Below are 72,089 nucleotides of genomic sequence, written 5' to 3' on the forward strand. Positions count from 1 at the left end.
AGGAGGTCGACTTATTCACTTGCAAGTGAATAATTCATTATAAATTTTTATTAGCTTAATTTGACAAAATTGAACCATTTGGACTGATAAAAGTGAATTATTATTTCTATTTCACTTTCATTAATGATTGAACAAAATAAATCATACTTAAGATTTTTTATATATCTCGTAGCAAGTGCCCCTTTAAATAACAAAATATTTAAACAACTACTATCCAGGACGGTGTAAAACAAATGTGTGTAGAATTTTAGGCCATTGAATTGAACTAAATACTGTTTGCTGCTTTACACTTTAAAATGCTTGATATGTTCCTGTTTTAATCAACAAGAACATGAAAGAACTTGTAACAGTAACTTGCATGACATCAATTAAATGTGTTAGAATTCTTGGTTTATATGTAATATGTCATCATATAACAGGACATGCACCTCAATATCGTATTTAATTGTCAAAATAGAATACTAACATTGTCAAAAATCTTCAAACAGAAAATAACAGCTAGAAACGTTAACTCCGTATGAATTAAAAAAAAACACTTATGACTACCTTTCATAAGCAAATGGCCTTATAATTCGATCTTTTGTTAAACTATGGCAATATGTTTTTTTAATAAAAACATGATGAATTGCAAACATTATGAACAGAAAGTATATGGTAATGCTAAACGATCTTTAATCTTATTAATATAATATACTAAAGCGTTTCCGCATTTATAATATATGTGGTATACACAATCCTATTAGTAAAATCATTCTGTCTAGCGACCAAATCTTCAAAGTTGTAGTTCATATTATCATATCATTATTTATTTCCCATTACATTATATTTAAGTATTATGAGGTCGGGACAGGGTTATTTTTTGTAAACCTATGTGTCATTTAGTCACGTCTGTTCGTATTGTTTAGCCAAAACATCCAACTAAATCGTGATATATGATAACTTTTAAGCAGTCATCTGTTTTACAATAGATAACATTTCTCAGTTTCGCGTGTCTTCATTACCCCAACTAGCATCCCATGATTTTTATTTGTAAGAGAAAAAATATATTGAAAGATATAAGAATCAGCTTCCCTTATATATTGTATAATAATAGCGAGATAATCAGTTAGAATGGTTACGAAAGTTCTACAACTGTTCATTGCTCTAATATGGATGACAAATAGTGTACACAGTTGCTTCTGTCCTATTTTGCAGCACCCTCAAGATCAATTCTGCGAGTCTGACTATGGTAAGTTTGATAATGAACGTTAACATCTATTGCCTTGATCGATAATTTTTTCTTTAACATGTTTATTGAACAGAATTTAGATACTGTTTGCAATCTTGGTTTAATAACCATTTAAGATTTTCAATTAACGAATCTTAAAATCAGTTATAGGTTTAAACACTATCACTTCGTGACAAACACACTGTACATTCCCAAAAATAAACAACCAAATTGATTTTAGGATATGAATTTCCCCATTATCTTGAGTACCTGAGAAAAAAATAAAAGTAATGGTGTTTTAATTTAAAAGCCAATAGTTTAATTTAAAGTTTTAATAGTTGCTGTTCATCAAACGTACCTAAATTGATAATATTTGTACAACAAGGTTGTTGGCATAAATATTAATTATACTCCCGCCATACGCGTTTTGCATCTTTTGTTACATTTTTGTTTGTTTTTAAAGTGATTAAGATTATAATACAATGTTGACTATTGTACCCCTATTTATGATATTTTTACATGTACCTTGTGATTCTGACAGTTTTGTTCATACATCGATGAAAAATAATTGAATGTTATACGACAATCATCCAGTGAGAGTTTTAACTAGCTATAAAACTTAGTGAAATTCAAAATTTTCTATACAGTAAATTGCTTGCATCATGCCATTTATATGAAAGTGATTATTCATTTGTTTGATGTATTTAAGCTTAAGATTTGCCATTTGATAATGGACCTCCCGTTTTAAATTTTCAAGAGAGCACCATTTTTTTATGATTTTACTTGTTTTCCCAGTTCAGCATGCGTACGTGAATAATAAGGACAAATGAACGTGCAGGTTATCTATAAAATGTATAAGGTTTTTTGAAAGGGTAAGAAACGCACCCAACATTAATTCAATTCAGTCAATAATTTCATTATTTAACCTGCCACAAACTTCCCAGGAAGATACAACTCGAAGCATCGTCATTGTTCGTTGTCGAGCCGGTGAATAACACCTTGTTGTTGCTAGACTTTTTGATGTATCAAATTATTGCAACGGTTCGATATATCCAGTTCATAATTGTTTTGGCCTATATTTATATTTTAGAATATGTGGTGTGAATGCTAATGAGACATCTTTCCATATAATTAATAATTTGTAAACCATTATGCGTTAATGTGCGATCTTTGACACGGTGTTTTTGATCACATTGTGTTCATAGCAAAAATGATTCGTCAAACAGGGAAACCAATGGTCTTATGTTGTAAAAAAAAAACCCGAAGAAACGAGAAACACTCATGAATCATATTAACAGACAACAACCACTGACATAGAACAGGTGCCAACAATTGGAAAGAGTGTGTTTTATAGTTCGTACTGTTATACCACTGTCCCAGGTAAGAGGAGGTTTGGGATCCCGCTACATAATTAACCCCGCCACATTATGTATGTTTGTGCCTGTAATTCAGTTGTTGTCGTTTGTTTATGTGTTACATATTTGTTTTTCGTTCATTTTTTTATATAAATAAGGCCGTTAATTTACGCGTTTGAATTGTTGTACATTGTCATTTCGGGGTCTTTTATAGCTTACTATGCGGTATGGGCTTTCCTCATTGTTGAAGGCAGTACGGTGACCTATAGTTGTCATTTTAGTCTCTTGTGGAGAGTTGTTTCATCGGCAATCATACCACATATTCTTTTTATATAAACGTTTAAACAGACTTACACTGGATGAATAAATTGGGTCTTTCACACAAGGTAAATACAATATATCTCAATCTAAAAAAAAAAACACTTTAACCTGCTGGATGAAGCAATTATATTCCAGCAAGCGTTTTTGTTTTCATATAAGGATCGTACGTGACTAAATGTAAACTAATTCAAATGACAAACCATTGGCTTGATGTATAACAAATCAACAAACGAATCACGCATATCTAATATTAGTATACACTATGATTAATATCGCATTTATTTATTTAATGAGAAATAAACCTTCGCGTTTTTAACATTTTCTCAAGATACAAGTATATACAAAAATGGAACAGGGAAGCAAATGATAAAAACTTCACATTTGATAAATAACAAAAAGGGCACTAGACGTTTTAAATATCTAGTTTTGGGCTGGAATTCAGCTTTCTTTGTGAAAAATCATACAGAGTCAAGGAAAAAATATACCGACGACGACATCACTGCCATGCTGGACTTTTAAATTGACAACATATTTGTTGAATTTGGAGGTTTGATCTTCCAACAGACTATTGGAATCCCAATGGGTACCAATTGCCCTCCTCCACTTGCAGATTTTTTTTTATATTCCTATGAAGCAAAATTTATCCAAGGGCTAGTTCAGAAAGGAGAAAAGAAATTAGCTCAGTCTTTTAATTTCACCTTCCGGTATATTGATGATGTACTGTCTCTAAGAAATAATAGATTCAGTGATCACTTACATTTAATATATCCAAGTGAACTTGAAATTAAAGATACTACTGACACAGTTAAATCTGCTTCATATTTAGACCTTTTTCACGAAATGACTACTGATGGTAGGTTGAATACCAAAATTTATGACAAACGCGATGATTTTAATTTTCCTATAGTCAACTTTCAATTTCTGTGTAGCAACATCCCAGTGGCACCAGCATATGGAGTATATGTGTCTTAATTGATATATATATATATAAAAAGATGTGGTATGATTGCCAATGAGACAACTATCCACAAAAGACCAAAATGAAACAGACATTAACAGGTCACCATACGGCCTTCAACAATGAGCAAAGCCCATACCGCATAGTCAGCTATAAAAGGCCCCGATAAGACAATGATGCGTTACTCTAGAGCTAGCTCAAAGGACGTTCATTGTGTTGAACGAGGAATACTACTTTTTCAAAAGTTGCTTAGACAAGGTTATGCAATCATATTAAGGTCATCACTCAAGAAATGTTACGGTCGTCATCCTGGGCTGATTGGTCATTATGACAAAAGTGTGTCAGAAATCATATCTGATATTCTTCCTCAGTCATACTTACCTTCCATCATTACTGAACTGAACAAAGAAATAACACGACGGGTGCCGTATACGGTGCAGGAAATGCTTACCCTTCCGGAACACCTGATTTCAATCCCGGTTTTTAGTGGAGTTTGTGTTGTTTGTTGATTATTATTTATAACTGTTGATGTAAATGTCTTTTGGTTTTGTGAGTCTTTGTTTACTCCTTGGTTTTGAATGAACAAAAAATGCTTTAATTACACCAGCAAGTTACCGGCAGATAATTTGGAATTGGAAATCAGATGGCCAGCAACCACCAAAATTACTGATATAGAGGTTTCTGACTACAAACAGACAGCAAAAGAATGTGATAGACATGATTGTTTTGTTACTCTTTTATACAAAATATTACATGTAATCCTACACTTTTTGCACATACCAAACGAGGTATTGTATAATATTGAAATTAGTAAGAATATGAAACTATAACCTGTTTTTTTTTTTATATATGAGAATATACATGTATTTTCATTGAAAGTCTCAGCGATTACTGGTGTCTATCTTGTATACTCATTTTAAATGACTTTTTCCTTTTTCTACGCCATATACATGATATACGACATATCATAATATCGATATTACCTCACAAGCTACATAAAAGTCTGAATGACTTTCATATTAAGTTTGTGGGTAAACGACATAGTTAAAACACTAATAACCTATGAATTGCTTTTTTGATTTACAAATTGTGTACATTTGAACTGTATACCCAAATTTGACATTTCGTAACTCAGGCCTTAGCCGTCATATTGACTTTTGGAATAAATCAATTAATGCTTTATAAATGCAAAAAGGATATAATTAGATATAAAGCATACAAAACGGAATTATCTTCGTCTTGAAAGTTTTCTTTCGTATGACGTCATGGTCTCCTCTGACGATCATGCTCATTAATGAGTGTTTGTGGAATTTTAGTTTATTTTCATTAGACCTGAAATAACAGATACGTATTTGTTTTTGTTTTTCCATCTCTTTTTGCTTGGACCCCTTGATATATGCACCTGTGCATTGCAGCAATAAAAGCATAATTCACAATAGAGGGTTTAAAATTACTTTCTGTGACGTGGTTTGTTGAAATCTATACCATGGAAAACATGATAACGGACAAAGCTATTTCAAGTATTTGTAGATAAACACATCATGTAAAATTTATTGTTTTACAATGTCGTACGTTATTTCAGTTTTCTATGGCAAAGTTATCAATGAGAAACTTGTAGAAGATATAGGAAATGATGTGCACAATAATAAGGCGATTTGGGAATATACTTTTAAAGTTATTTTCAAAATGAAGGTACGTATCAGTATCTTAATTTGTTCTTTGAAAAAACAAAGATGTGGTATTATTGCAAATAAGACATCTCTCTATCAGAGAAAAACTATGAATAGAAGCAAAACAAAATCTATAGGTTAAAGATCTAAAAGTACTTCTGCAATTTCGTTAAAAACCTTAGAATATAACTGGTCTTAAACACAAGGACCATCAAGTATATATATTGTCAACATCGGAGATTTTCTAGCAAACTACATGGAATACTTATGATACGAAATAAGCGTAATTTGTTTTGCTTGGGTGTGAATTCTGAAAATAATAATGAAAAAAACCAATCACCTCAATTGCCTCACCATAGTTGTTGAGTTCATGTCGATTCTTCTGGCAAATTATCCTTAACATTGATAATATTTGATGAAAGCATATACAATTTAAGATATACAAATACAAGAGGTTACCTTTGTCATCATTGAAAAGAGAAGTCTTTTTTTTTTTTTACATCAAATCTTAACAAAAAAACTACAGAAAAAATAAGGCGAAGGACCCCAAAGAATCATCGAAAACAAACAAGTTAAAAATAGATTGATAACGCCACAAGTTAATATAAAAAAGAAATAACAGTACACAAAACACAAAACACAAAATGGAGAACGAAAGACTCAGCAACATGAACTTAACAAAAACTGTAATTGATCTGAGATGTTAAGGAGGGATATCAAAATGTGCGTACAAAACTGATAGATTAAAATGATTAAGAACATGCATCAATTCAAACAATTAATCTATACAATTGGACTTTCATTGTTAATTACAATATTACATTTGAATGCAGAAAATTTAGAATATCAATTACAGTGGAAGATATGTAGTTTTTGTATTCTGGAAAAATTTTCTATACTTTCAAAATGATCATAGCTTAACTGATCAAAGTATGTTTATTAATAGGAATCTTTACATTACAGGGGATGATCGAAGGAGTTGGACAAGATGCCGTTGTAGAGACAAAAGGACATCAAGCCCAGTGTGGTGTTCGCTTTACTGTCGGAAAGTCTCATATATTAATGGGTACATATACTGTATAGTATAATATGAATTACTATAGACGTGTACATACTGTTCTACAACTGGAACTCATACACTATTTAATTGAAATACTGAAAACGTGGAACGATAGCAAGGAGACGGTCAACAATAAAATACAAAGAAAATCGAACAACTAAAAGGTTTGAAAGTAAACATATATAGATAAATATATATAATTGTGCAGTAACCATACTAATTTTAAAAGGTAGTGGTGGTATTGTTTAAACTAGGAGCCCTCACAAAATTATATTTTTTAATTTTCGAATTGTCAACCTTCCACTTTAAAGCAGTAACAAAACCTCTGCCTCAATATAACGTGTTTAAAATGTAATGTCTCATTTAAAACGTGCAATTGTGCATAATCACCGTTTTATGAAATTTGAAAAAAATACGATAAATGTGATATTCGTAAGAAAACTACAATACAAGTATTGTAAGAACTGATTGAGTTTAATACTACAAAATATCGTTACGAATTGGTCATGTTAGTTGATCGATATAATATGTCTTTGTCTCAACAATATAACGACAAGTTCTTATAGTTATCGAAGGTACCAGGATTATAATTTAGTACGCCAGACGCGCGTTTCGTCTACATAAGACTCATCAGTGACGCTCATATCAAAATATTTATAAAGCCAAACAAGTACAAAGTTGAAGAGCATTGAGGATCGAAAATTCCAAAAAGTTGTGCCAAATACCGTTAAGGTAATCTAAAAATGTATGCCTGGTATAAGACAATCCTTAGTATTTTTCGAAAATCCAAAGTTTGGTAAACAGTGTTGTATACATGTACCAGCAAAGATCGTAAATGCTTACTTATAACTGCAATGATCTTTTTCCGAATGTATTAGTTTTTTCCGAAGATAAACTAATAACAATGGCCTGCATCAGATCAGGAAATGAAAACCCTGCCTTTGTTGACTGAACATCGTTAACTGTGTTGGATAAATAGAGGAATGATCAATCATAAATTTCAAAATATACACCGAAAAACACATGTTAACAACCTAAATATAAGCAACATGAAGATGTAGCAAGAATTTGGATACACTCATGTCACAACAGATCTAATAACGTTGGTCGGTAAGTGAATGTATTGAACATCCTAAATATAAATTTAAGGCTCGAAATCAGTCGTAAGTCACATTGCTAGGTTTCAACGATAGGGATAATAATCATTAATAAAAACGGCTTATATAGACCAACTCAAATTAAACACATCTGGTATTGTGCATATTTGCAATTGGAATTGAATAATTTTCAGGAAAACAATGTTCTAATAGCCACACTATTGGTAATTATTAGAAATATGCTAGTTTTAACAAAAATATACATAATGTCGTCAAAAGTACAACATTTGAAAAACAAATTATAAAAAGTTCGCCAGATGATAGAACGCCAGTGAAACCTGAGATTAATGTGCAATCACACGAAGTGTTACTTTAACATGTACCTTTTATTTTAACAAAAAGACATATTCTGATGAAATAATTAATAATTTAATCTTTTAGGGGAAAAGAAACCCGATGGAACGAAAACGATATCATTGTGTGATTTCATGACACAGCTCAGCAATCTGTCACCGTATCAAACTTTTTACCTGTTTACAAAAGGGGCCTATTCGTACAAAAATAACTGTGGATTCGGATGTGTATGTATCATACTATTAAGCTATGTAGTTCATGTTTGTACTTGTGTGTTTTTGTCATTATGTAGAAACATCTTTTCTAGTACTAAGTATACTTGAATTTCTTGTATGCACCTTTTGAAAAACGAGAACATTTTAATTTTGAAATTATAAATCCCCCCCCCCCCACCTTAGAACCAATATATCAACTTCACCATATGGAATATACATTTCCCAACTTATTTGATATTCAAGAGCTTGCAGCTCCTACTCAGACTTTGTAAAACGTCATCAGTGTCTGAGCAGAAAGTTGATGAACCAGGGGTATGTGAAAGAACGTCTCGTCCTTTTTCTAAACAAAAAGTTCATCGGAAGGTTCCAATAACCTGTTGATAAATATTCCGTATAAACTTCACAAATAATATATGATGGTCTTGATGTATACATTCTGCGTACTGATGTTGTTTATCATCTTAACAACGTGTTATACTGTTCTTTCTTTTGTTTTTTCCCCCTATTATTTCTATTACTTTTACTGTTGTATTGTTTTATGCGATATCCATTTAACGTGGCTCGGTACCTATACATCCAGTTAATGTGTTTGTATTATCTTTCATTTTTGCTGGTGTAATTTGTATGTGCGACTGTTTGTGTTTCTATGGCTCTTATAACGTGACTCTGTACTTTAAAAGATCCTGCCAGTATGTTATTGTTTTATAATATGTCATTATGATATATTTCAATTATAAATTAGAAGATACGATGAACCACAAAAGTCAGAATTATTCAATCGCGTAGTGGAATGAACTATTTGTAGATTCTTGTAAATTATATAGAACTTTTGAACTATTTTAAATCTCGGTATATTTCTGTTATTAATTCTTACATTGTTTTGACTTTTTAACCCTGTATGATAATATTACCTTAGTGAAATTTTCAAATAGTTTGTATAAACATTAAACGACAAAAATATGTGACGTATACAATTTTCTGACGTCTGACACGCGAAGAAATGAATGTGTTTTTGGATAGATTTTTTTTGTATTCTGTTAAATTCTTCCTTTTGAAATTGTTACACGATGATGACTGCTGTACCCATGTTTGGACTATTGTATTTATTATGTCTGTTTAGTTCACGCATCATTGTAAATTTAGCGGAATTTGATGAGACTGTCAACAAAGTGAGAGGTTAAGCGCTATAAATGATAAAACCAGGTTTAATTCACCATTTTCTACATTTGAAAATGCCTGTACCAAGTCAGGAATATGACAGTTCTTGTCTATTCGTTTTTGATGTGTTTTGTTATTTGATTTTGCCATGTGATAAGGGATTTTCCAATTTGAATTTCCTCTGAGTTCAGTATTATTGTGATTTTACTTTTTGTTAAGGTCAGTCACAATTGATGAATAGTGCATACACAAATAAAAATTTCCCTTAAGGGAAAATCTGTCTGAAATGACTGTAAACAAAGGTTACAGAACTCAAATTCCAAAAAGATAAAGTCTCTAATTGCGATGACCTAAATAACCGACGACGTTTGAAATCGCACAAAAAAATAGACAAAATATTTATATACAGCGTACTATTGCTAAAAGCAATTATTATTACACCTACAAAATTAAAAAAGGTTAAACTCATTGCCTGTATGTTTTAGTGTATATAAGGAGGAAGTAAGTATCAAGGGAAACAAAATAATTATTCACAGACACATGAAATGAAAGACTCATAACAATTATTGTAAACACTTGGATTATACGTCAACTGCAGAATTTACGATTTTACTCAACTAACAATACTACTGTATCTATAATTAATAACGACATGCCAACGAGCTGAAGTATAATAACAGTAAGACTGTAAATTATAAACGCGTTCTATTTTCAGAAAACCAGTCCATCATCAGCAGGTTGCAAATATCAGTCAGAAAATGATCCGGTGAACACCTGCCTTGCCAAGAATGCCCTATGCAAAAGAGAAGGACTACAGTGTCATTGGATTAATAGTGACACATGTTAACGCATTTGTTTCATCAACATACGGATTTTAATGGCTTACTGAATGCATATGGAGAATATTTAGTTGACGTCCAGATCAACATGTTTATTAAAATGTTAATTAGACGTGTTTGCCTGTTTCAAATTTTGTAGTGTTATGCTCAGTGTCAAGTAGTTACTTATTTAAAAGAAGGTCGACAGATACAAAATGAACTTTTAAACTCTTTAATCGAAAATAAACTGAATACAACATGGCCAAAAAACAAAACAACACAAAAAAACAACACAAACAACACAGAAACTAGGGTTATTTCAGGTGCTCCAGAAGTGTCAGCAGATCCTACTTAAACTAACAAACTTATCAGTTGACTCCTTATTTAATATGTTACCTATATTCTGTGGTAGACAAGAAACATTTCATCTGTTTGATTCAAATTGTTTTGGTTTTTAGTTTATTCAAACAGGGTTCTGTCAAAAACATGTGTCTCAGTCAAGTTTGATGAGTATTATTTGCATATCCAAATTTGAACATCAAAATCTTAGTATTTCAATCTACAATTATATGTTTTGTATGCGGTAAAATCTAACAGCTTATTATAAAAACAAAAATACACCGAATCATTCATCGTCATGGAACAAAAAAAACACGAAAACAAAAAAATACCAACCAACAAAAACAAAGTATATTTATATAGCTTTTTACATATAGTTGATTGGTGCGTTTTTTGCAATATTTTACAAATCACGGAACTGTGTGCAGATCTACCATGCATTTCGGTTCATTCTGCGTTTAATATAGAAACTGTTTGACACATGAGAATCTTCAATGTATCAATTATGAGACTTGAAAATGTTAAAAAAAAACTTTAAAAAGTTCTTCAGTATTAAAATCCGCAATAGAAAAACATTTATGTAAAAAAAAAAATCTACGACATAAATGGATATATTCATCATTTAAAGATTGCCAGGTTGAAAAAAAAACACAATAATTTACAAAATGATGTCCTATGGAAACAGTTATACCAAATAAAACACAAACAGATTAAAAGCAACATACAATTCGTATCTTTTTAACCCTATATATAATATATGATCGATACATTTATTTAATTATTTGTAAAATATCCAAAAAAGAAATAAATCATTATCTACAGCATAACCTTTTCCATAACTGAATATTTTTTTCGCATGTTGTTTTACTTATGACATCCTTGACTTTGATTTCTTTGAATCCAAATCTTTTGAGGACCACTGTAAACCAACTACGCGACTTACGCGAGTAGACAAAAGACGCGAAAATAAATCATCGCAAATATGTAAATCTTTCCTTATGTAATATGAGAAAATCGCAAAATTAAATCGCCATGAAGTGGACTAGAAAAGGATAATCGCGAGATAAGGTATCCCCGAAAATAAGTTGGTTTACAGTATTCTTTAGACTTCAACAGAAAAGCAAGTCTCTGTCATTTAAAAAAACATATACTTTTAATTTGTCCGTGTTAAAAGCATTTGATGACTTTGAAAAAAAATCAATAAAATAGGAACGGAAATAGGGACTGTATTAAAGACACAACAATCTGACCAAAGAGCAGAGGGAAAAATATCAGGGATTTATTATAAAATGTGTAAAGACCTTAGTAGAACTCTTTTAGATTTAATCTATATATATCTGTATATTATAAAATTCTATTGTTTTTTCATTACCTTTGTTTCATCGTCAATTCAAGAACGGCTGATTACATTTGGTTCTCCTGTTTAAATGACATTTTCAAGGATCATATCTTTTTTACAGTAAGTTTCATCCTAAGAAGTACATTTTATTGGACTATTACATAAAACGACATATAAACGTTTTCTTATTACATTTATAATTAATTGGAACTAACAAATTCAATATAAGATTATAAGATGAATGATCATCGTAAACATCGTCATTCATATTCATTTGTTAATTTATAATTTGATACGACTGTCATAGAAGTGAGATATTAAATCCACCATTTCCTTTAGAAGGTCCGAGTACACAGTTATTTCGTAGACATTTCTTTTGGACAATAAATGGTAATTAAAAAAATCCCACCTGCGCTTTCTCAATAATATTTTAACAGTGTGTTGTACTACTTTTGGGACAAATTATATCAAAATCATAGAAAACGACATCAGCTCTAACTCAAAATATGGACAATTTTATGTAAAGGGGGTGTTGAATTCTTTTGACAGCTTCCGAAATGCTAATTTTTGACCATTTTCTACTGGACCAAATCACTACTATACATTATAATTTATGAATCAAATTTTTTTACAGTGTAATTTTATCCCCCTTCTTGCTACTTGAGGCATTAAGCATAAATAAATAAATTTGGAAAGGGTATACAAAAAATTGACAAGGAACACACTGTCCACACTAGGGACTATCTTCGTAAATGCCTGTTAGAAGTCAGGAATATTACGGTTGTTATTCATGCGTTTGAAGTGATTGAGTTTTGATTTTACCGTTGGATTAGGGACTTTCTGTTTTGATTTTTTCCGATATTCAGTATTTTTGTGATTTTTTTTTTCATTGAAAAAGTTGTTTTAAAATATGTGGCAAGGTAACTTTTAGTTTTCTTTTATAAAATTGACACAGAGTTACCAGAATGCAAATTCGAGTCTGATAGAAGTGACAACTAAAATTGGTTTATTAAGCATGGATTGTGAACAAAAAAATGGGAGGAAATGTGCTTCCTCAATCGTGATAGATGTTAGCTAACTGCAAGTTGTTCATTCTCTAAGACCTAAACATCTTGTTTTAAAATAGCTGAAAACTTTTAATTGCTTTTAAATAACATCACAAATCTGTTCGAAATGTGATATCCAAGTACTGTGTGTCTTTTGAATGTACGTTTGTTATGTTTGTGTATCGTGCCAATCTGGCGTTTTTACAGCTAACTGTCAATAGTTGTTATATATTGCGATAGTATTGTTATATATATAATCCCGTTACAATGTACATTGTTCTATACACATGCCTATTTAAGGTAAGTGACTTATGATTTTGTAGTTATCGTGCGTGCTGTCTGTCATATTTGTTTTCTTTGGTTTTCGTTGTAACAGAATAGAACCGTTTATGTTTTGATTAAATTACTTATCATTTGTCCTGTCGGAGATTTTTTCAGCTTGCTATGCTGCGTGGTGCTTGTTTATTATCGTAGACCGAACAGTGGCATATTTACGTGTTTGCTGCTTCACTTTATTTTACTGAATATATTTAGTCCTGCCGTTTATATAGAGGTTTAATAGGGAAAACATATTCTATATAAAATCTGGTAATATATATGAAAAAATAGATCTGACAACTGAATACACATTTTACATATCACGGTAGATTTAAGAAGAATTCATATGGAATCTATAAGATTAAAGCAGAAATCAATTCTTTAAAGTTTACGTATAGGTTGAAAGGTGTTAAAGCCAAAATGATAAACCAATATGATTCAGATCACATCGAATATACAACTTTACATGTACATTCTGCCAAATTACGTTCATAATATTTAATGCATAAAAGAATATGTGAAAAAACAGGCCTGGATATATCTACAAAGAGAAAGCAACTATAAAAAAATGGCACTCAAACTAATTAGTTGTAAATAAACACCATGGCAAAATACCAAAAAATAAACAGAACACAAACCCAACATAGAAAACTAACGACTAAAGAGGAAGAAAAATCTCTACAAAAATACGTTGGTGATTTTAGATGCTCCGGCAGGATATGGATATTACGCACCTCATGTGACAACTTTCGCACAAACCCAATGAAAGTTACAACTGGGTTGATAATGAATAATTACGTTTTCTTAATATAGCTTGTTACATTTCTAATTTAGACTAAATGTTTTGTTTGAATTGTTTTGATATGTTTTTGTTCCTCTTTAATCTTAATGTTTTGATATGAGCGTCACTGATGAGTCCTGTGTAGACGAAACGCGCGTCTGGCGTGCAAAATTATAATCCTGGTACCTTTGATAACTATTTCCATTGTCATATCTGGGCCTTTTATAGCTGACTATGCGGTATGAGCTTTGCCCATTGTTGAAGGCCGTGCGGTGACTATAGTTGTTAATGTCTGTGTCATTTTGGTCTCTTGTGGACAGTTGTCTCATTGGCAATCGTACCACATCTTCTTTTTTATAAGACATACCATATAAAGTTTTTAATATTTATACTAGTTATATAAAAGGATTGTTTTCGTTCTATTTGAATCCACTTATTATTTATCAATATATACACGATTCATTTTGTTTATCGAAAAAATCGAAATTCCATTCGTTAAGGTTGGTAAAGAAATATTTTTTCATATTCGATTAGCTCTAACTTCTGCAACTATTTCTAAAATTTTATCGTCATAGAAGTAAAAATCTTCAATTAACGAATAATCAAGGCCGATTAAACACATCTGCATAGCATTTGTAGCTTTTGGTTTCGATTCATTATTTTTTTCTATATCTTCATGTTTCAATAAAAAAAAAACCTCAGAACTCATTTGGTCAGTTACAAGACATGGTTTTAATCTGCTAGAATATATCGTGCTACATAACAACTAAATGAGCATAGTACAGAGCATGTATCTCCGCAGATCAGTGTCATATTCAAAATGGAAATTAACATGGTTAAAAAATATCAAATAGAAAATAGCAGTGAGCAACAATATATGAATTAATCGGGCTTCTGTTAACTTTTCCAAAGCCTTTATAATCTTAGATCATGTTTATTGTTAAATTATGGCGATATGTTAATTTGACCACAAGATGACGAATTACAAATCTTATGTTGTACGATTTTAAATGTTATTTACATGATATATGCAATGTACTTATTGTATTTCCGCATTTAATATATATAAGTTATAAACAATTCTATTGATATTTCTCTCCAGTGGTCAAATCTTTTATAGTCATATTATAATATTATTTCTACATGTTCAATTACAATATTAGGTTAGTTGGGGGTTATTTTTGTAAAACGTATGTACCATTTATTCACGTATGTACGTGCTGTATAGCCGAACTTTAAACCGAATCCTGCAATATGATTCATTTTGTATACGCCTTCATTTCGAAATAGAAAAAAAAATCTAAATCAGCTTCCGTTGTGTTCATTATCAATATATTATCCCCTGCTATTAATTGATAAAATAATTTCCAACAACATATTGAACGACATGAGTCAGCTTCCCTTATATATGTAATATATATGTAATATACAACAATTCAAAAGAAAAATCCGTTATGACGGTTACACAAGTACTACAACTGGTAATTGCCCTAGTATGGATGACAAGCAGTGTACAAACGAGTTGTTACTGTCCTGATACACATCATCCTCAGGATCTTTTTTGCTCATCAGATTATGGTAAGTTCTAAAATAAATGGCCATGTGGGATATTTTTTGGTGTAAAATGTGTAACGATCAGAAATTTGTTTTATTTAAAATTGTTCATTAATGGATAACGACTGAAATGATTTGTTTGAACTATAACAATTAAATATAAACAAACTGGACTTTTCCTAAAAAAAATCAACACAAGAACAGAAACATTTTATAAAATAACATGTTTGTTTAAAAAGCTGGAGTGACTAAAGCATGACATGATTATGTGTAAATGTCAAAGTTCGTAGTTTCAATATAAAGTCAAATGTTGTTGGCTGATTACACTTTACCTCTTAAGGTCAGCATGAGCACCGCTGTACGAGTAAATTATCACGTTGTGATCGGTTAAACGCCGTCATGTGTTATTAGACCGAAGGGGGTTAGTTAATTTCATAGACGCGTTAATGGTTACGTCATTTATTAATATTGTTCTGTTTAATTGTTTATTTTTCAACAAAACGCAGCAGAAAATGTTGACTGTGCGATTAATTCGTTATACAGTTATCTACTGACCCCCTACGGATCCATAGAGGACGAAAAAAATCTAGAGGTATTCAGCCTCCTGCCTCCCCCTATGGATTTTACTAACCCGTTTTGTATCAGTAGGGGGTCAGTAGCGAACCATATAACTTATAATATCAGATTATTACCTTGCTTATTTCATATCATATGTATAGTTAGCCTAAGATCCGATGCCTCGACTGCTGATATTGACCGAGGGCTGATACTTCATCAAATATAAACAATACAATATTATGGTTGTTTTACCATCATGTTTATTATTCTTAACAAAGGAGACAAACATAACTTTGATATTGATCATTTGAAGTAGTGTTCAGGTAGAAGTTCAAAACACGAAATGTTTACCGGACGAAATTTCCAATATGTTATATATCCGATATGAAATCGTTATATCCTTATAACCCTAGACAGAAGAGAAAAACGTCATAATAATATACTTCTATATTGACAATAAAAAAAATTAAATAGAAGAGTGACACAGAATTGCTACGTAATAAAGCTAAGGAAAAGCAGGCGATAATGTCTGAAAGGAAAAACTGTTTGATATCAGCCTGCTAAGCACCATTTCGGAATATTTGAAATTCACGAAAATGTGGAATTCAAAAACTCTTAATGTACATTGTAGTTAGCATCCTGTAAAAATTAAAAGTTTTAAAATGTATTTCAAATGAATCGCATTGTTTATACTGTATTATGCTCTTTCAGTAATGTATGGCAAAGTTCTCAAGGAGAAACTTATACCAGGTCTTGCAGATGAAATTTTTAATGATTCATGGACTCGGGAATATACGTTTAAAATCATTTTCAAAATGAAAGTACGTAAAAGTATGTTAATTATTTTCAAAATTCAACTCATAGAATCATGGTTTCAATTACTTACTTGTAGATGGTGAGTTGTTTTATTAGCACTCATACAATATCTCTTTTATTGTGTAATCATCTAAGATGGCAATACTGGCATACGATCCAAAGAATTGATTGTATTCGCTGCACACTCGTACAATTAATTTAGGATCAGTATACCATGTATATATAGCAAATAGATGCATTTTAAACACTAAAAATAGACGTCTTATTATAAACACGTCTGCGAGATGACGGTTATTAAATGAAAGATCACCAAAAGATTTGGAAAGATATTAACAAAATCGATTAGCTTCAAACATTACTTTTTGAATTTTTACCCTTACCTAATTAAACATGTTAAATTGTTATGAGTTACAATTTATGACTAAAATTAGCAAAGACCCATCAAAACAACATTTGATACAAAAATTTAACAATACTTTTAGATATTTGGATGATATATTGGCTCTAAATAATGACGACTTCAGTATGTATACTAAAGAAATTTATCCTGTAGAACTTACTTTAAATAAAGCTAATGATAACAATGACCACTGCCCTTTCCTCGATCTTGATATCTATATCATAAACGGGAAGCTTAATACAAAAATTTATGATAAAAGAGATGATTTTTCATTTCCTATTGTTAATTATCCATTTTTAGATGGCGACGTTCCCTTGTCACCATCTTATGGTGTTTATATATCTCAACTTGTACGATTCGCTCGTGTATGTAACAATGTATTAGATTTTAGCGAGAGAAATTTATGTATTACTGAAAAATTATTACACCAGGGTTTTCGATATCACAAACTGGTCAAAACATTTACTAAATTTTATCACCGGTATAAGGAAATAATTCGTAAATATAACTCAACATGCAGACATCTTATACGTTCAGGTATTTCACATCCAAAATTTTATGGAAATATTCTTTATAAAGCACAAAAATGTCAGTATTCTCCTCAGAAACTAACAAAACCTTTAAATAGACTTATTAAAAGGGGATATAGTTACGATACTGTTGTCAGGTCATTAAAGATTGCATATTTTGGCTTTAACATTGATTCACTGATAGGGTCTTTGCATCGGAACTAAACACATTTATTTCTAAAAAAACAGTTGTTGGCATGACACGGGTTATGTTCTTCTCATATATTTTATGATAGTATGATACTAAACCCCTAATGGGAGGGATTGTACCTGATATTCATATGATGAAGACATAATCTTTCAATCAGTTTAATTGAGGTCTGGAGCTGGCATGTCAGTTAACTGCTAGTAGTCTGTTGTTATTTATGTATTATTGTCATTTTATTTATTTTCTTTTGTTACATCTTTTGACATCAGACTCGGACTTCTCTTGAACTGAATTTTAATGTGCGTATTGTTATTGTTTTACTTTTCTACATTGGCTAGAGGTATAGGGGGAGGGTTGAGATCTCATAAACATGTTTAACCCCGCCGCAATTTTGCGCCTGTCCCAAGTCAGGAGCCTCTGGCCTTTGTTAGTCTTGTATGATTTTAAATTTTAGTTTCTTGTGTATAATTCGGAGTTTAGTATGACGTCCATTATCACTGTACTATTATACATATTTTAGGGGCCAGCTGAAGGACACCTACGGGTGCGGGAATTCTCGCTACATTGAAGACCCATTGGTTGCCTTCGGCTGTTGTTTGCTCTATGGTCGGGTGGTTGTCGCTTTGACATATTCACCATTTCCTTTCTCAATTTTAAATATAAAAAATCTACTGTTTTTATATATTTTAAGTGATATTTGATAATTTATGACTGAATTGCATGTATAACTATTATTAAGGGATAAGCATCACCAGAACAGGTTATTAATTACTCTTTTTAACCAGTCAAATTAAATTTACAAATGTTTTGACTTTCGTTAAAAATATACGTGCTCCCTAGTAACATTCATATAAAGATGCATTCGCTGATTTAACAATAAAAAAACCTCATATTTATATGTGTATACATTTATAACACAGGGCGTAAGCCAAGGAATTGGACAAGATATAGTTATAACAACACCAGAGAGTGATGCACTCTGTGGTGTACGCTTTACGATCGGACAGTCTTATATTTTAGTGGGTAAATATACTATATGGCACAATATTAATCATTTTAATAGCTATACACTTGTTCATATTGCCCTATAACATGTATAACGTGGCTCATGCAATACATAATTCAAAAAATAAAAAAGTAAAGCGATATGAAGCAATACAAAGAATTCAAAAGAATTTTTATAGGATTATTACTCATGCCACCACAGATCTTATTATAATCATCAGTTAGCTTGTATTGTGAAAGTCCATAATAATTGAATAAGGCTCTAAATATGTATGTCGTCACTTTGTTGGTTTTTAATGATATTGGTTATAATTAGGCTAAATGATACATACTGAGTTGAACATCTATGACATTCAGCATTTTTGCAATTGAAACTTATACTTATATGGACAACAATATATATTCTTACTTATACTATAGATATATATATGTAACATGTAGTTGTAATTTCAATATTGTGCAATATACCAATACAACACTTGAAAAATAAATACTAATGATAAGGAGTAAGTCCCATCAATAGATCGAACTCTACAACAAGAATTAAAGTAGAATTACATATAAAGTCAGTTTTTTTAAAAATCAAATTGAATTCTGTATATTAAGAATGATAGGAAAATATATGTTCTTTTAAGGTCCAAAAAACTCCAATGGAACAAAATGGATATATTTATGTGATTTTTATACTATAAGCCATCTCAGCGATCTGTCATCATATCAAACGTTTTACCTGTTTACCAGAGGTTCTTATTCGTACAGATATAACTGTAGAAGAGGATGTGTAAGTATAACACTGTTAAGCTTCGTAGTTCATGGTATTTATACGTTTTTTGTCATTTGTTTGTAAAATCTTTTATTGAACTGAGTTAAGCTGTAATTATTATATGTATCTTTTTACTCGCTCCATCATATCAAATGAATAGTGCATACACGAAATAAAAAGTCCTCATGCAGGAAAAATCACCACGATCTTTAATGACTTTAAAAAGGGGGCAAAAACACGAATTCCAAAAGAAAAATCTATACTGTCTAGAACTAAACATAATAATATAATTGCAATTGTATTGTAAAAGAAGATTTGGAGATGTTACGATGGCTCGGATAAATATGTAAATGGCTTCACATTTTGTTTATTTAGCAGAAGGATGTTAATTATTTATTTAGTGAAGACGATATTTTATCATTTTGTTTATAAAATGATTGGCTACACATTGACGACAAATTTTTTTTATCTTGAACGCACGACAAACAAGGATTCGTTAAATCGGTCTGTTTAAGTATGTACTATACTTTATTTATCTACAAAAGGAAAGATTGTTATATTGACATTTCACATCAGTGTTGGGATTATTATCAGTACGACAGTATATACTCTTTCTGTTTCCAGAAAATTGGTCCAGAATCAAAAGGTTGCAAATATGATTCGCAACATACTGATAATGTGTCCGACTGCCTTGTGAAGAAGGCGCTGTGCCAAAGAAAAGGAGGGCGGTGCAGCTGGGTTAATAATGACACATGTTAACGTATTTGTGTCATCAACACGCGGATCTCAATGAAGTCAATGGCTGACTGAATGCACTTGAAATTAATAAATGTAGTTAAACCTTAATAACCGATTGTATTGTTTATTCAATCTACATCTATATGTAATATTCTTCAATAGTAATTTCAAAGACGAATATGTAAATTTACTCCACATAATCAAAATAATTGGATGCATATAATACTGAAAATACACCGTTGTTTTCTATTAGGAAACACAATAATAATTTATGAAATACAGTACGGACTCGTTATGTATTCATCAATATAAATGTATTGCACAAGGTTCACATTTGAAAAAAAAAGGTTTTTAACCTGCTTTACTTTCAGTCGAAAAGAACCTTTAGTATTTCAAATTTGGACACCTATTTTGCATTCTAAGACATTGCATTCTAAGACACAGTACACGTCAATGTTTTATAGCATAACGTTTCTCTAAGAGAATTGATTTAAATTGATAAAAACAACATTTTGAATATTAATCTATTACAATTTTGAAAACAATATAAATACCAGTATACATAGTTACTTAGTAACTAAAAAAACTTGAACAAGGATACATTGAGTGAAATATACAATACAAAAATTTCAACTAAAATGGATTAACCTAGGAAACGGATACATTATATACATGATGTACATGTATCATTTGAAAGTATGTCATGTGTATATCTTTGTTGACCTGTCGTCAAGTATTAGTACTGTGCAATCAGGTCAAATGGAAATGAAAGGTCATATCTTTCAAATTTCTAATGCTCAATTTCCCATATTTATTGTAACATACCTTCTGCTCCATCGTATTTGGCTTACAAATTTCATTTAATACGTTACGCCCGTGTATGTCGCATTTTGCATACTTCGTGAACAGGGTTTCAGCCTGACACCAGCAATGATCCAACAAATAATGAGGAAAAATATTGAAATTGTAATGCTTACATCAACTTTATATGAAGTGTAGTGTATAGTTATTGTATTGGCAATCATACCGCATATTGTTAACTTAATATTTCAGAGTTTTAACGGTCACCCTCAAAAATTGGTGTATCAAATTGTACGCTTAGCTAAAATGCATCATTATTGGACGAAACACATTTGCTCCTTTTTTTTCTTTCACAACCCATACTTCATGTACTTCGAAAGACATTTGTAAAGGTAACTTCTGTCGGACTCGTATTTACATCCTGTGATTTTTTTGTCGATATTCTGAAATGTGACCTATGAATCTGACGTTCAGAAGTTGTCATTTGTGGAAGTTTTCAAAAAATGTTTTCGTTTCTTGTATTTGTTTATAAAGATTAGACCTTTGGTTTTCCCGTTTGAGTAGGTTTTTATGTAGCAACATTCCAGCAGCGCCTGCATACGGAGTATATATCTTCCAATTGATACGATATTTCCGGGCTTGTATTTCCTATCATGATTTTTTTTGATAGATGATGGCTGCTGACAAGAAAGCTATCAAACAAGGAGTATCAAATGGTGAAATTGAAATCATCCCTTCGTAAATTTTACGAGTTTGTTGACCGTTATGGAATAACCGTTTCACAGATGATATCGGATATGTTCATTATGTCGTACCTACAATACCATTCCCTTTTCACGATTGTGACCTACCGAATTGTACTTTTTACCGGATTTATAATAACACAAGCAACATATCGAGTATCATATGTAGAGCAGGATCTGCTCACCCTTCCGGAGCACGTGAGATCACCCCCAGTTTTTGGTTGGGTTTGTGTTGCTTTAGTCTTTAGTTTTCATTGTTTTGTCTTCCGTACTATTAGTTGTCTGTTTGTCAGTTACTTTGCAATCTATCCTTTTGACTGTCCCTCTGGTATATTATGCCCCTCTTTAACACTAGTAAATTTTGGTGCACTTTATTGCTAACTGTTTGGTGTGAGCCGAGGCTCCTTGTTGAAGACCGTAATTTGACCTAAAATAGTTTACCGTGATGAATTGTGACTTGTATGGAGAGTTGTCTCATTGGCACTGGTACCACATCTTTTTATATCTTAATATCACATATTAGCAATTTCTTTTTATAAATATGTTTTATAAAAGATTGTGTTGCGAATATTGTTCTGCATGGCTTCTTTTCAAAGCTGTTAACCAGTTCAACAAAGGCGTGACAACATTATGTTTTCTTCAACATTACATACAGTATTTCAAGTTAATTCAGTGAATAATTCAACAATATCAATACTAAAATAATCACTAGTACAAATAGTCTTTGAAAAAAGCATGTGAATAGTATTTTACTACAGTAACTGTTTTAACTCAAATCTCAAATAGTAAAACAAACATTAACTCATCTTGGAATGATAAATATCTCAATAGCATAAAATGCAGGTGTTCAATTGTAGGCCCTAGAGTTTTATTTCTACAGTTAAATAGTGATTCAACGTTTCAGTTATTGCATATGTTGTCATATTTTAAACTAAAATAATCCATATATCCATAAAACAAATAGCAGAGGAAACGAATAATGTCAATGTACAGATTATCAAAACTAAAGCACCTATAGTCACAGTTTATGTATGTGTTTGGTTAAATATTAAGATACCAACATGACTAAATGCAAGGCTTACATATTAATAAATGTGTAGGGGTAAATGATTAAAAATACTATATATGCATGATAGTACTTTAGAGTTATTTTCACATTTATTATTTATATATGATAAAAAACCCAATAGATCTTGTACTCCATTGAACAAATCTTCCACAATTATTGTAGATGATTTAATATGATTCTACAAGTTGAATTACAATGTAATTGAGTGTTAGGAGGTCGGTTAAGGGTTATAAATGTAAAACGTGTGTGTTTTTTATTCACGTGTGCTCGTGTTGTACAGCTGAACATCAAACTGAATAGTGCCATACGATTAAGTATAAGTAGCATTTCTTGAACATGTATACGATCTCTTTTTTCAAGCTTCTCGTATGTTCATTACCCAAGAAAGTATCCCCTTATTTTTGATTGGTGACGGACGCAAATATTCAGAGATAAAGGAACCAGCTTTCCTTATATGTGTTGTTTTTAATATCAGTAGAGAACGAATCAGTAAGGATGGTAAAGAAAGTGCTTCAACTGATATTTGTTCTAGTATGGATGACAAATAGTGTACACTGTTGTTCATGTCCTGGAATTAAGCACCCGCAAGATCAATTCTGCAAGGCTGATCATGGTAAGTTCAAGGCGAATCGTTACATCAAAGCTAGATATAGATATTTTTTCGTGTCACATTTGTGTCAAACAAACTTTTTGTAAGTTTAGTTTTAAGTTGATTAAGAATAAAAGATTTTTTATCAATGAATTAAAAATTAAGTGATTTGTTTGAACTATACAACTTCGTCTGCACAAATTATACGTTCATCAAAAGAAACACAACAACCGAAACCTAATTAAAGAACATGAATTTCCAAAAACTGGCCAAGACCTGAAAACGTGATCATGTAAAATGTCAGCGGTTTTATTTAAAGTACTGATCTTAACTGTTGATCAATCGATTCTTTTCAGATGACCCCTAGTTTTTTGGTGGGGTTCGTGTTGTTTATTCTTTAGTTTTCTATGTTGTATCGTGTGTGCTGTTGTTTGTTTGTCTTTTTCATTTTTAGCCATGGCGTTGTCAGTTTGTTTTAGATTTAGGAGTTTGACTGTCCCTTTGGTATCTTTCGTCCCTCTTTTAGCAAGTATACTGCTGCTCGAAAAAGGTAAACTGGAATAATTATGATGGTAGAACACGCGAGGCATGTCTTAGTCATGTAATTTTTAAATAAAAAAATAATTAAATGCAGCCAATAAATTGTTCATGTAACCTATATATGATACTGCTACCCGGAACATCGACATTGTTTGAAGGGTTACCATATTAACAGATTTGAACTGAAAGAATCATTTGGGGGATGAATTAAAAACTTAAGGGAAAGACGCCATCATGTGTCGCATATAGTATTGAGAGAACTATGCAGGACCGTATATTTGTCTTTTGATAGGATCTGTTCTGTGCGTAAAACAGTTATCTGCTTTAAAGTGAGGTCATTTAAATGCTATGGACTCAAATGTGGTAAATGTTGACTTTTTGGGTTATTTGAAAGTTCGATCAACTAATGGAGAAGAAGTTTGTGTAATGAGATGTTTATTCTCTGTCATGTCTGTAGTGACAATGGTGTCGAACATTTTTTCTTTTTGGAGAGAATACTACGTTTTGTGGATCATTAATGTGTGAAACAACATATATATTTGAAATGTATGGTTGCATACATTTTTATTTAAATATGTGTATGTTTGGTTTGATAGTCAAACATCTGTGGCTCTTGAATTGACACAATTGTAGTATTTATTAATCATGTAAGCAGTGAATACTTATAAGCTAAAAATTACCGTAGAGTAATAAGGAGATCAGGTATGATATCCAATGTTATAAATACAAACCAGAGTCCAATGACCTGGATGTACGCAACTACATGCCAACTTGCGTTATAAACAACCTTGACGTGACTAAATGTAAACAAATTATTTATTATCATTTTTATACAATATTTTTCAAGCGCATTATTTAATGATAAATTTCTACGAGCTTTACAACGTAATCAAGAACATACTCAGCCCTCCTCGCCCAATGCAAAGTAACTTTATCCCTTCTAATTTTCATAGTAAATGAAATTCCTTTCGCTATAAAGTGCTTTACATAGATGACTCTTAATTGTAAAGTTATTATAAAAGTGATCTGTAAACATTAGACCGTTGTTTTTAATGATTAACACTAGTCATTTTGGGGGCCCAATATAGCATGTATAGGTTGCTGTTCCGTTTTAGCCTAGGCTCCGTGCTAAACGTGCAAGGTATAGTAGTGTAGTAGCGTACATGATGTTATTTGATCATGTTAATCTTTAATAGTTCATTTTTACAAATTGTGACTTGAATGCGGAGTTCTCTCATATCATATCTTCTTATACGTTCTTGTCAACTACAAACAAACAAAATAATTTAGGCATTTTGATTATATGCTTGCTTCCTCCAGGAGGTAACATACATGTAACAGTTTGATATATTGATCCGTTTCAGCGGTTCTCAAGTAGAATTTCAAAAAAGTGTAATGTTTACAGACTAAAGATGCCAAATATAACACATTAGATTTAAATTATTTCTATCATATTCCTCAACAGAGAACAAAGAGTATAATACAGTTTCATATTGACGATAAAAAAAATAACCAAACATATCTTTTCTGCTCTTTATATTTGGTTTGTACCCTATTTCACTGAAAATATACCATCGAAGTGTATTTTGTTCTCGTAATTACAAGAGAAAACGCTATGTAAGGCATGCGACAATATCTGGAAGCAGCTGATAAATGTTACATATCATGCAGCTTCACTGTAAGCACCAATTAAGAAAAATACCGAATACATGTAAATTTACTTATAATATCATATTGTAAAATTATGAGTTATTTACTCTAAGCATATGATAACTTTATGTATTATGTAACAAATGCATCGCGTGTTTTACCATATCGTATGTTCTTTCAGTTTTCTATGGCAAAGTTATCAATGAGGAACTTGTACCAGGTCCAAATAATGATGTAAACAACAATGACGCAATTTGGAAATATACATTTAAAATTATTTTTAAAATGAAGGTAAGTATCAGTCACTGTATATTAATGATTTTCAAAATCCAAACTCATTGTATTTGTACCTGAAATATGAAAATCAATTTGTGGTATGATTACCTAAGACAAAAACTCTCCACCACAGAACAAATAGCAGAGATGCTAAATTAAACTTTAGGTAAAATAAAAGTGCATTCTGTAATTATATTATATTTCTGATCGTTAACAAGGGCACTACTAAATATATGTTTTGCCGAAAATATTCATTCTAATAATTGATAAAAAAAAAACAATTAACATTTGTTACTTCTGTTTCGTTTGTATGTTTTATTTTTATTGTGTGTGAACTCTTATCATAATAAACAACGTAAATAACTACAAATTTGCTTTCAATTACCTTGTCATGGTTATCAAATTTAGTTTAGTGTTACTTTCATACAATCGACTTGATCGATAGCATTAAAGGTATATGATGGAAACTTGTGCAATTTATGATATACAACAGTATAGACAATGAATGGTTGCAGTTGAAAACATTGAAAAAGATAGTCTGTACTGTTAACACGTCACGTTTATATCCTTTTGTTTAATTTTCGATTTTTGTGACGTTGATACATTCTTTTTACGTACAGATAATATTTTTGTAGTGATTGTTGGTTGCTTTGGGCACATTAGCACAAAAAGGCTATATCGCAGCGATATTTTTGTAGTGTAAATGAGAGGCATTATTTCCTGTGATTTACATGTTGCAATGTTCTACTATATAATTTATTCATTTGCGTCTCTATTCTAATTGTTTTTGCATTTAGTTGTAGTATATTCCTGAAAGGTAATGTTTTACCGGTATTTTTAGCATTGACATATAAATGGGAGGTTTGGCGGGCAATAAAACCAGGATCAACCAATCTCATGTTTTGTCTAAATATGTACTGTACGCATTGACGAATTCAAACAGACGGTTGTTTTAAATCGTTGGTTCTATGTATGCTGGCGTTTGCTTTTGTAGAAGTTCAGTATTAATGTTGTTCCGTGTTTTTAGAATTATACTGGATATGTTTTTATCGGTTCTCGTTTGTGATCAAGATTTGATTCAGTTAAATTGACTATTACAAAAAGTGAACTACTGTACCCTTTATGTACCAAATAAACCATGGAATCAGCGAACAACATAACTTTTGAATTATTGCACCAGTCAAATAAATACATATAGTCTTCCCAGAGGAGTATTCTAATGTGTGTTAGGTGTTCTAATCGAATGACAATTTTAGACTGGCGTATTTAATTATACGCCTGATACCTTTGGTAACTTTTTAACTATTTTTGAGGGATTATTATCACCGAAAAGATAATACTTAACTCCTTTTAATCAATCAAGTTAAACATAACCATGTTTTGACTTAGGAAAAAACACACGTTTAAACATAACATGTATCTATGCATTTCCTGATGTACATATACATTTATAATACAGGGAGTGAGCGAAGGAGTTGGGAAAAAAATTATTATAGAGACAGCAGGGAATAGTGCTCGTTGTGGAGTTCGTTTTACTGTTGGAACGTCGTATATCTTAATGGGTAAATATACTATATGGTACAATATCCATTGTATACACTTGTACATACTGCCCTGTATCGTGGACTCATTTAACATATAATTAAAATAACAAGATAGTTTAACGCGATAACATAACATAACAGATCTAATTATGTTCTTCAGTTAGTTGTATAGTTAGTGTTTTAAACGTCATAAGCAACAAAAAAGGTTTTAAATTGGTCGGTAGTCTTGGTGCTTTTTTAATATGATATTGGTATATATCAGGCTAATATTAACCGTCATGAATTGAATATATCTGGCATAGTGCATATTTGACAAATGAAAAAGTGATACTGTTCTTGAACACAATGTATGCATACCAACAGTATGGGTATCTATTGAAAACAATGTTGGTGTAATTATACATTAAGTCGTAAGTTAACATTTGAACAATTATAAAAACTATATATAAGTCTAAGGAAAAAGTTCCTTCAGTAGAATAGAAACAGGAGATTACAGTAAAGTCACATGAAGGATATCTTTTCTTATCAAATGGCATATCTATATATTTAGAATATTAGAAAATAATTTCTATTTTTTTCCTAAAGGTGAAAAAAAACCTGATGGAACGAAAACCATAGCTTCGTGTGATTTCATCAGTCAACTCAACAATCTGTCACCATATCAATCATTTTACCTGTTTGCAAACGGTTCTTATTCATACAGACGTAATTGTAATCAAGGATGCGTAAGTGTCACAATATCAAGCTTATATAAATATAAGAAGATGTGGTATTAGTAACAAAAAGAGAACGACCCACCCTAGTCATAATTTATAAAAAAGTAAACAAGTATATCATGTACAGGTCAAAGTACGGTCTTGTTTGTATTTATGTTCTTTTTTTTTTGTCATTTCCCACCTTTGGTTTTCTCATGACTTGGTTATAACATTTATAGTATTGAGCCTGGGAATTCATGTATACAGTCCGCACAAAGTTGAGCACCACTTATTTTTATTGCACCGAATTTTTTTCCAATTTTAAAAATCAACTATTCCTTGAATAAAAGAAAACATCAATGTAGCAATTTTGCTAACAACAACCATAAACAAACCACAAATATAATTTTGGTCACTTATGAAGGTTTTATGTATTTATGTTTTGCTTTCATAGAAATAGTGTAAATTACACAAACCAGAAACGGAATTTAAGTTTCAATGTGATTTTATCTTTTAACAACAATTAATCACCCAATATCATTAAAATTTCTACACATATTCTTTGGTATGTTCGGCAAATTTAATGTCAATATTTGAGTCAATAGCATGTGTAACAACCTCTCCTCCGGTATAGTTCCATAACACGACGGCTCATACTCGGAACAAGCCTTCAAAACTTTAGTTCAGGATATCTATCTTCCATTTATCAACAATTGCTTCTTTTAAATCGACAAAAATCTGTGAAGGTGGATTTCTGCGTTTGAGATTCCTGTCAATGGCAGCCCAGACATGTTCGATAGGGTTCATGTCTGGAGACATGGAGGCCAAAAGATAGAATAAATGACCATTTGCTCTTTGGACTCGGTTACAAACCTTGCCCTGTATGGTCTAGCGTTGTCGTCCATGTACAAGGGTCTTGAACATGTTGATGCATGTAAGGAATTATCAAAATGAGGGTCTACAATGTTTGGAGGCACCAAATCTCTGTATGTTTGTCGGTTTATGATTCCTTGCAGAGTATGCAAACACAGGATACAACGGTATATGAAGCAACCCTGCACTGTAACACCACCAGCACCAAATGCAGTCATTAGGCAAATGTTATTTTGGTCATAGGCCGTTTAATTTCCCCGCGAAATTCGTATTATGACATCTACTGGTCGTAACAGAAACCGACTCTCCTTTGACAAATGCGTATTTTGGCAGCTTCTCGTTTCAAGCATCGATAGTCATTATCCCATTGAAACTTGACTGTATAGTGCCTTGCTGTTAGGGAAGGTCTCTTGACAATACGACAAGCTCTTCGGTTGATTCTAGGAAGTCGACGGACCAATGTTCGAATTTTCTTAGTGTATGTTCAAGGTAATTCATAACACCAAACACAAATATTTTATTCGCAATAGTTAAAAACAATGCCGGTTATATTACGGTGGTGCTTAACTTTTGGCGGACTGTATATATTCAAAAGTTCGTTTTTTTTTCGTTTCTTATTTTCATACGGCATATTTTAATGTGTATTATTACTTATATGACTAAGATAACTTGCATGGATTTATAACCAATCTTTAACATTTTTAGTAAACTTATTTATAGCATTTTGTTCGTTGTGGACAACCTTGAGATATTTTCGGTACATTGAATATTAGCACACACATGAATATGTGATACATACATTGTATAAAATGATTATGTTGTATGTTTGCCAATGATACAACTCTCTTCAAAAGGCAAAATGACACTGACATCAACAACTATAGGTCACCATATGACCTTTAACAATGATCAAAACCCATACAACATTGTCAACTATAAAAGGCTTCGAAATGACAATGTATTACAATTCAAACAAGAAAACTAAAGGTACAATTCTTTTTATAAATTCTTAATCATCACTGTTGAATATTTCTTAAGCGAAAACAAAATATACTTACAAGAAAATCACTGACGTCTCAAACGTCTGTTAAGTAAAGATAAAACAGAAACACAAATTCCAAACGACAAAATACTATACCGTTTAGAACGAGTCATAATAGCTGATTTATTGTTTGATATAATTGCATGTGCATTATATTATTTTTTTCAAAATTGGATAAATCTGTTAATGCCGCATATATTTGTTACTTAAGCAGAAGAAATTCATTTACTGAAGACAGTGTTCGGTTATTTTGTTTCATAAAATGTCCTGCTCTAGTATGTATACACTGATGACCTAAAACAAAATATATTTTGAACATCAGAAGAAAAACGTACATTAAAATGATACATCGTCTGCGTGTTTATTTTCAAACTTTTTTGATATCTACTAAACTACAGATTTTTATTTTTTACAATTCAAATCAGTGTTTTGATGTTTTTCAAATCACGATATAGTAATTTGCTTTGGCCAAACAAACCAACAATGATTAAAATCTTTCAAAAAAGGAAGTTGTATTATAGTATTTGTTTGTTTTTTTCATCTTAAAGAGGCACTAGCTTTCAAATTCATGTTCAATGATTTCACTCAAAACTCATATTTGTTTTATAACTATTTAAAACGTTTATCCAAATTATAGAAAAAGTCTAAAAAAACAGTTTACGGGACATAGGCATGATAATATGTAGCTTCGTTTTGTGTGCATTTTTATTCTAGACGCCATCTAAATAATTGCCGAGTTCACCTCCCGAATACCATTGATGCCCAATAAGTGATATAAACATAAATATAGATATAAATAGATAGCGGACCTCTTGGAATTTGATTCTTATATGTACATCTAACTCATTGATAGATTTAAAATCATTTTAATCATTCTAATCGTCATTTTTACCTGTATCATAATGATTTTTTTAGGAACGAATTAGGCAAACAAACGATTTACCTTGGTTTCTCTTTCAATGTTGACAATCTTTTCTTTTTTGTAATCGAACTCGCACACAATTCATACTTTACCCATCTCTCGCTTAGGGGTTAATTGAAGTTCACATGAATACGGATCAAATGAGGTCGATTATTCACTTGCAAGTAAATCATTCATCATCAATGTTTGTTAGCTTATTATGACAAAATTGGAACTTAACGGCTGTTAAAAGTATCCCACTGAATCACTTTCGTAAATGTTTGAACAAAACAAATCATATCTTTTATATATCTCGGAGCTAATGCCTTATTAAGAATTTTAAAAATGATAAAACCAATATCATTCTATCTTTCTTTTGGCAATTTTGACACCAAGACGTTTGTTATTTTCATAGAATATGCCTGATCTGACTTATACATATCATAATCCGTCAAAAAAATATTATGTTTTGAATTTCCTGGAATTGTATTCTATTTGATCAATCACTTTAATGTAGATTCGTTTTTAAACATTTAGGTAATAAAAAGCATATCACAGCGCATTTTCAATGTGAAATCTAACTCATAAATTGATCTTTCTACCTGTACAAACGTTTCTAATCTTTGTCCAGTTATAATATAAATGGATACATAGTTCATTGTAATGGCATAAGGTAAGAATCAATTAAATTGATAAATTGTACCAAAAATACAAGTTACTTTGTACGTAATTTATCATAATCTATATAAAAGGGGTGATGTGATTTTTCTACTGTTTCAAAGGCATTTTTCTTCGTGAAAAAGCCGATTATTATGAATATGAATATTTTATTGGTTTAAACATATTTATTTAATAGAGAAAGGGAATTGCTTCAGTCTTATACACAGAGGTAAACATACATGTTTAATTGTGTATAATTTAAAAAACAATCAAATTGGCAACATCACACGGATATTTAGTAATCTGTTGTTTTTCATTTTAATGACGGGAAGTAATGACCCGACACAGGTAATTGATTTACACATTGAAACACATTAAAATGGAACGTGGAATCATCCAGTTTTTTTTCTACAAACCTATTATCTGTCTTTCGGAAAAGCAATTACTCCATAAAGGTATATACAGACTGAGAAACACTTCTTTTCAAAATTTGAATTACACTTGTGTATCGAAGAACATATTGTTCTCCGCAACTAGAATGCCCTATGTATGTCCAATAGATATATCAAAAACATACTTCATCATATCTTACAGAACGTCAGCAAACTATATACGATTTCTGCTTTCAGAAAACTAGTACAAACTCAAATGATTGCAAATATGATCCTTTTGAAAGTAATGCATGTCTTAGAAAGAAAGCACTGTGCCGAAGACAAGGATGGCGGTGCCGCTGGGTTAATAATGGAACATGTTAACGGGCTTATGTCATCAACACGCTGCCCTCAATGGCTGACTGAAAGCACTTGGAATAATTAAAATGATTTAAACATTTTTGCAACCGATTTATATAGTTTGTTCTTATGTTGTAATGTTACAGTTTTTTCTTTCTCAGTTAAGGGAAGGATTCGTGCCGGCAAACTAGTTTACCCCCGCCATATTCGTTCTGCACCCAGGTAAAGTATAGTGCTGTGAAGGTAGGAAGGTAATAAAAAAAGGCATAATAAAACACGCAAAAAAAAATCAGATAAGGCAATTTATGTGAGGTGGGAAAACAAACATAGGTGTTTCAAATAATTCAATATTTTATAAATTGTTGTGTGGGTTAAGTTTATCGTTAAATAATGTTATTGCTTACATGTACATCGTCATTTGATTTTTACTCTTGTACTGATTGTGGAATCTAAATACTCTACATATTTGCTGGTTTTGTTGACGTGATATATAACTTGGTGCAAATGAAGGGGACATATTTCTTGTTATTACCTGATATCAATACTTGCAAAGCATGTTCTACGATAATACTGAAGTCAAATATGATAGGTTTACACAACTTTTGGATTGCGACGAGTTTGGCTAAAATGTGTGTGTTATCAACGTGACCAGTATAACGGGTAATTCATTAGCCCTGTTACTCTCACCATTCGTTTGTATAAGAACAGAATGTGGCGTGTGTCTTGATACTTGTGACTAATGCATGTAATACATGTGATATCAACTCTTGAGATATAGTTTCACCAGAGGCGCATTTCTACAATAAAAACCATTATCTGCTATTCACTGTCAAATTACAACATGTATTTAGAAAATACAAGAACCTATAGACAAAAAGCGATTACATCTCAGGGACAATTACATATCCTATCAGTCAATCGTTAAAACAGTGTAAGAAGCGACAAACTACAGTTTACATAACAATACGTACACAAAAGACTTAACGTTATATATTTTGAAAGGCTAATAAACCTTTACGAATAGTATGCGTGATGTTAGTTTGATCCCACCTGACGGTATTTATATACTCAAATAAGTTTGATAGGTCTATGTTGACGTTATATATGCCAATACATCTAATATATGTATATCTCGTAAATGTAATTAAGAAATATCGCAAATTCCTCAAAAATTATAAAATTACTTATAAGTTACACAAAATTGCTTAAGAAGCTTGTCTGTACCAAAAGAAAAAAATATACGTAGGACCCATAAGGTAAAATAAGGCCGAAAACTTATTACAAAAGGGATATCACATACATGTACTATTATTTACGTGAATTTGTTTATACAATTCACATACGACCCACACAAACTTATTGATCCGCTAACATGTTTAAAACACTGTTTCTGAAAGGTTATATGAGAACTCATCAAAGTAACAAGACTTATGATTGTGTAAGGCATAACTCAAAAGATCATCAGTGGCTCCGGCATATAAGACACGAAACAGGCCATAAAGGATTCTAACTTCAGATAGGTTTTAAATGTAACACTGCGATGAATGCTGATTGATTTAAGGATTTAAGTATGCAAACGTTTCAGTTACAAATAAATGTATTTGATAGGTGAAATTGGCTTTTAACTAGGTTTTCGGTTATAGGAGATCTCTTAAATCTAGACTTTAGTCTATTGATGAGTGTTTGAAGTAGGTAATGCATTATAGTCTTCTTATGTTGTTATAAGCCTGGTTGGTTCACTGCGGTTTATGTGGCATGTTTTTCTGCAATCAATTCAAGACAATTCAGAATACATGTATGTTGTATTTGGAAAAAGGTTAATAACACATACTGAACAGTCTGAACATAGACTGAACAGATCGTATTGACTGCAAGTAAATTGTCTGAACAGTGTTAACTTACTGAGGATCAGTCTTGGAATTTTGCACAAAAAGACTAACAATTACGTTACTATTTATCATTCATTCTTTTAGTGCAGTTAGGTTTAATTCAGTAGTTTTCACTGGTCATTGTTTATTATATTATATATCTATTTGTTTATTGTTTTAAATATAACCAGGCCAATGTCTTTCCTGTCGTCTAATCGTGGCCTTTTCTAACTTATTATACGGTATTAGTTCTCCTCGTTTAACTGTTGAAGGTTTAACAGTTATTTCTAGTTGCTACACATTTTTGTATTGGTACCACATCTTCTTATTATTTACAACGCGGTTAAGGAAACTTAGATAAGTACAGTATAATAAAGATTTATTTTTTGAATAGTAATTATTTCAAAACTTTTCAATTCAAATTTTAGTGCGAAATAAAAAAAAAAGACATAAGTAAAATTGAGAATGGAAATGGGAATGTGTCAAAGAGACAACAACCCGACCGTAGAACAGACAATAGCAGAAGATCACCAATAGGTCTTCAATGTAGCGACCAATTCTAGCACCCGGAAGCGTCCTTCAACTGGCCCCTGAACAAATACATATACTAGTTCAGTGATAATGAACGCCGTACTAAACTCCAAATTATACACTAGAAACTAAAATTAAAAATAATACAAAACCAGAGGCTCCTGACTTGGGACAGACGCACAAATGCGGCGGGGTTAACCATGTTTATAAAATCTCAACCCTCCCCTATACTTCTTGCCAATGTAGAAAAGTAAACGCATAACAAAACGCGCATTAACATTCAGTTCAAGATAAGTCCTAGTCTGATTCAGAAGATGTCACTAAAGACAATAAACAAAATGTCAAAAATACATAAATAACAACAGACTTCTAGCAGTTAACTGACATACCAGCTCTAGACTTCAATTCAACTGATTGAAAGATTATGTCTTCATCATATGAATATCAGGCACAATCGATCCCTCTCGTTAAGGGTTCAGTATATTACCATCATAACATTTATGAGAAGAACATAACCCGTGTCGTAACAACAACTGTTTTTTTTTAATAATTGTGTTTAGTTCCGATGCAAAGACCCTATAAGCAGATAAGTGAATCAATATATTAAAGCCAAAATATGCAATCTTTAATGAATTGACAACAGTATCGTAACTATATCCCTTCTTAATAAGTCTTTAAAGATTTTGTAAGCTTCTCAGGTGAAAACTGATATTGTGTGTTTTATAAAGAATATTAACATAAAAGCTTGGATATGAAATACATGGGATATGATACCCTCGGAAATAACTCGTCAACCCGTTTAAGGATAATTCGGTTTTATAAATGAAGTGAATTTACTCAAATTTCTAGTTAACTTAGATACAAATTTGTGAATTTGTAAGTTAAATATAGTAGCGGTTGAACTGGTTGATCGCAGAAACAAAAACTGTTCAATCATCTATGTATGAATGCAAAAAATATTTTTACAAAGATTAACTTGCGAAAATAATTCTACATGGTTTCTTTTTTTATAAAGTTGTTAACATCATCAGCAAGCGTGACAACATATATTTTTACAACATTACATACAATATGTTACGTAAGAAAATTGAATAATTTAACAATATCAATAGCAAAATAATTACTTGTACAAATCGTCTTTGATATAAGCAGGTAAATAGTATTTATCATTGTTTTAACTCAAACCTTATACGAAAAAAAAACCAACAAAACATTAACTCAACTTAAAAAGACAAACATCTCAATATCATATAATGCAGGCGTTCAAGTTACATGTAAGGCCTTTGAGTAAGCATAATTTTAAATGTTTGCTGTTATGCTTTTTTTACACCTTTGGTTTTCGTCAACATGTTTTAATAGAAATTGCAATGACATGACTTTAATGTGTAAGAACCTGTTTTAATTGACTGGCTGTGTATGATATTTATCGGCAATTTGTACATTTTCCCTTTGAAATAACTAATACAAACTCTTTAGATCTTGGACAGAACCTATTACTATAATTATTACCGTTATGTATCAGTGCAGTACCGTCATGTTTCCATGTCCCTGCGCGTTAATATATCAACAAATACGCGGGAATGCATTTATACATTAAGGTCAAGTAACAGTAAATGAACGCCGTCTAGCGGATTCCGCGAAATATTGAGAAGTTTTGTATGAATTACGTCCCTTTGACCAGATTTTGCCATGTTAAAATTTCAACCGGCGACTTTTCAATGGAACAACGGTAAATCTGACGGAAAGTATGTATCTTCTAGGAGAATGAACTTGTTTGCTAAAATTGAAAAAATGCTACAGGATTTTGAAAATGAATATGAAAACAGTCATGAAGACGAGCTTCAAAACGAAAATTAAGGTGTTTGAGTTTGGATATTTGCCGACCAGTTAAAACAAGTGTGAAAACTTGATCACTGTTGCTCACCACTATTTCTACATAATTGTGATGAAGAAAAACAGTGCGGTCTCGACAGTATATTGAACTCTGACACAAAATAGTACTTTTGATGTCATTGTTTACTTAAACTAACCAACAAATATGCAGAAATGAAACTTCTGGAGAAAGGGAAATATATTTAGACCATTTTGAGTCAAAATTCATTTGTCTATGATTTTGCGTTAAAAATTCAGGATTAATGCGCTACATAGTACACTTAATTAAGATTTCCAGAAAACAGGGAGTTATTTTGGTAGTACCTGTGTTTTCAAGATCAGAAATTTCATATAAGACTTTAAACATTGGTTGAAAATTGGCATGTAGAAAGGTGATACATGTACAATTCAGGATATACCTGATTTCCTTGAAGGTGAACTTAAGGTAAAATATTTAGATAGCTGTGGAAATTGCAACATTCGGTTGAACAGATAGAGATTTTTAATTGGTGGTCTGACACCTTTATTTTCGTTTTCCTCCCAAAATAACCCAAACTGAATAATCATATATACCTATATAGAACACAGAGGCATGATGATTAATTCATTGTAGAAGGAAAAGAAGCGACACACAAAATTAGGTCTTCTCGTTCATTTGTATAGATACTCTAACTTTTCTTTTATAGTACTTTGTATATCCCCCTCCCCTTTTCACTTGAATTATTGTCAGCTTATTCGAATATCTGCATGTTTTCTGGCACGTTTGAAATAAATGCAATTCATCATATGTTTGAATGTAAATTTACACAATCATGTAATTATAAACATTTAGCATTTTTTAAAAACAGGAACAAATGTTTATAAGTGCAACACACGGTATTTTTGGACAAGAAATCAATGTTTCTTACACTTTTAAAATTCAAATGAAGTAAAACAAGAAATCAATCTGGTTGACGCAACAATGACAATCTGTTACACAGAATAATTGTGGTGCATTTTTTTCCAGTGGTCTCAATCAACACTGATTTACAGAAATCTTGGTAAGAATTAAGTCTTAAATGCTTGATTTATTATTAGTTGTTATTGGCTTTGAACAAGCTGTCAGTAACTGTGTAGTGGCGGATCCAGAGGGGGCATGAGGGCGTACGCCCCTGTTTGCTTGGACTTTTTTTTTGTATTTTTTTTTTGCCATTTCCCGTGTATTTAAAGAGTAACTAAAACGCTTATATCAAGTTATTTTTATTAAATAGTTCTTAATTCCCGCATAAAAACGCAAAAAACCCGATGAAATTTGGTCAATTAATAACGGAGAAAATAGCGAGTAAAGTTAGGTTATTTCTACCTATGGGAAATCCAATCAACGCTATTTCTAGTCTCGATCATCCAGCCGCTTTATTTTTCATAGTAGAGCGTCTGGATGACAAGTGATATAAAAATGGTTATTTATGACATTCGGAATAGTATCGGCTTTTTTAGCTTGTTGTCAAAGATAATGTCCAAGACGAATAACCAAGAAGTTGGTTATTGACTTCGGAAGAAATGACATTACGATAATATTATTGAAAAGCCCGAGTGTACCGATTGTTGTTTAAAGCTATTTATATATTTTTGTGACGAAAAACAATTCATGGAAAACACCGTACAGCATGGTTGATATGGACATGGAGGCGAAGGAATAAACCAGCACATCCAACCTTGGTAAGATGTTATAACAACACACACTGTAACATAAATTGCAATGCAGCCAACCTGATACACCGAGTAGTTATATACTTTCATGCATGTCCGTGCAACGAAAACGAGTTTATAATTATACAATAAATGTCAATTGTTATGTTGACTGGGACCACTCGAACAGTCGTATACGTTATAAATACATTTTGGGTTGATGTTTAGTATCTTTTACTTTATAAATATTTGAAGGAAAACTACTAAGACGCCGAAATATCACCTTCATCCAAGATATGTTTGTTGTATCTATCTAAATCTTGATATGTGTAAACATGGTAAAGACAAAGAGGGGGATGAAAGATACACAATGATGTACACTTTCAAAGAAAAACAAAGTGTATCTAAAAGATGCTAGAAGATTTTATACTAAATGGTCAAAATGATTTGTACATTAGATTTTCTGCAAAAGACAGTTTAACAATATATTCAGCATCAATGAAGAGAGGTGTCAATGAGGCAGCTACCAGTGAATCCAATGCCATAAAATACCAAAAGTAGTCTAGACATCTTCATTATTAACAGTTTATCATGTAGACTAAAACAAAAAGTGAAGATAAAATTGCCAATAGCTCAATATTACACAAATAAGGAGATGTAGTATGAATACCAACTATCCACTCAAGTTCAAATGAATTGGATGTGAGTAATTATAGGCAACTGTATGGCCTTCAAAAAAGAGAGAAAAATCCATTCTTGGTTTGAATAGAGAAAACAAACAGGGAATGTGTCAAAGAGACACTGGGCAACCCGACCAAAAAGCAGTAAACAGTTTAATGCCACCAATGGGTCGGGTCTTCAACGCAGCAAGATAATATTGCACCCTAAAGCGGGATTCACTTGCCCCAGGACAATAATTTATACAATATATTTCTATGATGGTTTTTTTTAAACAATTTGTTTTTCATATATATGCTATGCTGGTGACTAAAAATTAATATGATTTTAATATTTACTTTCTTTTGTAGACAAACCAATGATGATTTATGGACACAGATTTTATGTGTAAAATGTGAAGAATTAAAAAACATGTAATATTCAGGATTTTCATTGTATCATAAACAATCATGCTTCAATTTTATAAGAACAAAGTTCAAACTGAAAGATTTTTTTTTAATTACTGAAGCATCAATCAGTATAAATAGATCACAGTACCAAACATGTTGGATATACATTATTTTGACAGGCGCCACAAAGCGAAAAAAAACCAACAGACGTATATTGATTAAATGAAACAAATATCAAGAAACACATTATTGTCAGATATGGTAGGGAAGTTAGATTTGTATTAACAAATTTAAAATCATATGAACAATTAAACAGTTAGTTTTTATGGTTGAAATGTATCTCATTTTCATGTCGGGCCCTTTTATAGTTGACTATATGGTAGGGAGTTTTCTTAATATTGAAGGCCATGCAGTGATCACATTTGCGTATATCCATGTCATTTGAACTCTACTGGGTTGTTGTCTCGTTAGCAATCATACCAATTTCCTTATTCTTTATTTAAAAGGTTCACATGAGAAGTTTTTGTTCTTGTGAATCTGTCCTTTATTGTAGGCTAATACATGATGGAAATTATAAGAGTTGGAGAAGTAGAATACACTTTTGAGTCATTATCTTTTTTACAAGTAACTATGCAGTATGAGATAAATCCCATTCCATCTTTTCCATGCACATGATTCAAACATGCATTCAAAGAGTATTGGGTTTCATGACTGACTGGTTAAGTTCTATATTTTTCCATGGACACGGGCTTCACTGGCAAAGTAGTTTTGTATGAAGGTTGGTTCCTAAATATTTTCTTCCTAAAAGGATTAGGCGATTATTGGTGTAACAGCTAAAAACATTCAGACTATTCTGTCGTTTGCAGTTTTAAGATCAATTAATTTTGTAAATGAAAATGGAATTGGCTCATTGTGTGATTTCGCTGATCTGCCAGTTATACTTGTTAAGGAAGTTTTTCTACATACGCAATCTTATAGTATTTGTATGAGATGTTTTTCTTTACATAGACGTAACTTGATATGTGTTTTTTGTAAGGTGAGTGCATCAGATTTATATAAAAAAAGGACATTATAAGTTATGACAGGAATTTACAGAAAGAAGAATAATGAGACAAAACAAGGAAAAATGGATAAAAAATAAAGAATAGAGACTAACGGTGACACAATATACTGATGGTTGGTTCCTTGACGCCCAGTGACAATTATTTCATGCATGTTCAGGACGATGGGATACAATACAAAGAGAGAATAATGGTATTTTATAGTATGAAGATAAGGGAATAAAGTGGACAGGTGTGCAATAATATAAAATAGTTTAATCTTTGGTTGCTTTTTTATCGTCTTGTGGTAAATAATGGTAATGTTCAGGATGAAAAGAAATTAACAATGATTATAAAAAGGAGGTCCTAATTTACAGCCCGTTGCACTATTGAAGCAGAAATGTAGATTTAAGTATAACGGTCCTCCTACGGACCCCTTTTGAAGCGTACAGAGAGCGTGGTAGCCTCTGTACACAGTGGCAAATCCAGAACTTGTTATTAGGGAGGGGAACTACAATCACTCGTGCTACAGTGTTTCCCTACATAATCAACCACATTTTTCCTACGAAAAAAATGGGGTGGATCCCTCTATGACGAGTGCTATAATATTCAGTTGCACAGGGCCGTAACTAGGCCTCAGAATAAAACGAGGAGGGCGTTTGGGTGCCGCCGTCTGCGGTACCCAGGTAATGGGGAAACCAGGAGTGACACAACCAGCCAAAACTGGAAAAGTAGTTAATGATCAAGTCGAAGATAAAAACCATGAAAAGAGTAAAATTTATATAAAGTACTTTTAATCAACGAAAACAATATCCGAAATCTGAATATATTTAAGTACGGCCAATTAAAGCTTAATTTTGACTCTTGGATCTTTATTACATGTTTATAAATCACTCAGTTTCAGACACAGGCACTTGTCGCTGAAAAAAAAAAATTCCTATATACATTTTTGTACCTTAAAATATAACACATTTAAGGCCTGTGGTTTCAGACAAGAACTTCGAGAACAGGAATACGTGTGAAATATTTTTTTAAGCAGTTTTATTTATTTGACGTTTGTATTAGAATTTCCCATCAGCAAGTTGGCCAACATAAAGTGAGCTACAAGTACATATACTACACTGTTTTCTGCTGTTGTTTTTTAAATCATGTTGGGGATAACGGAAGTGCTATTTATAGATATGTTCTATATTTAATTATTTGTTACGCCCCCTATAAATATTTGACCAGTCCGGTTAATCACCCCAGACGCTATATTTAAATGTGCGTCTGGGTAATCGAGACTACGCTATTTCCGGAAACAGGGTTTCCTCACCACGTGACTCGATTTACCGGAAGTGACGTACAGTGCGGGCTACTCTTGATCTGTTTACATTGACCAAAAGAAATATATTATGGATGATAACAGCTATGCTAGTGATTTATCGCTGTCATTTCAAAGCTCATCATTTGAAAGCATTGAAGAAGTTGACCGACCAATTGTATCAGAAGATGACATTCAACCATATCAGTTTGAGCCCTAACTTTCTGATGGTAACAGCGACGATGGTAGAAATAATGCATCACTGGATGGGGACGACGATATGGAACAAAGATTAGGAAATACAAACTGGTAAGTACATATTTGTACAATATAATTTGTAAAAGATTATTGGACAAGACTTGCTACAACAATACACGAGATAGTAGCCAGATATGGGTGAAAATGGATAATAAAAAAGGTATATAATAAACGATAAAATGTCAAAGTTCAGTCATATTTTAACTTGAAAAATAATGTATATCATATAAATGTGTGGGTTTTTTTGGCCTCTTTTTGATCCTTATATATCATTTCTTTTTTCTGTGCTTAATCAAGGAAAGATTGGTATATAACTTTATTTTTATGTATTGAGCAAACATGCAGCTTTCACTTGAAAAGCTATACAAACATGACATATGTACTTTAATTCATCTAAATATTTTCTTGCACCTTTGTTGTCACACCCAGCATGGGCAATAGTGCGGTAATACTCAATTAGAGGACTGCACTGTATTGGAAGAAAAAGAAGAAGAACTTGTAGGTAAAAAAAACAGTGGCTGATCATAAAAAAGGGGGAGGGGCTGCTATAGTGATTCCCTATATAATCAACCTAATTCTTACGACAAAAGGAGGGGCAGGCTCCCAGCCTTGATCAGCCTATGAAAATCATTGCATTTTTGAAAGCAATATAAATTGTTTCATCAGACTTTTTCTGAGACAGTTCTCAATATTTTGACTGGCTGAAACTCATTAAATTTATATTTATTTATTCATAAGGCAAATAAGCATTACTGATTAGCAAATTTGTCATTTTATAAGTCTATACCCCGTAAAACTATTTGTCATCTATTGGTATATTATTTCACCTAAAATGAAGCATTATTTGAAAATTAAACTTTCAGGTGTGACTGTGGGAATTGTGAGTCTATGCCAAAAGCAGAGGAATGCATTTGCTGCCAGGAATTAAGGAGAGTTACAGAAAAAATGGAGGAACTAACCACTTCAGTATCATGCATAACAAATCATCCTGGATTTGAACCAGTGTGTCTTAACCAGTATGTTCTTGAAACTGCATACTTCCAATACCGACAGTAGTATGGAGAAATACAACTAACAACTGAAGAGTAAGTTATTTAAAATGTATTAGCACTTTTGTTTTCTTCATCAATTGATAAATAACTGTTATAACGTACATAAAATGTATATACATTATGGCATGAACAGGCAGAAATGTGATAAACAAAGATGTAGAAGCACTCAAACAAAACATTATATTTTATGAAATGTTCCATTACAATTTAAATGTTATTAAACCATGTTTAACCCTTTCCTCCATCATGACGCCTTTTGATGCCTCCCCCTTTACTCCATTAAGACGCCTTTCGACGCCTGTGTAGCACCTCATTTGTCATGTTAAGACTACGAAATGGCTGCATTAGACTTATTAAATTTGTACCAATATGAAAAGGATATTCATAAGAACATCTGACTTAATTTATTCGATGAAAAATTATTTTTTTCGCAATGCATTTTTATACTTTGAAGCATATTTTCAGCATTTTTATTGAAAAATCCTATGCGAATCAAGTATGCCAAAAAAAGTATTTGCATTGAGGAAAAGGTTAATTAACAGATCGACATATTTTTTTTATGACAAAATAAATATCAAAAAAAAAACATGTGACAAAGTGAGAAATATTTGTGAAAAACGATAAATCGATTTCTTTATAAAAAAAAGTTATTCTTATTGTTTTTTTAAAAGGAGAAACCGGTATACAGCCTATCGTCAGTTAGCAAGATGGTGTTGGGGCTACCTAGGAAAGTCAGTACGTGTGCATCTCCCAGCTTGTGCTTCCCTTGCAATTCGGAAGAAGTTCCCCTCAAACCAATACAAAGGTTTTGAAGAAGCATAAACATTATTAAGACTATTTACATGATTCGCTACTATTATTATGTACAAATTATCATTATTTATTTCAACCATTAAATGTCATATAACTTTTTTAGCACTTATAACTTTAGTTAACAATATTGTCTATATTTCTGCCTTCCGGAATCTTGATTTCATAGCTTGTATGGCATCAGTTTTTTGTGGTCGTGTGAAAGCTGCACACAGTGGTCTTGGTGTTGGCATTGGTTCCTCAGATGTACTCAGAATCGTTGTTACATCAACAATTTTCCTAATAGACCTTAAAAGTGTGTTAACGTATTCTGAAATATAATGAAGTATTATTGGTTTAGTGGTTACTTAATATAAATACATATGTATCATTCATAAGAAATTTTCACATTATACAAGTGCATTTGTAATAAATTATCAAATGAAAATATACAATTAATTTAATGTTTTAATTATTTTTTCACAGAAATATATATCACTAAGTCACCAACCCAAAGACAGATAAAAAAAGAATTTCAATTAACTCATCTAGGATGCATACACAGTCTGAAGAGTAGACTGGTTTAAGAAATATATATGTTTACACCTATTAATTTTTCCCTACTATAAATTAATACACTTGAAAATTGGCAGTCATCTTCTCAGGTAGAAAGCTGGTTAGATAGCTGAATTGGTCGATTGTCATACAATTTTCTATAACCTCTCAAATCAAAAACTTACGGAATGATTGATTAATCTTTTTTTCCCTTGTGATATAGCCGCCACTCTTGTACTTCGGAAATTGTATACTATATCTAGCTACTCCATCTTTTGTAAGTGCTTGTGGTCTGGCAGAGTTCTCGTTGAAATGCAGTGCAGCAAGAAGCAGTCTGCAATAATAAATTTCAACATTTGATCTAAGAAATGACACGGTACAAGATTTGGTGTAATGCACAATGATGCAAGGCTTCGAGACTCAATTAACACTATTAAACAAAAATTTTAAAAATAAATAACATAGTGAAAAAGTAAGTGTTTTGTGTCCCTCTCCATGAGAAAATTATCCGAAGTAGTGTGCTTGATTTTATTTCTATAAGTTAACAAATCTTTATTAAATTCTAAACTTATTTACCTGCACTGCATCCCATGAAAGGAGAAACCAATCATCTTTGGTGCAAAGTGGTTTATCGTTGAATGAAAGGCTTCAACATCTGAAGTCTGGTGAATAGGTGACAGCTTTTTAACGGACGTTTTAAGTCGTGTGGCTGTCAAAAGCTCTTCAGTCTTAACACAAGCTTTGGTTCCTGAAATAAAAATTAATAAAAGTAAAAAAAAACATGATGAAAGAAATTTATTTGTCTCCCTCTCCTCCCTCCCCCTTTTTGTTATAAGAAGGCATAATTTTTACTTAAATCATTGAATGTCATTACAATGTTTAAAATTATATCATTTTGATTTTTTGTACACATGTCAAATGTTGTTTTTCATGTTATAATTGAGAAATGTTTGGTGTAATTTTAATGGGATTACTACCTAAGAATCATACATGTATCTGTCATTCATCTTGATCTGATATAGAGCTGAAATCACTGGGTTGATAAGACATTCAGGTTTAACAAACATCAAGGTTTTTTTTAATAGTATATTTCAATTAAATTATAGAAAAATACATATAAATTTTATTTTTTATATCTTGATCGGATTTACAACAATATTATCTCACCTGGTTTTAACCATTTCTTTTTTCTGTCATGGCCAACTAGTTCCCCGTGCAAACAATTTGCAACTTGGTCAGAATGTCCTCTGTGTTTGTTCTGCACATGGTTAGCAACAGATAACCATTTTGAAACCATTTCTTAACTGTCACCATTTGGAGTGGATGCTGCAACCCAGTACATATGGTTGGTAATGCTTTTGATCCATTCTCCAACTTCTTTACAGTCTTTTTCCTTACTGATCTTTACCAATTTTTTCTTTAAACCTGTAAGCATAAGGATTTTACCAAGTTATAAAGCAAATGTAAATAACTTATCTACTGTGGGTTTTATCATCAGGGATAACAGAAAACTTGTATGTTCGTGAATATTAAATATCTTGGTTTTAACAAAGTCTGCATATAAACTTATAGAAAATTGGTATTTAAAGGGAAATTCTGCGATTTTTTACTTATCATCTAATTATGTTCATCTTAACATAAAAAACATATTTGCAAAGTTTTAAATTTATATTCCTTCTAATAACGGAAAAAATCAAGTATTTGTAACTTTTTGGGTCGTGACGTTTTAGCCCGATTTGTTGAATTAATATCATTCTATTTTTGAATCTAAACAAACCTTTAGCAACATGCCAAACATCAAAGTAGTGAGTAATGTGGGGTGTCTGTTCTCTTACAAATTTTACAATCTGGACATGTTGGTCAGTTATAAGGGTTTGGACTTGCAGGTTGTTGTCCTTAAACCATTTTAATGACCGTATCAACCCTTCTTTCTCCATCGCATTACTAGAACTGACCTCATTACTCTACAAGAAAAATATCTTCATATTAATCATGCTTATATATATTACAACAAGTTAACACAATTTTAATATGTTTGTATCTCATTGCATACTTAAAAAAAATATCACAGCAAGATACTTATTTCCATACATGCACAATGCAGAACCGCATTAAATTATTATCAAGCACTGTCATGATTGCTAATTATTTGTTTGTCTTTTTTAATTAGTATGCATTTTCATACCTTTACTTGACAGTCTCAAATATGTGCCATGTCTTAGAAGGAATTATAATTCACTTTAGTCTAAATAATCAAATTCCTTCAAATAAAGTTTAACAGTGTAATCATTGGACAATTCTGGGTAAGGAAACAAATTAATGTACAATATCTTTGGTATTGATTGCCTTGGGTAGGTACATGTACCTGTTATAAATTTCAATTTGTTATAAAATATCATACCTGAACTAATTGGATGTCTAGTACAACTCCTTGTTTTAAGTCCATCATTGAGTACGATCCATACTTGGCTGAATGACCTGGGGTATCAGCTCTACCATCACCACCAAGTACTAAGGACTCTGTAGGATCTCTGTATTTAGCTATGTGTTGCATCTGTTGGTGCTTCCAGAACCTTAAAACAGCTGGGTATAATATATGTCTCTGGTGGTTAAAGAATGTTTGATGTGAAATTGTTGGAATGTTCATGAAGTTCATTAAACGTAGCACTTTGGTTGGTAATGCACCTGAATATAAAATAGCACTTGCCACTGCTAAAATACCCGCTGAAACGGATCCCAAAAATGGCTGACTGTACCATGAATAGCTATGTTGACAAAGTTCACATGTCACATTAACTTTAATAAGTGTTCCTACTGTGTTTGCAATGGATGCATTGGCAGAACCACAACATTTGGGGCAAATCTTGAATAAGTCCATTAGCTGGTCTTCACATACTATGAATTTCTTTTCTTGAAGATGTGTTTCTAGTCTGTAAGAATAAAGAACAAGATAAACAAATAGTTCCAGAAACTTGATCGGTGGAAATTTATATAAATATACTTTTCTCGCTGCACTGAAGACCCATTCAGGTAACCTTCTGCTGTTGTCTGTTCTATGGTCGGGTTGTTGTCTCTTTTGACACATTCCCCATTTCCATTCTCAATTTTATTTAAATTCATAAATTACCGGTATTGCGAATAATGCGAAAGAGTTTATATAAGTGCAAAACTTTTTATATGATTTACAGGATTATTCTCAATAAAATAAATGTACCCTATAATTTCTGAAATTACAGTAGTAGGTGATCGATATTTGGTCTCTCAGTTAGTTGACTTGTTAGACGTTCATATTTGTTCAACAATTTTTTTTTTTTAAATCACTACACCATGCATATTCAACACCATGTGTACCTTAAATTATATCATAAAAAAGATAGGTTAAGGATGTGAGTCACATTTCATAATTTTTATTGTTTAAAGTCTATTATCTGATTTATTTTCTGTTTAAAAGACTTACTCATTATGAGAATTATCACTTCCACCACTGTCTGAAGAATCATTTATAGACGGTTCATATGATGGGTCATTAATGTCATCTGGAATAACAGGATCATTTGTATTATCTGGTACAACAGAATCCTCATGCTCCATGTGGCCACTGTCATTATGTTCTTGATGCCTTTCTTCTGTATTGTTGTCCTGCTGTGGTTCAATAGGTGTTGGCAGAAGGTTACACTGAATTCCAAAGCTACGTATCCTAGGCTGAAAATCAGCTTGAGTACCTGAATGGAAAATATGCATTTTGTTACAACTTTACCTATAGAAATATTGATACCATACCATGAAAAAATGGGTTTATGGTCAATTTATAAAACTATTTAAATGAAAAGTCACATCCAAAGGTTGCAAACATAAGTCTTAAATGCAACAGAGCTGAAAGTATACTTACATTTCTCTTTTGTTTTTGGATGAACTTGAATCCTGGCGGATCTGTACTTCTTTTTAGTTGCTACTTTTGGTGTTTGGTCTGCCTCTTTCTGGGTAGTACTAGTGTTGACCTAAAAACAAATTGTAATTATTTCGAGTATGTGAACAAACCAGGAAAAGACGTTCTTTGATTTATTTTTATCAAAAGTACAGCATTTGACACTAGGATTCGTCTTGACCTAGTTGAAAGGTATGAATGATTTGTTCATTGTTGAAGACACTCTATCAATATGATTAATGAGTAAAAGCCCTGTTTATTGATACCATTATAACTAAAGAAAAACACTTCATAAGTTAGTATTATAAATGATATTTATACAAACCATTTCAACTTCTGTATGAGTAGTTCTGATACCATCACTATTATCATTGTGTAAATCAATTGGACATGGATCAACATTCATTGGTATGTATGACTCTGGTCCATTATCACAAGGGTCTGGAGATGGACATGTGTCAGTGTGGATAACCACAGGAACCTGATCAATTGTTTCTTTAGGGTCGTTACTCTCTTCAGTTGGTATATTTTCTGTCTCTTTAGGGTTGTTACAGTCTTCAGTTGGTATATTTTCTGACACTTCCTGAAGTATCTGGGGGAAAAAAAAAATTGAAATCAAATTCATATGTTGCATCTACATGTACTTAACATTTTAACAACGTGACGAAATAGCTGAAGCTCATAAAGCCATGCACCTATGAAGAATTACTTTATCGGAAAGAAACAGAAGAAAAATTGATTTGTAAATATTATATTAAAATCAATGGGGTCCAGGACAAATCCAGTATATCTTATTATAATCATTCGTTATTAATTCCATTTCCTATGTGCATACATTTAAAGTAATTTAGCGCTGTAAAACTCAGTGAAGGATTAATATTTCTGGTTAATATGGAATACGTTCTTCTTCTTTTGTTTTCATATTTTTCTAGAAATTTACACTTGCATGTTTGAGTATAATTATTGTGTGTGTACTAAAAAAAAATCACATAAAAGCTGACAGGTGCCTTTATTGCTAAACATTATTAATTTCTATAAAATTGGCAATGAAGTATTAAAATCATTTTCTACCCAATTCAAAAAAAACTATTTGTTTAAAAATCTAGTCCAAAGTGGCATATAAGATTTCTTTAATAGCTGTGTTTAGACGTACCGTTTCTTTAGGGTCTTTACTCTCTTCAGTTGGTGTATTATATAAAAGTTCCTGAAGTACCTGAAAAAAGGATAAATAATGAAAATCTATAGATTAAAAAAGAAGCGGTATGATTGCAAAAGAGATACACTCTCCACAAAAAACCCAAATGACACAGAAATTAACAATTATAGGTCACTGTACAGTGTAAAGCCTTCAACAATGAGCAAAGCCCATAGCACAGAGTCAGCTGTAGTTCATATGTCACATTCATTAATTATGGCTAGAATTAGGTTGAAATAAATAAGTTTATTGTTTATGTAGTGTAAGCCATAAGATTTTTGGGAAAAAAGGGGATGCTGAAATTTTAGAATTATCAGTGCTTATACCAATTTGAAATAATAATTTAATTCTAGAAATGTGGAATTCTGGTAATAACTACATGTTAATAGACTAGTATAGCCAATTAATTTCAATGATTGCCCATATACATGATATATATAGAAAGAAATGAAATAGTAGATATTTTGAAAGGTGACATGTGTATAACATAAATACATATTGGAAGTATAATCCTTGGAGAAACAGCACTTTAATACATGTAAAAAGAAATTAAAAAAAATCATCAACAAATCTACAATTTATAAACATGATCAAATAATTCCAACATTTTGTAGAATTAATTAGGTAAATAATTTTGGTGGGATTTTATGCTCTTTGTGAAATTTGAATTATAATCTATGTCAAAACTGGTGTTTATAACACCTTTGTAATGACTTTGATATATATTGAAATACCCCACAGGTGGTAGGTGCATGAGCAAGTTGTTATTTACCTGATTGGAGGGATTAAAACCTCTGTCTGATCTTTATTACTAGATAACAGGATGTTAATTAATGGGTGTTATAAATATTGAACTGTTTTAATTACCATGATTGAAGGTGATAAATATCCATCCACATGTATACTAATTTGTTTTATATCATGAACTAGTTCTAATTTCCACAGATGTTTACTTTAATACCATTAAGAAGGGGGGATCTAGCATGATTTAGAGTGTCATATAGATAAAGATATTCTTTTATTTATAATGAATAAATAATTACATATTTTTTAAATAAACAATTCAACATTAAAGTTTTGCTGTTGCTTTACATTGCCTAATCATGCTAATGAAATAGAATGTACATGTATTAAAAAAAAAACTATATTTTAAACCATGTTATTTTCTGCATTTTGAGCATGAACATGTTATGATAGAGAGATAGTTATATCATAGTACATGTATTGTATTATCTTACCATAGTCAGAAGACTCTATATATATTTAAATACTTAGAGCTGGTTTCAAATGTTTAAACTTTTATGCTCATTAATATTGAAAGAGAAAGAAAATCAGATAGTCCAGCAGATAGGTGAATAATTGTGCACTTTGTGTTAAAAGCATAAAATTTGGTAGAAACATAGTTTGAACCGTTCTAAACAAAATTAGATATGGAGGCAAGCTTGATTTTATCCACTTCCGGTTTTATCATCAAAATGGCGGACTTGCATTTGATAACTGATTAATGGTTATTTAATTCTCACAACTGGTAGTCAAAGTTTGCTGTGTAGACTATAATATTATTGTGTATTCATGATTTGAAATAATGTATCATTTCTTTGAAACCCTCAGGATGTTTTATTCAGAATTTTGTCACTTCCAGTAAAAAATATCACACGAAAACGTAATTCAGAGACGAAATACATATGTTTAATAAGACCTGTTGGTGACCTTCTGCTGTTGTCTTGTCTATGGTCGGATTTTTGTCTCTTTGACACATTCCCCATTTCCATTCTCAATTTTATTTTATTTATTAATAAAAATAAGCAATGTTGTCAAAAAAAAAATTTAATATCATTGACCTTCTCTGATATATTTGTTCGATCATACATAAGAATAACGAATCGTTCGATTGATTGTGTAATAGTGGTTTCGACATTCAGAGTACTCACAAGGGCTGCGATCAATATCGTAGCGGCTACATAGGGCTACGTAGATTATGACTATTGAACGTGAAGCTATCCTAGCTGCTACATAGATATTGATAGCAGCTAGCACACTACTAGTTCTGTAGACAAACATGTACGTAGCACTACGTAGGCTAGCTGCTATGATATTGAACGCAATCCTGGTCTCTTATAAGGATGAATGCTCTTGTGACACCATTAAATGATATCCATGTATCCCATGCTGTTTTTTTTCCTTGACAAGCGATTCGAAGCCACAGTGTCGAATTCAGTGAAGGCATGGAAAAGATGCAATGCATATATGCGTTTTCTTGTCCTAAAAAGTTAGCAAGCTCATGAAATGAAATGCATCCGAAGTGTTTTCCAGGCTTTAAACCCATAAATATCAGCTGCATTTATGACATGAAAGCAGGACACAGCAAGTACTACGACATCGGTATCAACTGTAGCAATAATTCTCTTCCCGAAAATGTGTTCATCCATCAGTTTATAATTTGACAGAAATAGAATAAACTCTGTTTTGTTTTTATCTTCACCTAGAAAACTCTATCAGTTTCGTGGTTAGCATGTTTGCCTTTGATAACGTCTCTTTGTATCGTCAATCGTTAAACTAAATGAGACTAAATGCTGGTGGATAGGTGTGATTTTCTTGTTTGAAGGACTCGTCTAAGTTTCCTCTTAGATTAACTTTTCATACTGGTACTGTCCATCTATTTCTATTCAACGAACGACGAATAGTATCAACAACTGCTGAGAGAGCTATATATTTAATTGGTATACAGAAGAAGCAGTTCGTTGTTTGTCTGATAGTTAATCATTATTCCTAGGTGCATATGAAAGAGGTTTCTTTAGATGCATGATGACGGATCTTTCGAGAGTAAACGTTAAGGATTCGTTTGTAGCTATTGGATATTAACATCTAAGCAATCGTTAGTGTTTCCTGCTAATAAGTAGCCGGTTGTTATAGCTTGTCCATACAACAACAAACTAACAAGAGTTACGAGAGATCTTGGAACAGAATTCTCCTCACAGTGCACTGGAAAACTACCGTCAAACCTAAATGTAACAATAAACATGTCACTCCGAATAATTGTTACTGCTTTATAAATCTGCATTTAGTTTGAGTCAAATTCATCGTCACCTCCTTTCTGAAACTAGGGTCCTATATCATCTTTGAAAGCATGTGAAAGCTCTCTCACTTCCATTTTACATTTATGCGTTGTTTGCCTGTGAGAGAGCTTTCACATGCTTTCATCTTGTACTATGAACTCTGTCTTCAATTTCAACACCTAGATTCCTTATTCGCCAAGGCATCTTGAATAATGGTGCTAAATCTTCTTCGGTTATGGAATCTTCAATGTAGCTGATGAATTCAGCTAATGTGATTCCATGGCTTATTCGTGTGTCTCTTCCATATTCAGTCTCATCTTCACTAGAAACTTTTGATGCCTGCCGATAAAGATTAGCAAGTCATTGGATATAATATTTCGTTTCTTGTACAATAACGTCCCAATCACTGATATTCTCTAATAAAGTTGTGTACTGAAGCTTTATTACACATCGACGAAAAGGGATATCAACATTGCTTGTTGTTTCTTCGTGGAGGTTTTCATCTGGTTTGTACGAACAACAAAGTAACATACACATTCTTTTATTGCTAATTTTCATGATAAGCTGGTTTGCAGCTGCGATTGCCTGTATTTTTTTACATATCATCTGTATCCTTTTGATGTCTAATTTTAGTTATGTGTTAAGATGGCAGGCCTTATGCCATGTGGCATTGGTTTTATTTTTGCATGGTACAAGGAAGACCACTGCCATCATATTGTGTATATAGATTGGTCATAGACGATTAACATCGAAGTTCTTTGTATTTAACAAGATTTCCCGCCAAAGTAACATATCCAGCACCAATATTGATACTCTTTGGGGTGTAGGGCATTGCAGCTGTTCGTCTGTCATATTTTGACAAATTATACATTTAACATTGAGAATGGAAATGGGGAAGATGTCAAAGAGACAACAAACTGACCAAAGAGCAGACAACAGCTGATTGCACCAATGGTAGTTCAATGAAGCGAGAAATTCCCGCACCTGGAGGTGGTTTCTCAGCTGGTCCCTATACAAAATTGTGTACTAGTTCAGTGAAAATGGATGTCACACTAAACTCCAAAACATATAAATGAACTTAAAACAAAGTCCAGCCAACCTCTACAACATTTGAGGAAGAACTACCTGGGCTTTGATCATCTGATGTCTCAATAAGTTTAAATCTTTACGAGCTCGTCTTTGAATTGTTATTTAGACTCTTGATTTATAAAGTGTATGTCTATCTCCATTCAAATATAATAATGAAACAATATTGTTCACCATATGAATTGAATTTTAATGGTCTCGAAATAAATAAATAAATACATGATTCTATTACATCCTTCTTCTCACTTTTTGCAAATAAAAAGTCGACATTTTTCTTGAATTTTAGCATGAAATTTTGACCGGAAGTTGACCAAACGTCACCTGCTTGAACAATACTGAAAACCAATTAATGTGATTCAGATCAATTGAACATCAGGTCTTGTAGTTAAAACTAAAAAAATTGAGAGAGAATTTAGAAAAGTTGAAATTTTAACATGCATCCGCCATTTTGGATTTTACCGGAAGTTAACTATATTTCCAGCTTGCCTCCATATCTTTAATTAAAGAGTATAGATAAAAGTATGTTTGAGCAAAATTTGGTGCTTTTAACACGAAGTGAACAATTCCTTCATATACTGCACTTATCTGCTGGACTAAGAGTGACATGAGATCAGAATAACTTTTTATGAAGCTACACATTTGGCTAAAATAGCCTCTTACTGTGCTTATTGCAAGCTTTTTGGCTACATCTTTTTTGGTAAAGTCATGCCTGTCATGGCTATGCATTTGATATAAGCGGTACCTTCTACTTATGTTCAGAATGTGGTAATTGTGCTGGTTTGAAAAGAAGGTGTGTAAATCAAACTCAGTAACTCTAGAAAATATCCTATGTATGATTAAGAGGTACAACTTTATACATAAAAAATATTGGATACAACAGGAGAGGCTGCATGTAGGCTTATTCTTTCAATGACCTTATAATAATGCTACATTTTCAAACATGTGCATATACATGTATATATTTACATATAAATTTGATGTACATGTATATATAAAAACATATACTGGGTGCATAAAAACAAATAAGATTAGATATGTTAGAATAATTTTTTCATAAGTATTTTGATGAACAAATTCAAACAAAATATAAATCTAAGACACAATGTAATATAAGTAAGCAAACATTCATTGTACATTTGTAGGTTAAGTCTTTGTTCAATTATACTTAGGAAGATGTGGTATGTCACTATGTGTGAGCAATGGTGAGTCAGAGTGTCAATGAGACAACTCTCAATCCAAGTAATAATTTATAAAAGTAAACCATGGCCACTGTAGGTCAACTTATGGTCTTCAATGTTAACACAGAGCCTTGACTCACAATGAACAGCAAGCTATAAAGGGCCCCAAAGTTATAAGTGTGAAATCATTTAAAACAGGAATATATGTACATTTTTTTTTTACATATTCATCAAATTGAGACTGGAAATGGGGAATGTGCCAAAGAGACAACAACCTGACCATAGAACAGACAACAGCAGAAAGTCACTAACAGGTTTTCAATGCAGCGAGAAATTCCTGACCCGGAGGCATCCTTCAGATGGCTCTAAACAAATACATATATATATAGACTAGTTCAGTGATAATGAACGCATACTCCATCAGCACATCAGCTGTTTAACGTGAAGAATTATGACGCTGTAAATTGCGTGTACGTGTATTACTTCTAAAGTTTTTATGTATTCCACATTATGCCACGTCAAACTTATTCATATATGTTGCTTAGTCTCTGGTGGATTTGCATACATGTACATTGTATATATATTAATATCACATCTATTTTTTTATAAATCTGATATACATTGTACTCTATAAGTCATAGTGTACAACAGATGCAATAGACATGCGTTAAAGTAATGTGCTTATCATAGAAAAGGGGTGGCTTCAAAAAATAAATGCTACTATAATCATGATAATGCTGGTTTGTTCTTTTACTTGAAGCTTAAAAATGCAGCACTTTTCTGCTTTTATGCTATACTTTTATTTAACTTACCCTGGCCTTCTCTCTTTTCTGTAATGCTTTAGAAGTTTTGAGCTTCTTCTTGGGTTCACAAAGAAATCCCTCATTAAGAACATCTGATGACCTTTTGGGATAATTGCTTGGCACTGAACCTGGCAAAAGCCTCTTGCTGTTATGAGCAGATAAACCAAATAACTCCTTGAATCTCAACCTGTCAACCTCATAGCATTCTTCTGAGAAGTGTTCTGAACATATGGCTGAGTGTTTAGTTGGCACAGTAAAATCCACACGGGTAAGTTTTACAAAACGAACCCACAAGTTACGTTGTCTGTCATCTTTTGGAAAAGCGTGTTGAGTATGTCCCGTTTTTGCCGAGTTGTTGCATCCAGCAACTGCACAATTCCTTCCCATTGTTGAATTGTTGATTTAAAGTAAAGGAAGAAAATTGCGGTTGAATATATAAAAAGCACTGTCAATCGATAACTGTCAACAATAACGTATAAACGATCCACTGATATTCTGCTTTCACTTTGTAAATGACCTGTTGTCTATTTATGTACATGATCTGAACCCCGCACTGTACGTCACTTCCGGCGAGTATTAATATTAGAATAAGTGGCAAGTTTTTTAACAAATCATTCAGGTGTTCAAATGGCGATCGGCCAGTATTTTGCAAATATATCTATAACTAATGAACCAAATTTCATCGGGTTTTTTGCGTTTTTATACGGTAATTTAGCACTATAAAATTAAAGTAACTTAATAAAAGCGTTTTAGTTACTCTTTAATTTTTATGAGACAGTTCTTTTCATATAAAGACTTTTTTTCGCCAGTATTTACTGATTATTTCAAAAGTAAAATTACAAAATACTGAACTCCGAGGAAAATTCAAAACGGAAAGTCCCTAATCAAATGGCAAATTCAAATGATAAAACACATTAAACGAATGGACAACAACTGTCATATTCCTGTCTTGGTACAGGTATTTTCAAATGTAGAAAATGATGGATTGAACCTGATTTTATAGCGCTAAATCTCTCACTTATATGGCAATCACATCACAGTAGAGTGATTCGGTATGGTTGAGTTGACCAGTTCGTCGAAAAAACGTCACTCAGTCATTTGAAATTCAAATTACAGGAACACATTTGAAATTCTGAGCATGAAAAATCATGACACCTTCAAAGCGACAAAGGAGTGAGCAAGAACGTATTGACTTATGTTTCACAATTCGACCATAAAGAAAGTTATACTCTAATATAATCTCAGGAAAAAAATCCACATTAATATTATTTACCTACGAAGTTCTGTTTAACCCCAAACGCCCGCGCCTATCTTAAAATAGCATAGCTGAATAATTATCCCTAGTCAGTATAAGCTCTGGATAGATTTAAAGTGCAAGGTACTAGCCATTTGTTTGAGGAGGCAGTCTGAGATCTGAGAGTCTGGCCGTATTTAGATTGAAAACAATAATCTTGTCCACTTTTTGGTTAATAAAAACGAAAATTTCCAACAGAATAATACAGCATTAAATGAACCTGATGAATAAAAAACAGGCCTATTTTTTTGGAGGAATGGGGTTTGCATGAACTGATATATTGAATACTTTTATCAAGATCAGACTGTAACCTGCCTGCTGGTGTGACCTTTATGTCTCCATTTGTCGACCGTCATTCATAAATTCGTTGTCATTTCAGACTCATTCATAGCCTTTGGTTAATTTTCAATTGTGTTGGGTAAAACATATCAACCAAACATTTGTATAAAAATTGCTTGTTTGTCTTTTTTAACTCGTGTCGCTCGTATTGTAAAATTCATCGAATAGCGCGGCGTGTATTTTGTTTACAACAAGAAATCTGCGAGTTTATGCTAACTTAACATACAACAAGCGAAAATTTTCCATGAACAAAAAAAAATATTTACAAAGATGTCAGTTTGTCTGCATGTTTTAATTGTTAACTTGCAGATGTATAAATCACCGCACGACACTCTTTCAATAATTTGTAGAATCGTTGATATAATGTTTGTTTATATATTGGATGTTAAGCAGTAGTATATGGACAGAACTTGATCTGTAGTGATATAGTACCAAAAAACGAGCTATTACATGTTCTGCTGCTAAAGTAACTGTTGTTTTTCAAAAATTTGCCAAATCATATATCGGAACGTAGAGAAAATGCAAACAGATGATCTACACGATAGTCTAAGAGATTTACAAATTGGTTACCCCAAAAAATGACTAAATTCAACAATCTCCCATTAGAGCAAATATTAATAAAGATCACAACCCTGACCACATGCACACCTTCAATATATGTACAAACAGACAACAAGGTGAAAACGTTCTAGGATTCAAACTGTAGATGTTATGCGGATAAACTATAATAGGGGAAGGACGTCGGACAGAGGGACAGGGGTACCCCCCAAACTTTCAGTTGCGGGGGCATAACAAATTATAGCTTTAATTACATCTTTTATTGCGTCAACTTGTAGATTGTAGACAGTAAACCTGATGATTTCTATTTTTATGTTTTTACTATTTTTGCGTTCATATACTTACAATGTATTTTTGTTTGAATTAGTAATTGTTTTAGACATGTGTATTGATAATGAACAAACATGTATCATATTTTTTATAACGTATAATTTCTTTTTAAAATGTTCCATAAAAGAGGGTCTGATTGGGGTTAACGGAATACAGAATAATGGGCAAAAATTGCAGAATAAAAGGCAAAAAAAAAAAAAAAGAAAAAAGAAAAAGAGCATAATTGGGTGCCTAAATATAAAGAATAAAGAATATTGGAAATACAAAATAAAAATTAATGATAATTATCCAGATAAAAAGAATCTATCAATACGAAACACATAATAATCGTGCATAATCAACACGAAGAACGTTGGAAATAATTAGCATGATAACTTGACGTTATGTAATAAAAATAACGACGTCACGAATTTTGATGGTTTTTTGGCCAAAATGTTGAGTTTGCGTCGCTCCTACAGGGAAAACGAAGTCGGTGACCATATTTTTTTTAACATCATCTAATTCGTAAGACAAAGAGGAAGAAAATGTTAATTTAAAAAAAAAATTCTATGGAGCGGTTTACGTGATTTATACCGGAAACCGAAAATTGTAGAAGAAAAATACAGATTTCCCCTATATATTCATTGTAATAAAAGTACCCTCTCGGACCATTTTAAAAATGAATTTTTCTCGAAAACGAAGTCGGTGACATATACTTTTTTTTACATTTTCTAATGTATATTTTCAATATCTAATCGAGTTCTAAATTTAAAAAAAAATCTATGGACTAGTTCATTCACTGATCCTTGACCTTAAAACAGTAAATAAAATCATCATAGAAACCAGGACTAAATTTGGATATACGCCAGACGATATCCAACGTTTTAGTTATTGCATTTAGTATCATTTTCTAAAATTATCAATACAGCTACCCGATAAATAATGTCATTTTATTTGTATCAACTCGCTTGATATCCATGCAAGTAAAGTCAATATTGAAAAACAATATAATTATATGTACAAAATGTATCATATACTATATTTTTCGAGACCTTTAAAACAGACGCCAAACAAATAATTTCTAATAGAATGAAATATTGTGAAATAAAGATTTAGTTAAATTAGGAAAATGAACGTTGACGAACAAGTGATTTTAAAGCAAATGACAAATGAGCAACTATGTGTGCTAATTAGCAGCTATCATGGATATATATACATTTTAAAACTGAAGCACATATAGTCGTTACTCTTGTACATATATGGCCATTTTTTAATATAAAAACATCCCTCAAGGCAAAACTCTAGGAAGTATTTATAAATATGTAGTGTGAAAGGGTTGGTATATATACATTGTTCATTAAATTTATTTCCACATAAATATTAGTATATGATAATAATCCATATCAATCTTGTACTACAGTGAGTAAATATTCCACAATTGTAGTTAATTTGATATTATTCTTATGTTAGATTACAATATAAATAAGTGTTGTTACGAGGTCGGTAAAGGTTTATTTCCGTAAAACAGTTGTGCCATTTATTCGAGTTTGCTCATACTGTATAGCTGAACCTCGAATTGAAAGTAGCAATAATGTTACTTTTAATAAGTACACTTTTTTTAGAAAGAAAATATTTCTATGTCAGGTTCTTCTGTGTACATTACCCAATCTATTTCCCTCTGTGTTTCAATGCAAAATACTTTACAAAACATATATTAAAAGATGTAACAGTCATCTTTCCATATATATATTATACATTATATCAATAGACAAAAACAGTTAGAATGGTTACCAAAGTGCTACCACTGATAATTTGTCCAGTATGGTTGGCAAGTGGTGTATACAGTTGTTCGTGTGCAGGTTTTCAACACCCGCAAGATCAATTCTGCTCTTCTGATTATGGTAAGTTCTAGACTAAATGTGTACACCAAACGCCAAAGTCGATATGTTGTTGTTGGGCCTGTTTAAAAACCGAACTTGAATACTTTCCTGTCATTATAATAAGTTATCAAAGGTACCAGGATCATAATTTAGCACGCCAGACGCGCGTTTTGTCTACATCACACTCATCAGTGACGCTCATATCAAAATATTTATCAAGCCAAACAAGTACGAAGGTGAAGAGCATTTAGGATCCGAAATTCGAAAAAGCTGTGCCAAATACAGCCAAGGTAATATGTTCCTGGGATAAGAAAATCCTTCGTTTTTCGAAAAATGTAAAGCTTTTGTAAACAGGAAATTAATAAAAATGACAACATAATTGAGGCTAAAAAACATGAATAAAAACCGAACTCATCAACATACAAGGTTTCCTCTGCCTTTTTTAGATTTAACCTCGAGTTTGGCATGTGAGCGGTCATCTCAGTATCAGAATAACAAACATGACGATTTTAATTTTGAAATAATCAATATACCCCCACTTAAGTAGCAATACCATCAACTAATGTATATATTGCCCAACTAATTCGATATTCAAGAGCGTGCAGCTGCTACTCAGACGTTGTAAATCTTCAACAGTATCTGCAAAGAAAGATGTTGAACCAGGGTTTTGTCAAATCGCGTCTCGTCCCTTTTCTATAAAAAAGGTCATTAGAACATATCAAGACTTTGTTGATAAATACTCCTGATCAACTTCGCAAATAATACACGATGGTCTTAAAGAACAAATTATATGTACTGACGTTGTATTCAACCTTACTAATGTGTTAAAGTGTTCTTATATTTGTTTTTTTGTTTTTTTAATATTCCGTTTACTGCTTTGTTTAATTTTTGATAATATCCATTTGACATGGCCTAAACATACCGCCATTATGCTATAGTAGTTTTTCTATTTCTTATCTTTCATTTTTGCTAATAAATGCGTTTTGTCTATTTTCCTTTATAGGATTTTGAGTTGACATATTTGTTTGTTTTATAGTAATAGAGACCAGAACATAGTTTAGACTGCTACACCCCTCTTTTTTTTTACTTGTTTACCTGTTATGTCTGTTTATTTTGTTAACACATAGTTGTCAATATCATTTTATGTTTCTATACTAGAAAAGTATGGATACTTACAACATTATGCAAATATGAACATACCAGGTTACAAGTATATAAAATAACTCACTAAAGTCAATAATCAACATTTAATATATGACAACTAATCAATTCCGACTAGATGAAACAAGAATTGTGATAATGTATGAAAATTTGATATTGAATATTTTTATGATAGATTATGCTAAATTTGGATAAACCAACAAAACGTTTGAATAAGGCATGGCGAATTGGAGCAAAGACACCTGTACCATGAGACAGCTAAAAATGTTAGAAATATGAAAAATAGAAAACAAAAGAATTATTAAATCGAAAATGTGTATAAATAAATACATGAAGTTTCAGGTTCTTTCTGAAAAACCGTTTTAGCATGAATGTTTTGCAGTTCAATTGACGAAAACCACGGAACGATGGCGGATTTATTGTATCTGTTGTATCTGTGAGCTCGTACAGTTGGCGTGGTTAAAGGCAAATATTTTTTAGATATCAATGCCATGATCGGTTTGTAGTTTTTTTTTGTAAGAAGTGCCTTCTCAAAGAAAGCCTCGAACATATAAACACACAATTATGTATTGACTTCGATAAGTAACAGGCAGCCTATGAATACTTGAGAATTTGAAATGTCTCAGCTGGCAGCAACCAATTTGTTCAACTTTGGATGATTATTGTGGTATTTGTCTGTGATGTAAGATTGCGATGTTATCTTCATCCACTATTTTGTTTTCCTCTTATGTAGAGATAAGGCGATCTTTTACAATTGGTTTTTAAATAAGAAAATGACTGTACCAACTTAAGAATATGACAGTTGTTATCCATTCGTTTGATGTGTTTGAGCCTTTGATTTTGCCATTTGATTGGGGTCTTTTTATATTGAGATTTCCTCGGAGTTCAGTATGTTTGTGATTTTACTTTTTTGTTAACACGCAGCTCCAGTTGTAGAAATATATAGCAATTATGTTTAATATATATTATGTGGACGGAACCAATACTCTATGCCATCGATTCGTTTTTTAACTATCCAACGGTTATAATATCACAGAATAAATCTTGTGCGACGAGAAATACGCATGTATCGAAAACGTTAGAGTGAAACACTATCAAACAGTTGGGACAATATCCCTAATGCGCCTCGAAATGAGGAACTCAAAAGTCACGTGTAAAGAAAAAATCTGTGTGTAGTGATATTGGACATGTTTCTATTTTTTACAAATGACTGAACTTAACCATTTGTGGTGATTAGGAAAGTAGAGGAACATAGAATAAATGTGTAAAAACTATGGAGCTATTAAATGTGTTCAAAGTATTAAATTTTCAAAGTACTTATTGTGTTAAAAGGGGGATATTTTACCACAAGGAGCCGCATCACAAAAGGATGTTCGGGGTATGCTAATTGACGTAAAAAGTAATCTCACTTCGTACCCCACAAATTTAACTACATATGTGAAAATGTCACAGCTTCGTAACGAGCTATCATGCATATCCAAGTTTACGATATGGACTGAGCTACAGGAAAAACGTTACCATTACCGCCTATGTAAAAAAATATAAAGATTTTGACCCAGTTAAGTTAATTAAGTTAACTGTTTTGTTCACAAATGAACATAATGAAGAATATATTGACACTTCAGTGGTAAAAAAATCCATTAGTGATGTTTATAAACTGTTTTTGTTCATAAATGAACATAATGAAGAATATCTTGACACTTCGGTATCATAAACCATCAAAATCACACTATATCATGTATATATTGGAACAACATTCAATGATTATAATAGACTATTCACACTTTGTGATTTCCGGAAATAATGAACCATAAACAGTCCTTCGTGTGTCATCTCTATGTTTACTGTCTGAGAAATTGCATTTATTGTTTTACAAATGCTGTTTGGGATTCACATACGTCAGGAATATGACAGTTCGTTTGATGTGTTTGAGCTGTTAGATATGTTGTAATTTGATTAAAGAATGTATGATTTGACAACTGACGTGTCCCTCGAGTTCGGTATTTTTGTTATTTTTCATTTGCATTAACTTCTGCTTTTTCAGTATTTTATGGCAAAGTAACAAATGAACAGTTTAAAACAGGACCAGCAGATGATACTGCAAACAATTTTGCGACTTGGAAATATACGTTAAATATTATTTTCAAAATGAAGGTAAGTATCAGTATAAAATGAATTTCAAAATTCAAACTGATTGAATTTTACATTTCAAACAAAACAATACAGTACAGTAAAAAAGATGTGGTATGATTGACAACAGGACCATGAGGACAAATTTCAGCCAGAGATCAAATGACATAGAACATTTGTTTAAATACAAAATGTATTACTGGTCTCAAATACAGAAACCACTCCAAATACATATTTTTCAATCTAGCTATCACATCATAGGCTGGAGTTTGTTTTTGCTTGCCTTCGATATCTGTTTATATTTTTTTGTGTTGCATTAACACGGCTTACAAATTTAAGTTGGTGCTACCTGCATATTTATCATCCATCGCATTGGTGGTATCTTACAAAAGGTGGTTAAATTTGGAATATCAACAGTATAGACAACGAACGGTTGCATTTGAAAACATTGAACAGAAAAGTATATATCATAAACACGTCTACAAGAAAAAAAACAATTATGATTATTGGATTGCAGAAAAACGATTTGGAAGAAAATAGACCAAAACAGTTAAATAACTAACCAACCAATCACCACAAAAGTACAGTTTATAATTGATAGTAACTAAATGCTGAACATTACACATGTCATTATAGTGCAGTGTGAACCAATGTGCTTAAATGAAATGAATTTTTTTTTTATTTTTAAAACAGTCTGGTTTTTTAAATTCGAAATATTGAAGAATTTATGATTTAAAAATAATTATATAATGCGACACGTTTACAATACAGGGAATTACAGAAGGAGTTGGACAAGATGTTGTCATAGAGACAGCAGGGAATGGTGCACTTTGTGGAGTACGTTTAACAGTCGGAAAGTCTTTAATCTTAATGGGTAAGTTTACTGTAAGATGCAAAATGAACTTATATATTAAGCAGCAAATGAATAAAAATAATAGGCAAGGAATATAATTGGGGAGTCTGATACTTGTTTATTCACGATACTGATGAAAGAATGCAAACTATGTGTTCCGACAAATGTGAGGATTTGAATTTTCCAATAGTTAAACCTTCAATTGTATAGCAGCAACATAACCTTTGTCCCTATATATTGTGTTTAAATTGTTAATGTATCCATCAATACATACGATAGTGCATGCCACATGAATCTGCTGAAAAAGAGTTATGACAACCGATTGAATTTGACACTTTTGAAGTTTAGGTCATCGGCATGAATTGATTACATGTTAGATCTTTTGATACAAGACTTTTTTCAATTATACTTTTGCAAACTATGTTTTTCTCCAAACAAATGTATTAGTTTGTGTACGAAAACGAACGAAATATTACAGTAATTACCTCAATATCTGGATGCATTGTTAATAGGAAATAACAACCTTGTCGACGCATTTGGTCTCGTTCCGTTCAGGGTACATCCGATTTTTCTGAGCTTTTATTTTGCCTTGATAGATATTTTCCTAATTGATTGATGAAATTTAAATATTGGTAACAAACGGTTGCATACATAAATATTGGCACCATCGATCGCAATTACACATATGAGGACTCTGAGGTTAAATCGACAAAACTCTGATAGGGTAACCATTCATGACACAAAAGATTTATTACAGTTAGTTTGTTTTTTTTGGGGGGGGGGGTGGGGGGAGGCGTTTAACGTCCCATGCAATAGCTTTAATCTATACATTCTGCTTAATCACTATTTTGTTTTTTTATGATATAAGAATTAAATGTAATAAGACTCATTAGTTGAACATCACTGGTTTTGTGTACATTTGCAAATGAATTATGGGTACATGTTTATATATGAAACACTTTTGGTAAAACTGCAATGACCTATTTAATCATAAGTTCAACATTTAAAAAGAATTAAAACAAAAGATAAGAATGGGACGAAATATCTCATTAGACTGAACACTATGCAATATAGAAAATTACTTGAATGGTTAGCTGTGTCTTTACAAATATAAAAATGGCATATTTTCAATATTCAAAAAAATCAACAAACAATTACATATTTGTCTTTTAGGAACAAAACAGTCTGATGGAACTAAAAGGATAGGATTGTGTGATTTTGTAAGTCAACTCGACAATTTGACCCCGTATCAAACGTTTTACCTGTTTACCAGATGTTCTTATTCGTACCTAGAAACTGCAGAATGAGCTGCGTAAGTATCATAGAACCAGCTTACCTTCTTTAAACTAGGAATGTCAGTGGTTAAAAGCGACATCATAAAGACCATGTATAGCTAAATTAAATGTCCTAGCACACATGTAAAATTGAGAAAGGAAATGGGGAATGTGTCAAAGCGACAACAACCCGACCATAGAGCAGACAACAGCCGAAGGCCACCCATGGGTCTTCAATGTAGCGAGAAACTCCCGCATCCGTAAGTGTCCTTCAGCTAGCCCCTTAAAAAATACATATACTAGTACAGTGATAATGGACGTCATACTAAACTCCGAATTATACACAAGAAACTAAAATTATAAATCATACAAGACTAACAAAGGCCAGAGGCTCCTGACTTTGGACAGACGCAAAAGTGCGGCGGGGTTAAACATGTTTATGAGATCTCAACCCTCCCCCTATACCTCTAGCCACATTAATAACCCACATTAAAGTTCAGTTCAAGAGAAGTCCAAATCCGATGTCGGAAGATGTAACAAAAGAAAATAAATAAAATGACAATAATACATAAATAACAACAGACTACTAGCAGTTAACTGACATGCCAGATCCAGACCTCAACAAAACTGATTGAAAGATTATGTCTTCATCATATGAATATCAGGTACAATCCCTTCCGTTAGGAGCTTAGTACCATACTATCATAAAATATATGAGAAGAACATAACCCGTGTCATGCCAACAACTGTTTTCAAATAAATGTGTTTAGTTCCGATGCAGAGACCCTATAAGTGAATCAATATTAAAGCCAAAATATGCAATCTTTAATGACCTGACAACAGTATCGTAACTATATCCCTTCTCAATAAGTCTGTTTAAAGGTTTTGTAAGCTTTTGAGGAGAAAACTGACATTTTTGTGCTTTGTAAAGATTATTACAACAAAAGATTGGATGTGAAATACTAGAACGTATTAGATATCTGCATGTTGAGTTATATTTACGAATTATTTCCTTATACCGATGATAACATTTAGTCAATGTTTTGACTAGTTTGTGATATCGAAAACCCTGGTGTAATAATTTTTCAGTAATTCATAAATTTCTCTCGCTAAAATCTAATACGTTGTTACATACACGATCGAATCGTACACGTTGAGATATATAAACACCATAAGATGGTGACTACCTAACGTCACCTTCTAAAAATGGATAATTAACGATAGGAAATGAAAAATCATCTCACTTATCATAGATTTTTGTATTAATCTTCCCGTTAATGAGATAGATATCAAGATCGAGGAAAGGGCAGTGGTCATTGTTAGTATTAGCTTTATTTAAAGTAAGTTCAACAGGATAAATTTCTTTAGTATACATACTGAAGTCGTCATTGTTGAGAGCCAATATATCATCCAAATATCTAAAAGTATTGTTAAACTTTTGTATCAAATGTCGTTTCGATGGGTCTTTGCTAATTTTAGTCATGAATTGTAACTAATAACAATACAAAAACAGGTCCGCAATAAGTGGTGCACAGTTAGTTCCCATTGGAATTTCAATAACTTGACGATATACGGAATCTCCAAAGCGAACAAAGATGTTATCAAGTAAAAATTCAAGCGCATATACAGTAATAAAGCATGTCCAAATGACATAGTTCTTTTGTTTATTGCTACTAAAAAATTATTAAAAGAGTTTGAACATTCTGACCTTTTTTTAATTTGGGATGTGATTTTTTTCTTACTAAGAATATGAGGCAAAGTGGTATATAGGGTAGAAAAATCAAAACTTTGAACAGATTCAAAATCACCAATATATGCATGCAATTTATCAAGTACTTCCAACGCGTTTTTGACACTCCAAAAGTAATTAATTCCACTATTTTTAAAGGCTTTATTTGAACAATCTATTATCAGTTTTTTCTTATTGTACCAAGTGTACTAGTAAGTAGAATAGACAATTAAGTAGTGGAACAATGGCTTGAAGATGAAATAAATCTATATTTGTTTTTTGTGTAGCTTCGGAAGCCAGTTCATAGTTGGGACTTTCATTGTATTTGGTTCTGCTTGTAAAGAAGTAGCTAAAAGTTTGTGTTTGTTACAGATGTCGTTTTCTAGAATGAAGTCAGTTGGAATGTTGGTGAATTCGTGATTTCCTTTTGTAGAACCTCAATATAAAATTTACGACAAACAATAATGATATTATTAGCTGCTTTATCAGCCGGGACAAAAACAAATTCCTTAGCTAGTTCTTTTAGTTTATGTTTGATACGTGAAATAGGGTTTTTATGATTATTGTTAAGAGTAAAATGTTCTTTAAAATGTTGTATTCCAATATCAACTATCTCCATAACGGAGTTAAAAAAGATTTCAAAGATTTTTGTAAGCTTTTTCCAGTTTCACCTATTTTAAACAGTATTTACGGAGTGAGTCGTGAATGATATTCAGACAATCATTCCAATTGATAATTTACGTGGGACGATATTTATGTCTTTTACTGAGGAATGTAGTATGTTTCAACTAATTCCGTTTTAAAGCTCAATAACCTTTCGTAACTAGTGCATACAGAAACATTGTCATCGTATGAAATAACCCTAAAAAATACATCGTACAATTTTGCTAACAGTAATTATTTTTGCACCTGAATTATTCAATAATTGCTAAAATCCATTTCAGTGTTTTAAACATAGGAGGTAAGCATCAAGGGATTATGTATAACAACGCCCAACAGCTCATGTTTAATGTGTAAAAGAACTCATTGATGAATATAGCTACATATTTAAACATAACAAACATTTGTCCACTTACAATATAAATGGACAATATAGAAATGCATGAATAAAACAATGTTTACAACAACACATGGATTAAATATGTTTAGTAATCTGTAGTTATGTATGTCAATGAGGGAAAAGAATACGCAGGTCATTATTGTATACCTTGAAACTCATTTCATTGAAACATGATATCGTACAGCTACTAAACCACTCAACGTTCCCTCTTACACGGAACGAACACGGAACGAACACGCGAATGGAATGAAATGAGAACGAACGAGTTAAATCAGTCAGAATCGTGTATCTCGTGTATCTCCACTCATTTCGTGTTATTAAGTCAACTCGTGTTTTTCCGCGTGTGTGAACGAAACGAACGAAACGATCAATATATTCCGTGTAAACAAACATTGTTTCGTTCGTAAACGATACTATTTCACCTGATTGGTTGTTTGGCGATTATGCTAGTTTTCAAATTTCCAAATGAAACGAATAAATATACCAAAAGTTAATCGGTATAGTGTACTACTCATTGTTTATTTATGAATAGAATTCATTACATTACTTCGATATTGCATTTAAAATAAAAATGATAGCTCTGAAATGAACAGATAAATAGTAAAATAAAAAAAAATATTTAAATTATGAAAGGCAAACAAGATCAATTTAAATATCAAAATACCTTCTCTTCTTAAAAAATAGGATGGAAACATTCTTTATTTTATTATTCATATTTATTATTAAAGTTGTCATTTTTTTCTACTTATTTTCATATAAGTTTGTGAGATGTACATCGTAAAAGACGTGAAAATTTAAGGAGTATCTCAGAAACATAATTTAGTGGCAGTCGCTATCCCTGGTTAAAATAAATAGAATATATTATATTATGCTGTCAAAACATGTGTGTGTGTGTCAATCTTTTTCGTTATCCACGTCAAACTATTTGCATAATGTTCTTTATTAAAGAAATGAACGACCCTATTCGTGTTTGTAAATTATTTTAAAACTAACGCCCATTAAGTTTTTCCAAAAAATAGATACAAAATATTCTTATTTCGTTTCACGGAGGGAAAACATTTTTTTCGATGACTTTAGTGTAATCATTTCCCGTCTTTTACATTAGCGTATGATCCGTATATTTAACCCTTTTCAAAATAACCTAGTACTGCCAAAGTCAGTCAAGTTATCTGTAAGTGCACGCATAGTCCGCTATCATATGCATGTACAGTGTATTTGTTTTTATTTTTTATTCAAGTGCAAACACTAGCTAGTAATGATTGGTTGTTCGTTTCTTGAAGTCCAGTGGCACATATATATCATGAATGTTCAGGACGAATTACGCTCACAAATATACTTACATAATGTAGCAAGAATATTCAGTGAAGAAAATAATCATTTATTATATTGTGTTTTCTGTTTACCTAAATGACTCAACACAATTAAACGGTTGATTTAATTCGAAAATATATCTAACGCACATAAAAAAAGACGTTTATAAAATACAGAAAATTAACTAGAAATAAGAGAAGGGAATCATTCTAAAAGTTATTGAAAAAGAAATAAAACTGCCTTGAATATCTAAAAAAAATATATATATAATTATATATGCAAATATTGGAAATGTCTTGAAAAGTAGAATAAAGACCAAATATTAAAAACAATATATTGTTAAGAAATAATTAAAACATATTTTTTTTTATGTTAAATGTGAGTAAGTGACCATTGGCTTGGAAATAGAAATATGTTAAAATAAACTTTTTGAACTTTTACATTTATAATATCACTCTTTATTTTTGCCTTTTTTTTTTTGCGTTCGAAGATTGCAAATACAAAGCTTTGATCGGAATCTCGCTAATTGATAACAGTTTCCAGAATAACTTCATACATGTAACACCTTTTTATTACTCGTCCATATAATTTACATGTTGATTTTTAGCATCCGTCTATCACACCTTCACTCTTTGAAGTTTCACATCTGGGTTGAAAAATAACAAGTCGTTATCTACTTCACAATCGGGAACTTTTCTGTTGTTTGAACAGTCAAAATAAAATCGTGATAATGTAACAGTTTAATCACGTTTATCATCGATGATTTACGATTTTTTTTAGTAATAAATCAGAAAATTGCTAATTGTTGTACACTTGTTTCAGATAGATTTAATCGTTGGCAAAATTGTTATAGCAAACTTATTAATTGCCTAAATTTTGATATGTTTATTTATAATTTTCGGATTAAGCTTGGTGTCCAAGGTCACTGAACTAGTACATATTTTTGTTTAGAGGCACTTAAGCACGTCTCCGGGTGAGGGATTTTCTCTATGTGCTGAAGACCCATTGGTGGCTTTCGGCTGTTTTCGACTCTTTAGTCGGGTTGTTGTCTCTTTGACACATTCCTCATTTCCATTCTCAATTTTACGTCATGTTAAGTTTGAAATCCAGGATAATTCAAGGATAGTCTTGTTAAATACAAGTTCCTATGATGAAATTAGGAAATATTCATGGGCGGATCCAGCATTTTTTTAAAAGGTGGGTTCGAACTCAGGATAAATTGAAGTTCCAATCATATTACCACATTCAAAGGCATTGATCGTTAAAAAAAAGTTGGTCCTAACCCCGTAACCCCTACTGCATAAAATTTGAACGACACTGTTATACTTACGACACACAGGTACTTATTCAAAATTTATATTAAAACATATAACTTCGAAAAAATACTTATAATAGCAACAAATTAGCATATATTCTTCTTATTTTATAATTTATGATAGCTTTGTGAATTGATTTTTAGTTTTCTTAACGTACAGTGGCAAGTATTTCACTTATATTCCGGACGAAAAAGTAGTTATAACGAAAAAATACAATACTAAAATGTGTCCATCAAAATAGAATAAGAATTTTGACAGCTACTGAACAATAAAGAAATATTTTGAGGGCATACATTTTGAGAGAAAAAAATCCTTTACTGTAACGTAGTATATACAGAAGGACAAAATACATTGAAAGATGGTACACTTCTACATCCTTATATTCTTGCATTACTATATACAATGTTGTTACTTTTAAAGGATTAAATTAAAAGCAGGAGGTATCGTTTTTTTTTTTTTTGTTTTTTTTTTTGGCATAAACAAATATTGCAGTGTGTTTCGTTTTGCTCTCCTCGGTGAAATTATAATACTTGCACGCCCTCACCTAGATCTAGATCTGAAATTAGTTATTATGTTAAAATAAACAATAATTTACCTTAAGCGATGTATTATTGTTGACCATTCGAGATTCTTTTTTTTTTTCAACCCGTCTTCAGCTGAATTTGTGATTTTTTTATTACTATGCGGGACGCAAGTGTTTTCAAATCGAAAATAAATGCAAAAAAATGTGAAGTTTTGTGTCTTTCAAAACACGAACAAAATACAGAATTAAACGCAGGATAAAGACAATAACTGTTTAGTGTCATTAAATGTTAAGCTGTATTTGTACTCGGCTCGAAACAGGAGTATTAGCTCGCTAAAGCTCGCATTACACCGGTGTCTTAGCCTCGTACACATACAGCTGATATTTAAAGACACTAAACAGTTA

The 72,089-nt window shown here is 31.8% G+C and overlaps 2 protein-coding genes, 1 long non-coding RNA gene and 2 pseudogenes across 3 annotated transcripts; 4 read left to right on the forward strand and 1 right to left on the reverse strand.

Annotated features, from left to right (window-relative positions):
• Positions 1 to 23,695: 23,695 nt before the first annotated feature.
• LOC143074049 (metalloproteinase inhibitor 2-like) lies at positions 23,696 to 28,954 on the forward strand. The gene is made up of 5 exons (XM_076249599.1): positions 23,696 to 23,813; positions 26,161 to 26,270; positions 27,715 to 27,817; positions 28,385 to 28,524; positions 28,949 to 28,954. Exons 1-5 carry the CDS (start codon positions 23,696 to 23,698, stop codon positions 28,952 to 28,954), a joined length of 477 nt encoding a protein of 158 aa, XP_076105714.1.
• Positions 28,955 to 38,593: 9,639 nt separating this feature from the next.
• LOC143074550 (uncharacterized) lies at positions 38,594 to 40,042 on the forward strand. Its single transcript, XR_012977933.1, has 2 exons — positions 38,594 to 38,670; positions 39,669 to 40,042. It is a non-coding gene; the product is annotated as an uncharacterized LOC143074550 (long non-coding RNA).
• A 1,999-nt stretch (positions 40,043 to 42,041) lies between these two features.
• LOC143075904 (uncharacterized) lies at positions 42,042 to 44,271 on the forward strand (annotated as a pseudogene).
• Positions 43,394 to 56,703, reverse strand: LOC143075903 (uncharacterized; annotated as a pseudogene).
• A 3,527-nt stretch (positions 56,704 to 60,230) lies between these two features.
• On the forward strand, positions 60,231 to 65,778 carry LOC143074050 (metalloproteinase inhibitor 3-like). Its single transcript, XM_076249600.1, has 4 exons — positions 60,231 to 60,348; positions 63,533 to 63,642; positions 64,390 to 64,492; positions 65,645 to 65,778. The coding sequence occupies exons 1-4, from the start codon at positions 60,231 to 60,233 to the stop codon at positions 65,776 to 65,778; spliced, it is 465 nt and encodes a 154-aa protein (XP_076105715.1).
• The last annotated feature ends 6,311 nt before the right edge of the window (positions 65,779 to 72,089 follow it).

The sequence above is a fragment of the Mytilus galloprovincialis genome, chromosome 5 (assembly GCF_965363235.1).
Source record: "Mytilus galloprovincialis chromosome 5, xbMytGall1.hap1.1, whole genome shotgun sequence".
In the NCBI taxonomy this organism is placed as follows: domain Eukaryota; kingdom Metazoa; phylum Mollusca; class Bivalvia; order Mytilida; family Mytilidae; genus Mytilus; species Mytilus galloprovincialis.

What these genes read in the sequence shown, in the direction of transcription:
- LOC143074049 (XM_076249599.1), top strand. Translation starts at nt 23,696, where the DNA reads ATGGTAAAGAAAGTGCTTCAACTGATATTTGTTCTAGTATGGATGACA. An exon ending in ATTCTGCAAGGCTGATCATG is followed by an intron (nt 23,814 to 26,160) that starts GTAAGTTCAAGG and finishes ATGTTCTTTCAG; the next exon opens with TTTTCTATGGCAAAGTTATC. An exon ending in AAATTATTTTTAAAATGAAG is followed by an intron (nt 26,271 to 27,714) that starts GTAAGTATCAGT and finishes TTTATAATACAG; the next exon opens with GGAGTGAGCGAAGGAGTTGG.
- LOC143074050 (XM_076249600.1), top strand. Translation starts at nt 60,231, where the DNA reads ATGGTTACCAAAGTGCTACCACTGATAATTTGTCCAGTATGGTTGGCA. An exon ending in ATTCTGCTCTTCTGATTATG is followed by an intron (nt 60,349 to 63,532) that starts GTAAGTTCTAGA and finishes CTGCTTTTTCAG; the next exon opens with TATTTTATGGCAAAGTAACA. An exon ending in ATATTATTTTCAAAATGAAG is followed by an intron (nt 63,643 to 64,389) that starts GTAAGTATCAGT and finishes TTTACAATACAG; the next exon opens with GGAATTACAGAAGGAGTTGG.